The following is a 67785-nucleotide window of genomic DNA, read 5'->3' as shown; positions in this document are numbered from 1 at the left end:
TTCAATTTTTTGGAATTTTAAAGATCTTTTTAAGTTTTTAGAAAATTTTGGAAGAGTTTTTATTTTTTTAAAAGAAAAATAAAATTTTATTTTTAATTTTAATTTGTAAATTAATTTTATAAAAATCTTTTTTATTTTTAAAATTTTTTTTGGAATTTTAAAGATTTTATTAAGTTTTTAGAGAATTTTTTATATTTAATATGTACCAAATAAAAGTAAACATGTTAGTAAATACATTGAAAGTGTCAGTAGCCCAGTTGTAAAATACCTTGCCATTTGACCAACCAACCTGGGTTCGAATCCATGGGTCTACATATTTTTAATTTCAAATCATGTAAAACGAAAACGACGTCGTTTCACCTATCGCCAACAATAAACGACGTCAAATATTTCTGTTAAATTTGTTGACGGCGTGCTAAATTGGCAAGTCAGCGAAAATATTGTTAATTAATTTTAAAGTCAATGAAAGTTTGGTGTTTTTTTGGTCAGCCCAAAAGTTTATGTTTTTTTTGGCAATTCGTGCAAAGTTGAGGAGTTTTTTGGCCGAATTCTCATAATATAAACTATATTTCTTGTGTAAACTATAGTGAAATGTAACTTATTTATAAATAGTTTTGAAAATGACAGTATTTTCTTATAAAGAGTGACATATGGCAAGACAGGATCACACATAACATCAAAGACGTTTCTAGCATAGAAAAATGAAATATTGGCTTATGTCTTCTAAAATTTAAGAAATAATTCACATTGATATAAGTCTATTGGTAAAAAAATTATAAAATTTCTTATTAAATTACCTATAACTCCCAAAATTACCTATAACATTACATCATAAATAATAAAACTTATAATAAGCTCTTTTTCCACAGAGAGTGGAATAAGATTGATTTGTTTTGTAGTTCCGTGTGATGTGAAGAACACGACATGACAGCCTTTCTAATATATTTTAATTATTTTGTATTCATACCAAAGCTAGACAGTTTACTTGCTGACCAAGGCATTCACTGCTTAATAAAAGCCAACATTAATCGAAACATTTACCTTCCAAGACACATTATGAGTTATCAATTACACATAAAGACACATTGGGTCAAGAGAGCACTTTCTTATGCTCATTTGTCTGAATTGCCCTTCAACTAGAGAGAAGGTGTCGGTAACATTTGTCAAAATTCTTTTCAATATTCTCTATAATTAATTCCATTCAACTTTCACCTTTTGGTTTCATATTTCTTAATTCCCTAAACTCAATCTTGCCTCAATCTATCGTCATCTTCATCTCTCATCTTTCGTATCCTTCTAAAGCTTCTTCTTCTTCACAAAATTTGTAGATTTTTTTATAATTCTAAATCACTAATTTCTGTTTGTCGCTTTATCTTTCACTACTTACTGTTTTAAATCTGGAAATCATGGAAACCTCAGATTGAGGCTAAGGAAAATCTATTATGAAATCTCAGATTGGGAAATTCCAGATCTTTACCGAATATATCCAAGGTTTGCTTTTAACTGAACTATGAGAATTTCATATACATATTTTTTTCCCTCTTTCATACTTGTTTCTAATTGATATACAAGAAGATAAGAAATAGATAAAAATTTGATTTTCTTCTTAAGCATACATAGAAGCCTATGTCTCTCCTGCAACATTTGATTCACATGTCGCCCATGCTTTTCATGTCCAACAATTTCCTTGTCCACAAATGGGCTATCCATAAAGCTGTCGTCCATGAATTTCATGTCCACCAAGCTCGTATCCATCCATATCCTCCCCATCGTTCTCTTACCCACCAATCTCATATCTGCATCTCTCTTGTATATCAATTTTTGGATATGACTTAACTATGTGTGTGAGGTAACTATTATCTAAACGGTGGTATATTTTGAGTTAAGTGTGACTTCTCCCTGTTTGTAAGCAAATAAGGGTTTGGAAGATAGTCTCTTGTTGTTGCATCTGTTGCTAATGTTGTTCAGACATGAACTATGGAGTTCACTTCCAAGGTATTACTTTTATTACTCTGTTCTTTCATGTGCTTGATTGGCCTATGTTGTATCCATTAACTATTGAAACCAATGTTACATTTGAAGTTAAGTTGGTAGCTTCCATGTTTGGTATCTAATTGGCACTATACAAAAGTCTGGGACAGTTCACAATATTCAATATGCTGCTCAACTCCACAGATCTGTCTCCCACAATCTTCCTGTCCACGCCTTTGTCGAAGGCATCCACGTACACACATCCCCTGTCCACAACTCGTCTATCTCCAACTTCGCAGTCCACACCTCTCTTATCCACACACACACCTAGACTAGGAAAAACTTCATCAATATATGTTTTGTTGTATCAAGAACTACTTCATCAGTGTTAAATTGTTTTGAGCATGTTGTCCTAAATGATTATTTGTTGTTTTTCTCTTTTAAAGGAACTAATCAGTGTGTCTTTCTTTTCAATGTTATTGTTTTAAATGGTTAGTTGTTTTAGTAGATCATGGTCATTATCTATATGAACCAACATACACTTCCACATACACACCATCCATAACTAGCACCATCCATAACTCATTCTTTCAAATTGCACATACACTTCCACATACGCACCATCCATAACTAACACCGTCCATCACTCATTCTTTCGAATTGCACCGTCACAATACATTCTTTCAAATTGCAGTGTCCACAATATATTGTCCACGATAGTGTGTCCACTTAAATTTATTATATATGAAAGAAAAGTTTGATCATCTTTTTATGAAAATGATGAACTTATAATCCACTAAAACCATCCACAAGACTTCGTCCATGAAATCTAGTCTACGAAACTCTTGTAAGATTAAAAACCTCGTCCACGAAAATTTGTCCATGAAGCCTCGTCCACACGTTCACATATCTTCCATCCACGACTGCACCATCCAACATAAAACCCATTAGCTGTATCCAATATACCTTTACATTTATTACAACTGAACTGTAATATAGTTACAAAGAAAGAAACAAGACTTCTAAAAAGCTAACACTATCTTTACAATAACCAAGGGTAGTTCTGGACAATAAAGGACAGCTGGCGGGATAAAGTGGAAGGAATGTGTGCCAAATTCACATTGTGTCTTCCACCGAGAAACAAACACACAATGTGTCTTCTTGTGTAACTGTCTCTTATTTTATTGGAACATCAAACAAAGAACTATTCACACAGGTTTCTACTTACAACCTCATCATATACGAAACCCATATAATATTATTCAGATCCTAAAGATATGAAATAATTTACAAAAATTATGAAAGCCAAATAAAAAAACAAAAGAGCATATATAGATTTAGATAATTTACATTGCTGATTTTAGGGCATTATCTCAGGCTGTGTGAGTAAGATTCATAGCTTTCCTCAGCCTATCCAAGATCCCATTTGCTTTCCTCTGTGCCCTAGACGTTCCTTCACGCGCAAGCCTTGTTATCGTTCCATGACTACTCTCCTCTTCTCTGATCTCCTTCCACATTGTCCTGTCACTGAAACATATAGTATGCAGTATCACAATCGCGTTCTCTTTGTTTCTCTTGCACTCACTCTCTCTGGTTATCTCCAGCAACCAAGACACCCCACCGAGCTCGCCAAGCTCCTCCACAGCCTTCCAGTGAGTAACAAGCATTGCTAATAAAGCTAAAAGCTCATCCACATACAACCCTTCAGAGATTTTCTTACCTAAAACCCTAACAGCTCCGTCCTTCACAGCTCTGCTCCTGTTCTCGTGTGCAATACAGAGAGTGAAGATCGCTGCGGCTGCGTCTTTGATAGCTAATGGATTCCCTTCTTCTAAAAGATCGATAAGCGGTTTCAAGATTCCAGATTTCCCTATGAGCGCTTTGTTCGAATCGAGAGCAGAGAGAGTGAAGATCGCTGCAGCTGCATTGCTTCTCGTGGCTACGGTTCCACGCGTTAACGCATCGATCAGGAGAGGAATCACGTTAGGGTTTTCGCAGACGAGCTTCTTGTTGCTGTCATCGTGTATGGATATGTTCAGCAACGTTGTGATCACATCTTCTTCAAGATCCTCATCTCGGTTCAACAGCAACGGACTCACTAAACGGGTGATTCCTTCAGAAGATTCACCGAACAGAGCTCGAAACTCGGTTCCTTTCTTGGTCAAAAGTCTTAACTCCTTTGCAGCTGATCTTTGATCTTGAATATTTGAAGAAGAGACTTTACAGAGTAGAGAATTGAAAACCTCACGATCTGATCTAGTGACAGCTTTCTTGGACTCGTATAGATTCGTAGTCTCTAACCCAACCGTCTTACACCATTTAGAGATCATATCGCGGATTAAGACATTGGGAGTTAAAGCAGTGTGAGGCAGAACTTGTTCTGTCTTGGGACATGTTCTGTTGCCTGAACTCAACCATCTCTGGATGAATAACTTGTCGTATGTCTACAAAAAAATGTAAACTTTCAATTCATATAATCATTTATATTCAATTTCTATACATATTATAAATACTCTAAAAATCGGTCTAATCGGCGCCTAGGTAAATCGGACCAAAATGAATAATGAAACGATTTATTTTATTTTGTTGCTAAATAATGAAACGATTTTTCTCTAGAGATTTTTTTTAATAGATATAAAACAACTATATAAAGGTAAATCGAACCTAAATGAATAATGTAACGATTTTTCTGTAGAATTTTTTTAAAAAAAAGAATCGATATAAAACAACTATATAAAGCAACTAACTAGTTCCTAGCGATTTTTAAACATATTGTCAAACAAATTAGTGACTTTGAGATTCTTTTTTTTTTAAAGAATGACTTTGAGATTCATGAGACCTTAAACGACGTCGGATCAGATAAACAGTTTTCAAGCCAATCAAAATCCAGAATGTGACGTCACTGACCTGACCAGAAGCCAAGACGACAGGATCACGCATGAGCTCGTTGGAGAGAGGACAACGAAACTCGTCAGGAAAAGACACCGCCGTCTCGAGCATCTCTAAAGAAGAAGATTTCTCCATCTTCCTCATCGCCGTCGCTTGTCTAAACGCAGACAGAGTCTCCTGTAACTGATCGATTCTCTGAACGCTCAAACCATCCTCTTCCTCGATGTTACTCAGAAGTTTCTTCATCTCGAGCTTCAGTTCTTTAGCTTTAGCAATCGCCGTCGGATCCGAATCGAAAAATCCGGTCTTTGCCATCTCCGTCGGATCCACCGCCGGTTCTCACCAAACCCTTCTCGAGGATTATGTTGCCGAATCTTTTGAATTAATATCTCTCATTAAATCTTTTTTTTATTGGTCTCTTCTCTTCTCTTCTCTGTGACAAGAGAGAGTAATAATAATAAATATGAGGAGAGAGGGGGAAGAAGCAAGTGTAGCGCCGCTATGGCCACCGAAATAGCCACGTCATTATTCAGTTGTAATTATTAATAATTATTCTATCCAGTTTAAAACTAAATAGTAGGTGTATTTATAAATTAAGTGTTGTTTTATGATTTTAAATGCAGTTTTTTCTATTCATTTATATCTTTTAATTCTAACCGAATTAATAAATACAAAAATAGTTTTAAATTCTAATAATTAAATAAATCTATACTATTAAAAAGGAAATAATTTTAAAAAAATCTAATTAAACAAGATTGTTGGACCAATTAATTATTTTGTGGTTTTACCTTATATTACTCTAACTATATAAATACTTTACATAATTTTCTCTAATTTAAATGAACTCATTTATTATTCTTCCATAATCTATTATATAATTACTCTAATAATAAATCTCCATGAAAATATGACAGATTATTCAAACATGTTTACCCATGACGTGATCATTACCACGTATAGTTTCATTAAGAGTATAAAATTTTCAATGGTTTGGTTATTTTTAATATAGGTTGTAATGGAGAATCTTATGGTGTATAACAAATTTTTTTTTTCATTTTTACGTGAATTGAGATGGAGAATCCTCTGGTTTAGTTATGTTTAATATAAGTTGCAATGGAGAATCTTCTAGAATATAAAATTTTCAATAGTTTAGTTATGTTTAATTAATTACATGCAATCAATTATTAAGATTTGATTTTACATTCTTTTTTGTCATCTATCTTACATTCTTACATATGAACTAAATTATTAATCTTATCATAAAAAAATATCAAATGGGTCTAAACGGATTGGAGATTTAAATGGAATTAGTAAAAAAAACTGGTTTAAATAAAACATGTTTATTTACTTTACAAATTCTAACAATGCATATGATACGTTTTATTGAATTTTCACAAATGTAAAATATATTGCTCTTTAAATCGAATAGTTTAGGTTGTTTGGAAAAAAATATAGGATAAATAATTAACTATTAATTATTTGAATAAAAATATTCGAGTCATTAATTTTTTTTTTGCATACTTTTTGGTTTATAAATAGTATTTTTAAGATATTTTGATTATTTAGAAATTAAATATAATTAATATTTGTAGGTATATAATTTGTATTTTAAAAATTGAAGTACTCATTTGGTTCTCAGTTTGGTTTTTATTCTTCGGTTCCAAAAATGTAAGATATGCTCAGTTATTTATTAAATTCAGCTTAATTTTGTTTGTTTTTTCAGTTTGATACGGTTTATGGCACCCGAGTAAATTTATCCAAACCTATACATTATCTTATATAGAAATTATATAAAAAATATTTAATTTCAAAAATAAATCCGCATTTTCTAAGCGCGGGTCAAAATCTAGTTAATTTATTAATTTGGATGAAAAATGTTGAACAATTTTAAATTTGAAACTGGAAGGATATAAATGTAGATGAGTTTAAAATTTGTAATAATAATGAAGCACGTATGACCTACTTCGCGAAGGTGTCAAACTGCAGCCGACACGAATAGTCTCTCGTGAACTCATAGAATTATTACACACGTTATTTGTATTTCTAAACTTCTAATCAAACAGCTGTTTTGATTATTTATTCGACAGAACAGAAGTATCAAGCCATGTCGTTAAGAAGACCTAACGTGGAGATCATGAATCAAAATTATGATTATTTACATGATTAATTATGTGAGGATTCGGATGTTTATTCTCATTCATTCAAAATTTTAGAGAGCTATTAAAGGTGTGGAGGTTTAATGGTATATAAAGAGTAAAAGAGATCGATTCTTAATTTTGTACATTGGAATCGGATTTCTTTTGACACTAAAGATTATTCTTTAAATTCTAATATCTAAAACTAACTTTGTAGAGGTTCAAACTTTAATCACTACGATCAGTCAAAAAAAAAAACTTTAATCACTACGTTCTATATATTTGTAATCACGAGAAGTGATTGAAAGTAGGTTAAATATTTCTTAGTCAGAAGTGGATCAAGGAAATAGTAGTCAACAAAGATAATAAGCAATTGAAAAGATTTCCATATCGTCTCTTTTATGGAGAAGCTTAATCTTGTAAGAATGTTCAAGTTAACTTTAGTCTCTCATTATATAGTAATCATCGTGAATTGGTTTTAACCCGCAATATTTTAGAACATACAAAGATGGGAGTGTAAACTGTGTCATCAACGTAGAATTAATGTACTGAGAAATAGAGTGGACAGACCGTAAAGGCGGCTAAGACGTTTTGGAGGATGTCGATGAGACGAAGAGTTTAGCATTTGGGAGTACGCAGAGTCAAGTAGTGAGACCCATCCAACATGGCAACAAGGGAACAGCTGTGTTTCCGCGTGGATTCTATATTGTACTCTTTCATATCTCTTCACTCTATTACTTATTTGACATTCGTACCCCTGCGGTCTTTCAACACTTTTTTTTTCTATTAATATTGTACAAAAAAAATGTTGAGATGGGTCTCACTATTTTTTTTTCTATTATCAAACTTTTTTTTTGTCTGAATATTATTATCTCAACATTTTTTTTGTACAATATGAAAATTGAAAATAAATAAGTTTGATTGTAGTTGTAGCTTTATCACGTGATTATATGAATTTAGAATATTGACTAAGAAAGGTTAGGCCTTGAAATTAACTTCTTTCTCAAGATTCATTTTTCACCTTCTATAACATTCTTTTACGTAACAAGGTGACACCAATGTCAAGATCTATATGTTAGTATGTTTGTCTACAATTATTATTTGTAAAATCTTTACAGTCGAATTAGGAAACATTATTATATTCACTTAACAATCGGTTTAGCTAACCTATTGATAACCACTGGAAAGGAAGGTCAAGGAAGGTCGTGATTGACTTCCATGCAAAGAATCCGGGTTAGAATCGTAGTATTAAAGCATGATCATTGGAGAATTTTTAAGGGGAAGTTTTTAGCGGAATATAAGAACCCGATTCTTAATTTTTAACTAAAAAACTAAGAACCGGCTCTTAAATAAGAGTTTTAAGAGACGTTTCTTAATTTTTTTAGTTAAAAATTAAGAGACGGGTTCTTATATTCCGCTAAGAACCCCACCTTAAGAACCTCTCAATAATCATGCTCTTAGAGCATGTTTATTCGGGGTCTTTAGTGAGGTTCTTAGTGCGTGAGCCTCCATAAAACCTTAAAAGATCGGTTACAAAAACTAATAATTAAAAACCGATTTTAGTGAGTTTCTTACACTGTTCGTGGATCCCACTGATTCGGAACGGTCCGCGATTGGTTTGCATTTTAACCTTTTTTTTTTTTTTAACAAAAGAAAACTTAAGAAAGGTTCAAAACTGAAGTTGTTCTGCGTAGTTCAGACAAGTAGGGACCACTCATCTGCAAACACAGAGAATCTTACAAGTGCCTAGTTGGACTGCTTTGGTCTTAAATCAGCAGTTAGCCCACGTGTCCATATCCAATCCTCCCCACTGATCATCTTCGTACTATTATTTTTTCATGCTTGGTAGACGAGACACCTTTGCTTTCTGACATTATTATCTTTGTTTTTATTTGTTAACAACGTTCTTAAGTCTTATCTAGAATAATTTCCAAATGTTTGATAACAAAGCAATGGAATCTTTTTGTAAACCAATCAAAAAAGAAGTTTATGAATCTTTGTGTGCTTTGATTCAGAATTACAAAAAAAAAAAAGTTCATAATGATCGAAGGATTTATTGGAAAAGTCCGTGTCGAAGTTGTGTACTTAAAAGCGAGATTTAAAGTTTGATTAGATGTTAAATATGGAACGATACTTAGGTTCATCCCAACGGTAAATAGTTAAATTCACCGCACTCTTCATAACCAACCAAAATACCATGTATAAATAGTTAAAAAAAGCAATAAAAATAAAAAATTAAATAGCTGATTAAAAAACAACACCGACGTTAATTAATGCCGTCTGCAAAATTCTAAATTCTAAAAACCTAAACTCTAAAACCATAAACCTTAAATCCTAAACATTAAACCATAAACCCCAATCCTAAAATCTTAAACCCTAAACCCAAACTCTACACAATAAACCCTAAACCCAAAACTCTAAACACAAAACTCTAAACCATAAACCCTAAATCCTAAAATCTAAATTCTAAATCTTAAATCCTAAACCCTAAACCCAAAACTTTAAATCTCAAACCCAAACCCTAAATTATAAACCCCAAATCCTAAACCCTAAACCCAAAACTTTAAATCTTAAACCCAAACCCTAAATCATAAACCATAAACCCAAACCTCTAAACCGTAAACCTTAATCTTATTAACTAGCAGATGGGTTTACGGCTTAGAGGTTTGGGTTTAGGGTTTAGGATTTAGAGTTTAGGGTTTAGAATTTGAAGTTTTGGGTTTAGAGTTTAGGATTTGAATTGAGGGTTTAGGATTTAAGGTTTATATTTTAGGGTTTATGGTTTAGAGTTTTGGGTTTAGGGTTTAGATTTAAGGATTTAAGGTTTATTGTTTAGAGTTTAGGTTTAAGATTTAGAATTTAGATTTTAGGATTGAGATTTATTGTTTAGTGTTTCGGATTTAGGATTTATGGTTTTAGAATTTAGGTTTTTAGACGGCGTTAATTAATGTCGGTGTTGTTTTTTATTTCAATTATTTATTTTTTTATTTATATTGTCTTTTTTAATAAATCCTACGTGACACTTTAATTGGTTACGAAGATTGGGGAGGGCATGAACCTAACTATTGTTCTTAAATATGGAATCCGACGTCGAAAAATTGATGGGTTATCTAATATTCGCATGTTCATTAAAAGGTAAGGTTTTAACATTAAGCATTCACAATTAAAATACTGTAACAATGTTTATTTTTAATGGTATACTTCAAAAGCTGAAGATCTTTTAGACTATTTTTTCTGAGTGTCAGATTCGCATTTGTCTATTTTATTTCTTACATCAGAAAAAGAAGAAGAAAGCATACATCAAGATAGAAGATCATTAATGGGAATTGGACGTACATGAAAACCAATTAAAGTGTTGTGAGATAAAAGACAAGACCAATAATTGACAGGAAAAGAAATACTATAGTCGAATTATTATGTTATGTGGAACATACATAAAGGAGGCCCATTTGACACATGTTTCTTTTGTAGGTGTTGTACCCACTGTGTTTTCTTTGTTTCTTATTCTTTCTACAAACAACCTATATAACCTTTACGTTATCGCTTCATTCGTTACAATATTTTCAAATGAAAATCTAAGTTTCTTATGAATGACCTAAATAACTTTAACTTGGTTCATAGGTTTGGATAGACATACATTCGTTAGCAAATGATATTATTTATTCTATATACAATTGAATGTCTACGATCCAAAATCTGACCCTCAACGACAAAGTATTCAAGAGAAAAAATGTCTAATCAACAACCTGAGTCTCCGAAATCTGGTGACTACACGCAAACCGAATGTTCGGCTCATTCCAGGGACGATAGTAATATTCAACAAAATGGGTCACAATTAATCATGAGAAGGCCAATCTTTGAAACCTGGGCTAGTATTAAAACTTATTAGGAAGTGGATTTAAATGGGTTATTTTAGAGGTGCTACATCTTTCAGCCCAATTAAACGCATCCAGGCCACACGACATTTTTAAATATTTTTTTAGATATCATCTACCTAATTTTTGTATCATACAATTAAATAATTAAAACCAATCATTCTTACCAAATTTGTTTAAATAATTAATAGCCGACAAAAATAATTAATTAAATAGTAGCGATAGATCTCATCGTGGGTTAGTGGTCGTATACTCGTATTTTGTGGCATGAGTCGCATGACATGTATGTGAAAACAAAAGAAATTTTAGGTACCAGAAACATTTTAAATTAGTATATTTATAGATATGTTTTTGTCAAATAGTAGTTATTAATTATTAGATATATTTTTTTCACTCAACAAGATTATACTAAATTTAGTAAATTTTCTCTCGCACTAGGCTTTAGCCAAATCCTTTACTTCCCTAGTTCATTTTTCTTTTTTGCTGTTAGCAGTGTTTTTTTGGGTTTACAATAACTATAAAATAAATCTCTGAACGTTCAAGAAAATTTTGGGATTCTGAGAATAATGAGTAGGATTCCAAACCATTATTCTAACCAGAAACTCATAGATTTGACTTACAGCAATTCTAAATTTAAGAACTCAAAAAAGAACTAATAAAAGTGTACATTTTGGAGATGCAAAGAAAGTTCCAAGAAAAAACAAGTTTAACTTGCTTTCATATAGAAAAAAAAATACATCTAGACATACTTCTCACTTATCTATTTACAGCTAAACATACTTTCAGCATCTAAAGTATTTTCTCCTTGTGAATTCTCTAAAAAACTCTTCTAATTTAAATAAGTTAAAAATGTGTAGTTTGGTTACATTCACTCCTCCTATCTTAATCTCTCGTTCCACTGTCACAGTCATCTTTTACATTATTAGTCTATTTTCTCTCTCTCTCTCTATTTTTCTGCATCTTGAAATTAATTTTCTCCATAGTTGAAGCTTACAAGATTCACCATTCTTATATTTCTTCACTTTATGGTCCACTGTATATCTTCTTGTAAGCTTCAATCATCTAGCCGGTGAATTTTAATTTTATACCAGAAACCACATATCCAATTCTAACTGTTGGGAATGTCCTAAAATCATTTGTACTTATTCTTGGTAAAGTCGTAACGTCGAGATGCGGCCGTCATATAATATTAGGTGATTATAATGTTTTGTTAGAAACCGCTTATAATCTATGAATTGAGAATTCATTACTAATATTATATGATCCTATAGGGTCACACACCTAAGCGAATTGGATTATAAATATTTTAGGGTTTATATTTATGTTATATATATGATATATAATTTACATATAATAAATACATATGCGATATGTAAGGTAACTTATATATGCATGTATGCAATAGTGATTTCACGTGGGCTAACTAATACAAATGGGCTTAGTCATAATTCAAATGTGATTAGAATTAGGTTTCATGCACGTTATATAAGGTCATACCGTTGACGTTTTGTGCGATGTACAAAAACACACAAAAATAAACGTGACGGCTAAAACCCTAAAGAGACAAAAAGATTTTGTCAAGGCTTTGAGATTTGATCTCAACGGTACTAGCATCCCGTATCGATCCAGTTCGTATGCGTGTGGATACCGATAGAGGCACAACGTTTGGAGTGCTCTAAATCTCGACTTGGTTTGTTTGTCTTTCCGCTGCAAAACTTCCAGGTATATTTGAGACCCTAAGATCTAAGTTTATTTTAGTATTGACATGAGATTCTAGGCAAATTGAATTCATAGGTTGATTTATAAATTGTTATAAACCGGTATGAATTCCAACGGTGGTATCAGAGCCTACTTGCATAATACTGAAAATAAATTGAGATAGCTTCAATGTGTTTATAGAGATATACACGTTCGTTGTTAGTTTGTTTATGAACAAAAAAATTATGTTTGATCTGATATATCCAGCTAATTCAATTAATCAGTTGCAAGTGATTTAAGAATATCTAGATATACGCGTAGTCATGTGATGATTATGTATGTTGTTTACACATGGTTTATGCATACATATATAATTTAAAGAAAACACTCGTGTTATTGTAATACTTGTTAACTTTATTTTAGATAAAGTAATATGTATCATGGAATCATGTGATTGTCTATGCTTTCTTTTTCCAAGAAAGGACAATTTTGTCAAGAAAAAAACAAAAGCTAGTCCAAAGTACACTACCAGCATAAAGTATGTTAAAGTGTAAGGACTCATGACCAAAGTATGTCTATATCTAGGAAAAAATTACATCTAGACATACTTCTCACTTATCTATTTACAGGTAAACATACTTTCAGCATGTAGAGTACTTTCTCCTTGTGAATTCTCTAAAAAACCCTTCTAATTTAAATAAGTTAAAAATGTGTAGTTTGGTTACATTAACTCCTCCTCTCTGAATCTCTCGTTCCACTGTCACAGTCATCTTTTACATTATTAGTCTCTTCTCTCTCTCTATCTCTCTCTCTCTCTCTCTCTCTCTCTCTCTCTCTCTCTCTCTCTCTCTCTCTCTCTCTCTCTCTCTTTTTCTGCATCTTGAAATTAATTTTCCATAGTTGAGACTTACAAGATTCACCATTCTTATCTTTCTTCACTTTATGGTCCACTGTATATCTTCTTGTAAGCTTCAATCATTTTATACAAGAAACCACATATCCAATTCTAACTGTTGGAAATGTCCTAAAATCATTTGTACTTACTCTTGGTAAAGTCGTAACGTCGAGATGCGGCCGTCATATAATATTAGGTGGTTATAATGTTTTGCTAGAAACCGTTTATAATCTATGAATTGAGAATTCATTACTAATATTATATGATCCTATAGGGTCACACCTAAGCGAATTGGATTATAAATATTTTAGGGTTTATATTTGTGTTATATATATGATATATAATTTACATATAATAAATACATATGCGATATGTAAGGTAACTTTTGTATGCATGCACTACAAGAAAAATGAGTTTTATTAGCGGACGAAAAACGCTATATAACGATAGTATAGCGGTTTTTGAAGCGATGTATCATCGTCCGTCATAATAGGTAAAAGACTTTACATAGCGGAATTTAGCGGTGCTATCTTTTCGTCCATTAAGATAGCGCTTTTTATTCTGCAATTAAATATGTTTTAATAGCGAGTCATTAATGCTATTACTTCTTTTATTAACAGTGTTTTCCTATTGTTATGGTTAAAACTATTATAGCAGTTAGATAGGTGCTATATATTTTATATATCTGTTTATATTAATAGCATTTTCCGCTTATTATGGTTAAAACTACTATAGCAGTTACGAATTTGCTATATATATTATTTATATTTTTATATATTATTATTTTACATTTTCATATATATATATATATATATATATATATTTATTTACTTATTTTTATATGCTCGAATTACTGAATTTTAAAACAGAAAATAAATTCCATTTAACCTTCAAAGATTCCACAAACATCCAAACTCTACATAAGTTTCATACTACATACTTCACACAAAAGCTAAAGAAGGGTCTTAGATATAAACTATCTTATCATTTGGCCAAGCCACAGTGCTTCCTACTGCATCCCCTATATATTCGATTTCAGAGTTTGGCCTCCACATTCGTGCCGCATCGAACTCAGAAACCTCTACCCAGACCTTCGTAGCATTGGGACCTAAAGGGACGAAATGCATCTTCTCTGCTGGATCAGTTGAGAACACCCGACCTAAAGCAATCCTTTGTCCTAAGCCAGGATAGTCCAAGAGAGCGCAATTATGTTTACCACCTTTGTTGCTGCTACCAATGCTTTGACTACCACTCTAAAACCAAAATGACAAACAATTTAATCACATTATCATCACCGACAACCTACCAATTTGACGACATTACAATATCTAAATTCTCAGATTTCACAAACAAACCTGATTGGATTTCCTGTTTGATCCAGCAGGTGATCGTGGTTGAGGAAGTTTTAGCTTATCTAGAGGCCAAGCAATTGTCTCATGTACTGCATCACCCATCTTTATCATTTCAGGCGTTGGTCTCCATAAAAATGCATCAGGCTTAAAAACCATTTCCACTCTAAGAACTCCAGCATTCGGGCCCATGGGAATTTTGTTGACCAGTTCACTAGGTTCAGTAGTCAACAATACACCCTCAGCAATCAACTCTTCTTCAATTTTCCAGTAATCAAATATTTGAACTTTCTCTAAAGATGCAGCTATAGCCTGAATCATGCATAGTATATATACGAATTTCATCAGTATATAAAGTTATTATCAAAGAACGGAAAATGGATAATGTTTACCTCTGATCCGTCGGTGTTACTCTTTTTTGATAAGCCAATAGAATCGTCCAAGATGAGCTTCTCAGATGGCCATGCAATTTTGACTCCAAAAGCCTGACTAAGCGATACACAAGTTGTAGTTGGTCTCCATATAGGTGCTGTTACGACTGAAACAGACTTCACTACAACAACAGCCGCATTAGGACCCAGTGGAATTCGACCAATCTTATATGTGGGTTCATCAGAGTAAAATTCTCCTTCAGCAACAACCAAATCATCATTCGAGATCCAATCCAGTATCTGGCACCTTATTCCTCCCTTGCTCACATCGCTTAACTCAGAAGTAGAATCATATCCGCTTTTTTCTAACCCAATAAGGAAACAAAACTTTTAAAATCTTAAAGACGACAAAATCTATTATAATTATCAACAGCAATAAGGAGTTACCTTTTTACCAGCTAAGTCCTTAACCACATTTTGCAAATCTTCAACCTTGTTGATTAGATCTGCTTGAGTAGCTTCAAGCTTCTGGACATGTAAATCTCTAGCATGTAAGAATGCCAACTTGGTGGCAGTAACTCCTCGTCTCATCCCCCTAACTCTTCCTGGTTTATATTTTCCTAGAACCTGGGAGATAGCATCTTCACCAATATTATCTGCTGAATTTGAGTCCATTTCACTGTCAATTCTCTTTATCTTCTCCTACAATCATAAATTCAACAATATATGTAAAATTAACTTTAGAAGGCATCATAATATGACTGTTGACATTTAATCTTACTATGGTATCTGCGAATTCTTCATGCACTGGTCTTCCATCAGAATGCGTATGACCAGCAACCCAAACCTTAGTTCTAGTTACTTACTTAGGATCTGAAGTGTTTTTTTTCTACAAGTTAAATTAAAATCTTGTCAAGAGATTTGTTTCTAATTAACACATATCTTGCGTTTGAATACGAAAAACATACCATCTCATCTGCAAGCCGAATCATGCCTTTACGGCTAGTGGTATGAGGAATTTGACCCTTCCTGAGTTCCATGTACTTATCACTTTGTTCCTACCGATAACCAAGAACAATTACAAATTAATCCTACTTACATACCCAAATTTATTCTACGTAAGACACATATGATATTACCTGAAAAGCTGAAGTACATCTTCCTTTCACCCAATTGTTCCAAGATGTAGCAGATTGTATGTTTCTGGGTTTCATCTTCTGTAGTTGAGCCTTGTTTTTTGTAGCTCTAACCATGGAAGAAAGTCTAGATTTAGATCCACAAACAACCCATCTGCTTGAACACTACATCATTTTGCCATTCTTCTGTCAAGTTGAATCTTCCCTGCAACACATATCAAAATTCAATGCGTATTCATTTATCTCACTGTAAGATAGAGTTGACAAAATCACTTGTATTTCCTCCCACAAAGCATCTTTTGTTTTCTCTTCTAGATGTCTCCAGTCATCTAACAGTACAGACACATGCTCTCTGACAAGAGGACCAAGGAAGGAGGACAATGTCATTGATCCATGACCAACATGCTCTCCTAGAGCATTAAACTCGACCTCTACCTTGTCCTCTATATGTTTTGCGACTTTTCGCATTTTTGTTGGACCTCTTGTCTTCTTCACTTGGTTATTTGACTGTTGAGTCTGTGTCTCAGATGGAGTGATGACTCCGTTTATTGAAGGAGGTTGAGTTTCATCATCTTTACCTTCTTCTTCTACTGGTGGTTCAGTGTCATCTTCTTTATCTTCTTCTTCTTCTAGTGGTTCAGTCTCATCGTCTTTATCTTCTTCTTCTCCGGTGGTTCAATCTCATCGTCTTTATCTTCTTCTTCTTCTGGTTCTGCATCTTGTTCGACTTCTTCAGAACCGGTAAGCTCGACATCTTCCATTTCTTCAGCTGGTGACTGTAATTCTGCATTAACCTTTGGACCATTCTTCTTAGGTTTCTTCGCAGTTAAAGACACTTGTGGACTAACATCAAGGCCAGCTTGGCGCTTACTGCAACGCACCTTCTCAGTAACAGCTTTGGAAGTCATTGTACCAGCTTACCTGAAACAACAACAAACTATCATTACTCATATATAAAAACACCCTCACAATCATTCCTAACACAAAAACTCTCATCATCAGATGCTTGATCTCCAGTATCTTCTTCATGCTCAACTGTTACGGGTGCAGAACTAACTTCCTCTCCAGTCTCTAACTCATGGTATCCTCTAGGTGGTTCTCTCATAACAACATACCAAGGTGAGCTGTCATCTTCTCTAGAGTAGAAGACTTGTTTAGCTTGAGAAGGCAGAATGTAAGGATCATTAACAAATGATGACTGGTTCATATGGAGATTGACCAGTGTGAAACCGTCTTCCTCTTTCACTCATCTCCCTTTATGAGCCCAACTACACTTAAACAGAGGCACCTCAAACTTGTGGTAGTCAAGCAATATGATCTCCTGAATGACTCCAAAGTATGCTACCATGTCTGCCTGTTGGTTCGCATCTTTGGCACTAGCTCTGCACATGGAGAATGCTTCATTTGTAACCCCACTGTTCTGAGTCTTCCGCTTAACATCTTCCGTCTGGTAACGATGTCCATTAATTATAAATCCCTTGTACGTGTGTGCAACATTTCTAGGTCCAAAAGCAAGCCATCTGTGCCTTTGTGAATGCTTCTTTGGGTTATTAGGGATCTAACAGTAAATAATCACATATCAATATTGTTGATTATGTAAACGTAAGTTATGAGACTTAAATAAGTAAATCATACCTTCTCTTTTATCCAGTTTGATAACCTATCTGTATGGCATTTCCATAAGACAGTTCCATTTCTTGCGCATTTTGCATTAGTAGCTTGTAGTTCTTCTAAGTGCATCCTGTAAACATCCATTACTTTAGTAAATTATTGAACAATCAATCTTACAAAATTAAAGTGAATCGTAACTTACTGAACATAAGGATCCAAGACTGCAATATTCATGAGGATGTACCGATGAGCTATATCTCTCCTTATCAGTAAGTATGACTTCTGTAGCTTTTTATAGTGGACGGCCTTCTAGTCATCATTTCTTGTAATTGCTTCTTCTACTGGAACTGATTTTTGCAAGAACTCCATACAAAATGTGAGGCATTCACCAGCAAGATATCCCTCGGCCATACAAGCTTCAGGTCTTGCAAAATTCTTCACATATGCCTTAAGTGTCTTCATATACCTACAAAATAATATAAAAAAATTATTGACATAAATACTATTTTTTACTTGGAAGCCGTAAGTGAAAACAACAAGAATATTACCTCTCGAATGGGTACATCCACCTGAAGTGAACAGGGCCACCCAAGCGTGCTTCTCTTGCCAGATGCAGTGGAAGGTGAAACATGATATCAAATAATGCAGGTGGGAAGAATCTCTCTAGCTGGCACATTGTCTCCACAATCTCTGTTTCTAGTGCAAGTAGCATCTCTGGATCAAGAATGTGTTGGCAGAGTCTGTTGAAGAAATTGCATATGCGAGTCACTGCTATCCGAGGTCCTTTTGGAAGTAAACCTCTCAACGCTACTGGTAAGAGATTCTGCATAAGAACATGATGATCATGTGACTTCATGCCGCCAATAGAAGGAGGATCCAGTGAGACACATTTAGCTATATTGGCACAATATCCATCAGGGCCTCTGAACCTTGATAACCTTCGGCATAACTTTCTTTTCTCTTCCTTTCAAAGCCAATACGCAGCTGGAGGCAAGTAAGTTTTCTTCCCCTAGCTTGTGTATGTAAGTTGCTTCTAATACCCATCTCTTCTAAATCCTTTCTTGCTTTCAGTCCATCCTTAGATTTCGCACTATGCATCAGTATAGACAACAGCGCATCAGACACGTTCTTCTTGACGTGCATGACGTCGATGTTATGCCTCACAAGCATATCCTGCAATTTTTCAGAATATAACATTAGCATCTGCAGAAATCTAATACAATATTTGTAACTTGTAAAATAAAACATACCTTCCAATAAGGTAAGTCAAAGAAAATAGATTTTTTCTTCCACCGCCACAGATCATCATCTTCCTCACAGTCGTCAGCTGAAAGAACATCATCTTCACCTCCTTCTATCCTTTTCCGCTTACTCTTCTTAGGTAAAGGTTTCCCAAAATCGTTTTTAAAGTCCTTAAGACTGTCAAATATATCGCAGCCACTCTGAATCCTCTTTGCAGTACCAACCTCCACTGTATTGTCAAACCATCCTTTTCTTCTTCTATAAGGATGACTAGGCCTGAGCCGCTTCCTGTTCTCCATGTAAACATGTTTGCGACTAAACTTTAGCCACCTATGAGGTGTACCATTCCCGCAAACATTACACGGTTGCTTCCCTTTCAATTTACACCCAGCTAATGTGCCTAAACCAGGATAATCGGTGATACTCCACATCATCATAGCTCTAAGTGCAAAACTCTCCTTCTTAAACAAATCATAAACTTCCATACCTTCTGTCCACAAATCATGCAAGTCCTCTATCAATGGCTGTAGATATACATCAATGTTGTTGCTAGGTGCGGTTGGACCAGGTATCAACATTGTCAACATGATGTTCTCGGACCTCATACACTTTGTCAGAGCCATATTGTAGTTGACTAATAGAACATGCCATGTGCTATGCTTCGTGTTCTAGATAGAGAACGGATTCATGCCATCTGTTGAAATACCTAGTCTTAGGTTTCTTGCTTCAACAGCGAACTCTGGCCATTTGTTGTTTATCTGAGCCCAATTCAATGAATCTACTGGATGACGCATAGTTCCATCTTCAGAAGCATTAGTGGAGTGCCAACACAAGTCCTTTGCCAACCGCTTTGATCTAAACATTCTCCTGAACCTGTCTTTAATCAGAAAATACCTAAGCACCTTAACAAGAATCCTTTTCTTCTCCTCACCAGTCTGCTTATCCTTCTCCCATCTTGATTCACTACATCTTGGACAGCTGACTGCATCCTCAAACTCTTTTCTATACAAAATGCAGTTATTCTTGCAGACGTGGATGACATCATACCCAAAACCAAATTGTTTCAGAAACTTCTTCATCTCATCTGTAGACTTAGGTAGAACGTTTTCACCGGGAAGCAGATCATGAACTAGGGACAGAAGCTGATCGAAATAGTTCTCAGACATCCCACTCTTCACATTTATCCTGTAAGGTCCCATGATTGCAGCAACCTTCGTAAATTTCAGACAGTTTGGGTACAACGGAGTTTCTGCATCCTTTAACTTCTTTCTAGACTCAACTTCTTCTGGCGTATCAGTGCCCTCAAACACTCCAGCAATCTCCTCTGCGTATCCTTCGCTGCCTTGACTTCGCATGAAGGTTGTTCTGAACAAGTCGTAAGCCTCATTTTCAGGCCAGATCACATTAGCTGACTTATCAGGTCTTGTCTCCCCGTGTTTAGACCAAAACTTACAGCTCTTGTACTTCTCATCCATTCCTCTAATCACCAGGTGCTCGAAAACTTTCTCACTACATTGATGGCAGACATTGCGACAATCAACACAATGGCAGAACATTTCATCTGGATCACCAAAACGTTTTGATGAAGAAGACACGAACTCACTAGCTCCTTTCTCATACTCAAGGCTATTCCTGTATGGTTAAAACAAGTGAGAACTAAACACTGAGACTTAAAAATTTTAAAAGAACAAGTGAAGTTAATACCTTGGTAACCAGAACCAAGATTTATCCATGATACAGCTCCGACGAAATGAACATACAAGAGTCTCACTTTATCAAGCCAGAACAACAAAACAATAAGGGATTTAACAGCAAAACAAAACGGGATTTCTCACCTTAAAAAAATCTCTTCGGATTTAAATTAGAGTCTCCTACAAAAGAAGACAATGTTGTTAAGTAAGATACAAGATTTTACAGAAATGAACAAGTAAAAGAGAAACCCAGAAATTGAAAAGAACAAATACCTTACGCCAAAGCTGTCAGAAAATAAAGGTTCCTGCAAACGAGTATGCAAAACCGATTCAATTAAACATGCAATAACCCTAAATCAGTTATGGAGAAGAGATAAATCGATTTTCAATCGATTAGGATAGAAAAGAGATGAAACCCGAGTTCACCTTCGATGGAATCGGAAAGGATTTCAATCAAAGGGGATTTCAATAAGAGTTAATCCACGTTGAGTAATCGTTGGAGCGGAGGAATTGAGAATGAAAATTCGAGTGAAAGAGATTGAGGTCGAGTCTATCGAGCAAATGGAGGCAAAGTGTTAGATGGAGAGTGAAGAACAAAGAGAGAGAGGGAAGAACGAAACCCTACTAATTTGGGATTAATTTTGGATTCTAATTGGGTTTTAGGAGCCAAATTATTTCTAAGTGTCGCGGTCATTACCGCGTAATCAAGCATAACACTTTTATTTTTAATCTGCTATATTAATTAAGCGTCTTCTTTCAAACCATACGCTTAATTATGATTTTTCAACTCGAAACTGTAACATAACGTTTGGAAATATACAACCGCTATCTTTAAAACACGAGTATAACTACCATAGCGCAATCGAAAAAAACGCTATTCCGGTCTGCTATTAAAACACATTTTTCTTGTAGTGATGTATGCAATAGTGATTGCACGTGGGCTAACTAATACAAATGGCCTTAGTCCATAATTCTAATGTGATTAGAATTAGGTTTCATGCACGTTATATAAGGTCATACCATTGACGTTTTGTGCGATATACAAAAACTCACAAAAATAAACGTGACGGCTAAAACCCTAAAGAGACAAAAAGAGTTTGTCAAGGCTTTGAGATTTGATCTCAACGGTACTAGCATCCCATATCGATCCAGTTCATATGCGTGTGGATACCGGTAGAGACACAAAATTTGGAGTGCTCTAAATCTCGACTTGGTTTGTTTGTCTTTCCGCTGCAAAACTTCCAGGTATATTTGAGACCCTAAGATCTAAGTTTATTTCAGTATTGACATGAGATTATAGGCAAATTGAATTCATATGTTGATTTATAAATTGTTATAAACCGGTATGAATTCCAACAGTGGTATCAGAGCCTACTTGCATAATACTGAAAATAAATTGAGATAGCTTCAATTTGTTTATAGAGATATACACGTTCGTTGTTAGTTTGTTTATGAACAAAAGAAATTATGTTTGATCTGATATATCCAGCTAATTCAATTAATCAGTTGCAAGTGATTTAAGAATATCTAGATATACGCGTTGTCATGTGATGATTATGTATGTTGTTTACACATGGTTTATGCATACATATATAATTTAAAGAAAGCACTCGTGTTATTGTAATACTTGTTAACTTTATTTTAGATAAAGTAATATGTATCATGGAATCATGTGATTGTGTGATCGTCACCGAGAATTGGTTTCTGAAACCGATTATTCAAACAACATGCGCACGTCAAAGAAATTGTTTCTGTATAATTGATTTCAGAAGTCAATGTGTGTTATTGTAACCTAGCTGGTCAGATTCTGTGTAACCTTTTAAACCTGTTAAACCAGTTCTCTGGTTTATTTGGTTAGCTTGACCGATTCGATTCGATCGTTTCTGTCTCTATGATTTAGAATTCTAATTTGATTAGATTTTAAAATTAATATAATTATTCATAATCCAATTAAAGTACATATAAGATATGTATTAGTTATATTTATCTTTTATATTTGATATAAAATTTTAAATATAAAGTTAAATTGGATAAAATTAATTCCTCAATTAGTTTCAAGTATTTTTGATGTCTACCCAATTTTATCAACCATCAAGGCTTGTTTCGTTGTAAGATGTGCTTGGCAAAGCAAGGTATCTGCAATTACATGAGTGAGGTGGATGATAACGGTTACCATATGAAACAAGATTGGTTTACTTGACTAGGCTATCAAAACGGTTTTGGGCTTAGAGACATAGGTTGGATAAGACATAAGATGATGTCTGACAACCAATAATTATATTAGATTTAATTAGCAAAGTGTTGCTTACCTAAATAGCTTTATATTCGGACGATGAGCCAAAGCTCACTCGGATTTTAGTAAAATATGGATTTTGGATTATTATATTCATTTGAGGAAAATGTTTTGAATATAATATGAGTTTTCTTAATTGTTGAGGTTTCTCTAATTCCTGAACTTCATATTAATATTCGCTATTATTCTATTCCAGCAATGTTAACTTTTCACAAACCATTTCATTCCAATATGCCCTTGAGAAGGACAAATTGAATGAATCAAATTTCCTCCATTAGTGTCGAAACCCGAGAATTGTTCTCAAGCAAAAGTTCAAACCCTACTTGGAAGATCTGAAAAAAAAAAGACTTTTGAAACATCGTCTAGGGGTACTAATGTTATAGAAATAAATGTTACTACTTCTGGCTCTACTTCTTGGGTATTGGATACCGGCTGTGGTGCTCATATTTGTACGAATATGAATGGCCTAAGCAACAGTAGAATTTTGGAGAAAGTACAAGTGGACCTACGCTTGGGAAATGGAGCAAGGGTTGTTGCATTAGCTGTGGGAACATTTCACTTGTCTTTACCTTCAGGCTTGGTTTTAGAACTTAAGAATTGCTACTATGTACCTGCTTTAAGTAGGAATATTATTTTCATTCCTTGTTTGGATTTGGAAGAATTTCAGTTTTCGATCAAAAACAAGTGTTGTTCTTTTGATCGTAATGATATCTTTTATGGTAGCTGTCCATTAGAGAATGAACTTTATATTCTAGACCAAAGCATGCCTGTCTATAATATCAGTACCAAAAGATTCAAGTCTAACGACTCGAATCAGACTTTTCTTTGGCATTTCTTTGGCATTGTCGTTTGGGCCACATAAATAAGAAACACATTCAAAAGCTTCATAGTGATGGACTTTTGAGCTCATTTGATTATGAATCATATGAAAAATGTGAATCTTATTTATTGGGTAAAATGGCTAAGGCTCCTTTTACTGGACACGGTGAAAGAAAGAGCCAAAGACTTATTGGAACTTATACATACTGATGTATGTGGACTAATGAGTATAAATGCTAGAGGAAACTATCAGTACTTCATTACATTTACTGACGAATTCAGTAGATATGGTTATGTTCATCTAATGAAATATAAGTCTGAATCTTTTGAAAAGTTCAAAGAATTTCCGAATGAAGTACAAAATCAGCTTGACAAGAAAATAAAATCTCTTCGATCTGATCGAGGTGCAAAACATTTGAGTCAAGCGTTTAATGATCATCTGAGAGAATGTGGAATTATTTCACAACTCACTCCTCTAGGAACACCACAATGGAATGGTGTGTCCGAAAGGAGAAATCGAACTTTATTAGATATAGTTCGGTCTATGATGAGTCATACAGATCTTCCACCATCTTTTTGGAGATACGTTCTAGAAACGTCTGCGTTTACGCTAAATAGATGTCCATCAAAATCAGTTGGGAAGACACCATATGAGATGTGGACTGGAAATGTTCCAAATCTGTCTTTTATGAAAATTTGAGGTTCTAATGCTTATGTCAAACGTATGTTTACAGATAAGCTTGGACCTAAATCTGATGAATGCTACTTCATTGGTTGTCCTAAAGAAATCAAAAGTTATTACTTTTACTGCCCCACCGAGAACAAAGTGTTTGTTACTCATAGTGGTGTTTTTCTTGAGAGAGAATTTCTTTCTAAGAAGAACAGTGGGAGTAAAGCACAACTCGAAGAAGTTCGAGAAACACATAAGATGGTTTCATCATCTTAGGAAGATGATCAATTAGATTTACGAAGAGTCATAGAATCTACACATGTGGAACCTGGAGTGTGTAGGTCCGAAAGGACTCGTCACGAACCTGATAGATATGAGGTTTGGGTGGCGAATCATCATGATCTATTGATAATAGAAAGTGATGAACCTACGTCCTTTGAGGAAGCTATGATGGGCCCTGACTCCAATATATTGCTTGAAGCAAGCATCTCGGAGTTGGAATCTTCGTTTTAATGAGGCAATCAAAGAGTTTGATTTCACTAGAAATAAAGAAGAACCTTGCGTTTACAAGAAGACTAGTGGGAGCACAGTTTTCCTTGGTGTTGTATGTAGATGACATACTTTGAGGTTGTTTCTTAATGAAAGACATGGAAAAAGCTACATATATCCTTGGAATAAGAATCTATAAAGATAGATTAAATAAGACTATTAGATTATTTCAAGATACTTATATCGATAAGGTCTTACATAGATTCGAGATGTATGATTCCAAGAAACGCTTTTTGCCAATGTCTCACGGCATAACTCTTACCAAGACTCAGTGTCCTTCAACACAGGATGAGCGAGAGAGCATGAGTAAAATCCCATATGCTTCTACTAAAGGATCTATCATGTATGCCAATTTTTTTTTAAATGACAAAGGTGATTTTCGATGACGAGTTGGTTTCATCTTTTGCCTTAATGGAGAGTGGTGGGTTGTAAGAGTTCTAAGCAAAGCACCATAGTATAGTCTCAATGGATGCAAATGTTGTTGATCCATTGACCAAGCCTCTTCCATGGCCTAAGTATGAGAGTCATACTGCAGCCATGGGTACTAAGTATCTTAAGATATGATCTTGGTTTTAGTGGGAGGCTTTATGTTTATGATATGATGTTCATATTGACATACATTTGATTATGTAGTCAAAATAATGAAATTGTTTCATATTTATTTGATTATTGGATAATTAAATAAAAGTCCCAAAATAATTTATATCATTCTTATAGGTCATCAGGTACGTGACTTGATCATGGAACCCTATTAGTGAAAATGGCATAAATTATTGAGGTCTCAAGTCAAGGTTGTTAACATGAGACATTAATAACTAAGAATGACTAGTATGTGAGGTGATTGATGACTAAGTTTCATAGAGTCATTCAATATGTGGTATTGAAGTCAATCACATGGATATGTGTTAGAGAACACATGATCAGACTGAACCGCTAATGAGAACTCTACAAGATTGTTATATGAGTGTCATAAGAGTTTCTCATTACGACTATAGAGTATAGTCCTTAGACCTGTGTTCGTCATGATTCTCTACTTGTGCATTAGTTCACTTTAACCTTGTCAAACGTCAGCCGTAACTGGTGATTATAAAGGCATTGATTAGGTGTTCTATGAAGTTTGTAAGGAACATGGATGGAACAAGATGGGATTTGTCCCTCCCATATAACGGGAGACAAATATCTCTAGGCCTATCGAAGATTTGATACTAAAAAATGCATGGACGTGCTCAAACGAGGTGAATGTCAGTCGTTTGTTTGATCAGTATAAATCAGAGTTCGATAAACATGATCTAGCTTGATAAGGATGACACTAGTTCTTGTCTTATGCTGAGATCAAGATGTAGAGACAAAGGGATTATGAGAATAGATGATTCTAGTACAAGTGGGAGATTGTTGGGAATGTCCTAAAATCATTTGTACTTACTCTTGGTAAAGTCGTAACGTCGAGAAGCGGCCGTCATATAATATTAGGTGGTTATAATGTTTTGCTAGGAACCGCTTATAATCTATGAATTGAGAATTCATTACTAATATTATATGATCCTATAGGGTCACACACCTAAGCGAATTGGATTAATTTACATATATGATATATAATTTACATATATAATTTACATATAATAAATACATATGCGATATGTAAGGTAACTTATATATGCATGTATGCAATAGTGATTGCACGTGGGCTAACTAATACAAATGGGCTTAGTCCATAATTCTAATGTGATTAGAATTAGGTTTCATGCACGTTATATAAGGTCATACCGTTGATGTTTTGTGCGATATACAAAAACACACAGAAATAAACGTGACGGCTAAAACCCTAAAGAAACAAAAAGAGTTTGTCAAGGCTTTGAGATTTGATCTCAACGGTACTAGCATCCCGTATCGATCCAGTTAGTATGTGTGTGGATACCGGTAGAGGCACAATGTTTGGAGTGCTCTAAATCTCGACTTGGTTTGTTTGTCTTTCCGCTGTAAAACTTCCGGTATATTTGAGACCCTAAGATCTAAGTTTATTTCAGTATTGACATGAGATTCTAGGCAAATTGAATTCATAGGTTGATTTATAAATTGTTATAAACCGGTATGAATTCCAACATATATAATTTTATGAGATTTTTTGGTGGTTCATCTTCACGTTCATTAACCGCTGTCGCCGTCATCGAAAATCTCCACTCCTCTCGAACTGTTCACCGGCTACACATCACTTCTTTAAGGATCGAGGTTCTTCAAACCGACACATATACTTCTTGATGGCTGGAGAATTTCATTGAAAACTATGAAAAGCATTGTGATGGGAAATTGGGAATGGGTAATGATATGTCGTATATCCTCTTCTTGACCATACACTACTCCTCCTAACCACATAACTTTTAACCTTTACCACTTAACTTCAGCCGTTCCCCACAAATCCTCTAACCTTGTCACAATTCCTCAGCCTCTAACTACAACAACCTTGACCACAATAACCACCAACACTCTGTGTCGCCTTACCACATCACCCCATAACCCCGTCCACATCAATATTTCTCCAGACCACATAACTTCAACTTTTACAAACACCAGCCATCAAAGTAATCTAAAAATAAAACAATCTAACGGTCCTGCTAGAAACCCATAACTCCATAAATCTGTCACATATTAATTGACTAAACAAAGAACGTAACTAGTGTTGATAATCTAACGAGAATAATGTTTTTTAGTCTATGCTTTTTATTTCCAAGAAAAGATAATTTTGTCAAGAAAAAAACAAAAGCTAGTCCAAAGTACACTACCGGCATAAAGTATGTTAAATTGTAAGGATCCGTGACCAAAGTATGTCTATATGTTAATCTCTCTTCATCTAGCTATCTTTCTTTTTCTATTAACGTGGAATATTTTTATGAGTTTTAGTTTGATATTTATCTGTTTTACTTGGTAACTTTACCGTTTCAAATTAGTAAGATTGTGAATTTCATGATTATGGTATTGTAGATTACTGAAGGCTACAATATTGATCTAGGTAAAGAAAGTTACAAGCCCATTAAAAAGCCTAACCACTAAAAAAGGGGCCGTAAACTCTTTTTCCTCTTTGCTTTTTAACCAACCTTACCAAACCGCTGTTTAACTACAATCCGACATGAGTGTAGTTTATGTCTAAACGCGAGGGTAAACCAGTCTTCTCAATTACAAACATCAATCTCTCCACTCTTTTTTTTTTTTTAGCCTCCCTCCTCCTCCCCCTCCACCTTCATCTTCTTCTTCTTCCTTTCGTTAAAAAGCCATTGTAGATCGATCCACAAACCTCAGTGTCTCCGTCGACTACGGAGACTCGTCGACTTCTACCGGTAATCTCTATTTCTCTCTCTACAGATCTGTAAAATGCTTTAACCCTCTCTCTCTCTCTCTCGATCTCTACCCTCCCTCCTTAGATGCAAATGATTGTTCATTTAATGAATGAGATCTCATAACATTTAGTTACCATATTGTATAATAAAAGATGTTACTAAGTTTGTTCTTAATTGATCTCTCAGGCCCCAAAGATTGGATCCATCCATTGCGTTGTTGTTCGATGTCTCGCTCCCAGAACGAGGAGTTTCAGCAATGGTGGAATAAGCAGCGGAACAGAGACCACGACGGCGGCGACGACGAAGCATTCCTCACCGTCGAAATCCGAACTCCGGCCGTTGACCCGACGGACAAAGATCGGATCCGGACACGGACCCTCCGCCAGCTCTCCCGCCTCTACCTCCTCAGGCTCAAGCAGCTCGCCTCCTCCTCCGTCTGGATCGCCTCCTCCTTCCTCCACCTCCTCCGCACCGCCAACCGCCGCATCGCCAACGACAATCCCCCCTCTTCGACCTCCTCCGCGAGGCTGTACCGTCTGATCAAGGCCTTCTTGGTCCTCGTCGTCCTCCTCCTCTGCTTCGAGCTCGCCGCCTACTTCAAAGGGTGGCACTTCACGCCTCCCTCGGTTGCCTCCGCCGAGGCCGCCGTGGAGGTGGCTTACGCTTGGTGGCTCGAGATCAGGGCGTCTTACTTGGCGCCGCCGCTTCAGAGCTTGACTAATGTCTGCATTGTCCTCTTCTTGATTCAATCTGTGGACCGTCTGGTGCTTGTGCTTGGATGCTTCTGGATCAAGCTCCGTAGGATTAAGCCTGTTGCGGCTATGGAGTACCCGGCTAAACCGGTTGGAGAAGGGATTAGATTGGAGGATTATCCTATGGTGCTTGTGCAGATCCCTATGTGCAATGAGAAAGAGGTGAGCATTTGAATCTTGACTTATTGAATCAAGGAATCAAGCATTTGTAGTTAGGATTATGAAGCATTCGCCTATAGCCCCGAAATTTAATGAAAAATTTACATATATATATATATATAGGCCCTTAAATATTTTTGTAAAAGTTTTATATAAACTTTCACTAAATCGTCTATATTCTCCAAAATCTCAGGACCGGCTCACAAGATTTCTGTTTTTTTTTTTAGTTATTGCAGTTCTTGTTTTGTTACCTAATCTAGTTGGTGTGACTTTTGCAGGTTTACCAACAGTCCATTGGAGCGGTGTGTATGCTTGACTGGCCGAAAGAGAGAATGCTAATCCAGATTCTTGATGACTCAAGTGAGTTAGACGTTCAGGTGCTTATAAAGGCTGAAGTACAGAAATGGCAGCAAAGGGGTGTTCGGATAGTGTACAGACACCGTCTCATTCGCACTGGTTACAAGGCTGGAAACCTCAAAGCTGCAATGAACTGTGAATACGTCAAAGATTACGAGTTTGTCGCCATATTTGATGCAGATTTCCAGCCGCCTGCAGAGTTTTTGAAGAAAACTGTGCCTCATTTCAAGGTTAATCATTCACTTTTTAAAATATTTGGCTCATAATAAGTTTTGCTTCACATCATCAGTTCGTTACATAGTGTCAAGCAAAGAAATCTCTAGATAGTGATTATGCGCTTCAGGCGGGGTGCCTAGACCGATTTTTTTTTTTTTGAACATCTAGACCGTTTTTAAATTAAAAAAAAAATCATTCTAGAAAAATAGCTTCGTTTATCTTTGAGATTACAGATTTTTCTTACATTTTAGTTGAAGGTTTACACTTGGAACAATGATACCACTAGCCTTTCTGACATGATATATGTTTATTCCAGGGGAGAGAAGACTTAGCCTTGGTCCAAACACGGTGGGCCTTTGTGAACAAAGACGAAAACTTGCTAACAAGGCTACAGAACATAAACTTGTCTTTCCACTTCGAAGTCGAACAACAAGTTAACGGTGTCTTTATCAACTTCTTTGGCTTCAATGGAACTGCTGGTGTTTGGAGAATCAAAGCCCTGGAGGATTGTGGTGGTTGGTTGGAGCGAACAACTGTTGAAGACATGGATATAGCTGTCCGTGCTCATCTTTGTGGATGGAAGTTCATCTATCTCAATGACGTCAAGGTACTTTGTGTTTTTGCTTAGAAGTTTACCTTTTCATTCTCCAGCTCTTTAATCTCATACCATTTACACACAGTGTCTCTGTGAGCTTCCGGAGTCTTATGAGGCGTACAAGAAGCAGCAGTACCGTTGGCATTCAGGTCCAATGCAACTGTTCCGTTTGTGTTTCATGGACATTCTTCGCTCAAAGGTGAGGTTGATGATTGATTATATTTTGAGATTGTTGTAGAGTTTGGTCTGATCTTTTTCTACTTGCAGGTGAGTGTAGGCAAGAAAGCTAATATGATATTTCTCTTCTTCTTGCTAAGGAAGCTTATCTTACCATTCTACTCATTCACTCTCTTCTGCGTCATTCTCCCATTGACAATGTTCTTCCCAGAAGCTAACTTACCGTCGTGGGTCGTTTGCTACATCCCCGGGATCATGTCCATCTTAAACATCATCCCAGCCCCAAGATCTTTCCCTTTCATCGTCCCTTACCTCTTGTTTGAAAACACAATGTCTGTCACCAAGTTTGGAGCCATGATCTCGGGTTTGTTCAAGTTTGGAAGCTCTTACGAGTGGGTGGTCACCAAGAAGCTAGGGAGATCCTCTGAGGCTGATCTGATTGCCTACGCGGAGTCAGGCTCTTTGGTTGAGTCCACGAATATTCAAAGATCGTCATCTGATTCGGGTTTAACCGAGCTAAGCAAGCTAGGAGCGGCTAAGAAAGCTGGGAAGACTAAAAGAAACCGTCTGTACAGAACAGAGATTGCTTTGGCTTTCATCCTCTTGGCTGCCTCGGTGAGAAGCTTGTTGTCTGCGCAAGGGATACACTTCTACTTCCTCTTGTTCCAAGGACTCACTTTTGTGATTGTTGGTCTGGATTTGATCGGAGAACAGGTCAGTTAGTTTTATATAAAAACACCCCTTTCCTCGTTTTGAAACTACATTTGCACCCATACAAGTTGAAGAACAGAAAAGAAGAGAGAGAAGCTCAAGAGCAAAGTCAGGAGGATGAAACCAACTCAGATATGGATTCTTGCTGGTCCTTTCTACATAAAAAAAAAAGAAAAACAATTCATTTTTTAAAAGTTTTTTTTTTGTCTTATGATACTCTTTACCTGTGATGGTTTAGATTTCTTTCGTTTTGTTTTACGGATAGTATTAGGGGGAAGTGGCAGAAAGAAAGGCTTTGATGATGATGACCTCTCTTTGTTGTGGTCTTAAGCCGAAAAGACTTGACTACCGATTTAGATATTTGTTGTAATGCCACACTCAATTCTTTTGAGTAATTTGTTGTTGTTTCTTTCTCCAGGATTCATCTATACTTTTTGAACTCAATTGTTTTTCTTGTTTTTTTTTTCCAATTTGGGGAATTTTCCATGTTCTTTTAAAATCAATTTTGTGATAATTTCTTAAGTATGAATGCCAAATCAATATTTTTTTAATGTTATTAGTTCCTATAAATTAATTTATTATAAGAGCATCTCCAAGAGACAATATCCAAGAGACACTTTGTTTTTGGCTCTCCAAAAAGAAACTTCGAAACTTCAGATTCGAAGTTTTGAATAGTGAAACTTTATATTAAACTTCAAAATCAGTTTTACTTCTCAAACTTCAAATCTAAAGTTTCATATTTTAAATTGCATTTTGGTCTTTATAATTACACGTCACATTTATAATCTTTAAATATTTTCTCATTTATTGTATTAATCCATAAAAAAATCATATCTCATAAAAATTTCAATTTTTATTATAAATTTAAGTTTTACACAAAAAATTAAACACAACTTTAAAATAAAATTTAAAATATTTTAAACTACATTTAGACAACAACAATACAAAAAAACTTAACCACAATTTTTTTCAAAAATTACATTTCAAAAATTACATGAAGACATAACTATTACCCAAATTTAAATATTACAACACTAGTAGTCATGTAAATTTGATCCAGAACCTCCAAAATCTCTAAAATATTGGCCAAATAAATTTTGTGTAACCGAAGATAGTTTTTGTTATGATGTTTATTTCGTACGCTTCTTTTTTATCATATCAAATGTATTCACTGAGTTTTAATATCATTGATAGAAGTTAAGTCTTTTAGTAATATTTATTTTCCTCTTTTACTTTCTTATTCAGATCTAATGTATTTACAAAAGTTTAAAATCTTCAATAATTTTTAGTTTGTGATCTACAAATTAAAAATAAAGAGAGTCATTTTTCTCCCAGATATACTAGTTGATCATATATGTATTACAAAAATAGTTTTATGGAATAATATGGTATTTTTTGGAAGTTTAATATTAATTATGTTATTTCTATTTGAAATTGTATTTTAATATAACATTTTATTAGTTAATATTTTTGTAATATTTTTATATATGTGTTTAGTTATTTACATAATTTTTATGAATTTAAATTAATTATGACAAATATAAGGACCATAAGATAAAATATAAATAGTTTTAAAGTTAAATTTAAAGTTTTGCTTTTAGAGAAAAACATTTTTAAATTTTAAATATAGAGTTTGGAAACTTCAAAATATTCTAATTGCATACATTATGATAAAACCATTTCTATAGTTTTTTTTTTGTTTCGAAGTAAAATATAAAAATGGCTTTTGTACTGGGGGCCTACTAGCTATATTTACGACTTTATTGATTTATAGGTATAATTGTAATGTTTGTCCAAAAAAGAAAAAAAAGGGTATTATTGTAATGAAACATGAGATCTAAAGAGCATAATGTCACGTCACATCGCTAAAGCATCATCAGAACGTTACTCTCTTTTTCTTCCTCAACTCTCATTGAACATTTACTTCTTTATTACAAGACGACCGTTGAGATTTGTCTAGAATTAATACACAAATCAACACTGTCTTGTATGAGTATTTATATACATAACCTTTTCATCACATCAATCTCATTATCTGAATCAACATCAATACATTTTTTTCAACGAACTTAAGTGATAATTTGTAGTATACGATTGTTTCCTCATTCGGTGACACCTGAGAGCTAAATTAAAATCATCTGATAACAGTTCATCATTTACTCATCTAGCTAATTTACCTAAGTAGCATTAGGTGCCCATACGATTACTATATCAGCTAGACTGAAAATAGGAATTAAAACATGATTGATTCTAACAGAGTAACAGTCTTTTTAATCAACGTTAAAACCCCTCGGTTACACTTAATATCAACCGTTAAGACTAATCTGTGCTCATGCATCATGTAACATCCTGACAAAACAAATTTATTATAAAAAGTAAGTATTCATAGGGCACTGTTGAATAAATCTACTCATGCATCATGTAAATACAGTAGAGATACGGTACATTGTATAAATACATCTGTATACAAACTTAACTAATACAGTACGTTGTATTATCATTTAAATTTAATCCTCAAATTAGATTATTTTTCTTTGGTGTGGGGAACATGTATGTTAAATATCTCCACTCTTCTCTCGTACGTCTTACATCTACTTGCTCTCTTCAGACAACAAGAAGAAGAGTTCTCAGTTAACATCATGAGTGTTCTACATCTCCTCGCTCTGTCTCTGCTCGTATCTGTTTCAGGTAAAACCTCTCTAGAACCACCTCCATTAATGTCGGTTTTAACATCTTCTTTATCTCTGTCTTGTCCACAGGAGCAAAGTTCTCAGGCCGACCAGGAGTCAACTACGGCCAGCTAGGAGACAACCTCCCGTCTCCGTCAGACTCAGTCAAGCTCATCCAATCCCTAAACGCAAAACGTGTTAAGCTCTACGACGCCAACCCAGCCATCCTCGCCGCCTTAAACGCCACCGACATCACCGTCTCCGTCATGGTCCCTAACGAGCTCATCGTCAACATCTCAAAATCGTCATCCCTCTCCGACGAGTGGATCCGATCCAACATCCTCCCGTTTCACCCCTCCACCAAGATCCGTTACCTCCTCGTCGGCAACGAGATCCTCACCTCCGCGGACTCCGAGCTCAAATCAGCTCTCGTTCCGGCGATGCGCAAGATCCAACGGTCGTTGAAGAAACTAGGCGTGAAGAAAGTCAAAGTGGGGACCACGCTCGCCGTCGACGTTCTCAAGACCTCGTTTCCTCCTTCGAGCGGCGAGTTCCGTTCGGATATTTCCGGTTCGGTTATGAAACCGATGCTACAGTTCCTAAACCGGACCAAATCTTTCCTCTTCGTTGACGTCTACCCGTACTTCCCATGGGCCCAAGATCCGGCCCATGTAGATCTCGGTTACGCGCTTTTCGAATCCACCAACGTCACCGTAACGGATCCCGCCACGAATCTCACCTACCACAACCTCTTCGACCAAATGATCGACGCTTTCGTCTTCGCCACGTCACGCCTCGGGTACCCGGATCTTCGAATCTGGGTCGCGGAAACGGGCTGGCCCAACAACGGCGACTACGACCAGATCGGAGCCAACGTCTACAACGCCGCGACTTACAACCGCAACGTCGTCAAAAAACTCTCCGCCGAGCCTCCGGTTGGAACTCCGGCGCGGCCCGGGAAGGTCCTCCCGTCGTTCATCTTCGCCTTGTTCAACGAGAATCAGAAAACGGGTCCGGGCACGGAGCGGCATTTCGGACTCTTGCATCCGAACGGGTCTCGGGTCTACGAGATTGAGTTGTCGGGGGAGACGACGGAGTACAAGGAGACGTTGCCGGCGCCGGAGAACAATGAGGTGTACAAAGGGAAGATATGGTGCGTGGTGGCTAAAGGAGCGAATTGGACTCAGCTTGGTGAAGCTCTATCGTACGCTTGCTCACAGGGGAATAATACTTGCGACCCGATTAAACCCGGAGGACCTTGTCATAAACCGGATTTAACCGTGTTGCATGCTAGCTACGCGTTTAGCTCTTATTGGGCTAGCTTTCGTAAGACCGGTGGGACTTGCTCGTTTAATGGCCTTGCCACTCAAACCATCAAAGATCCGAGTAAGTCATGTTCTCCGGTTTAGTAATTTTTGGATGTTTAAAGCGGATGTAGTTTGCTGAAATTATCTACGCTATTGTTGTTTGATCAGGCTTTGGACGTTGCGAGTTTCCGAGCGTGACACTGTGACGACTAACGAGTTACGACAGTGTCGAGAAGACAGGACTAGGAGGAAAGACCGCGCACGATGTTACTGCTTGATTAGTAGATTCGTCACGTGAAACCGTACGATGTTCCGGCTTGATTACTAGAAACGGCACGTGATTACGGTTGGATGTTTTTAATGTGTTGTTTATTTAATTTGTTCCCCGGCGAATAATAAAAACTCATGAGTTGTAATAAATTCGTTTCTTCTGGTAACGTGACCGATTCCTTACGTCTAATTAATACCAGTATTTGTGTTAATAAGATTAGAAGTTAATATTAGTAATTAGTACGAAGAAGTAGTGTTGATGACAATACACCTTTTCTAAAATGTAATCACAGAGAATCGGATACCATTATGATTCTATAGGGAATATGATACCATAACTCTTTATCACTTTGCAAAAAAAGGTCAACCCGTGAACTTTGTGTCTTTGCTTGCACTTTTGCAAAAAGATGAAAATATTATTGTATTTGTAAAGTAGCTTATAAATTCACAACTTCACAACTTCATATACAAAACGAGACAAAGAAAAACAAACCCAGACTAAAATGTAAACTTGAAGGTATAATACAACCTCTGCAGTTTTTGCTATGATATCTCTAGTGAATACGGTTACTTGTTCAGTTTTACCGAAACCTATATTTTCCTGTCCCTGGCTTCTAAAAATAGAGCTCAAATGATGTGACAATGCATAGGTTATAATTGGAGCTCATGCAGTGATGGCTAATGGTGGGGTTATAGGGCCTGTCGGAGTCAACATAGCTGCCCTGGAAGCAAAAAAGCACGCAGTCCCATTTGTGGTTCTAGCTGGCAGTCATAAGATTTGGTTCCAAGTTGTTTATATTGTTAAAAGCAGTGATTGCTCTCATGTACTAGTATTAGTACTTAGTAGTAATTAGTTTGTTTCTTCTGGTAACGTGACCGATTCCTTACGTCTACTTAATACTAGTATTTGTCTTAATAAGATTAGAAGTTAATAGTACAAAGTAGTGTTGAATGTTGATGAGAATATACCTTTTCTAAAATGTAAATTGTAATCACAGAGAATCGGATGCCATTATGATTCTCTGGGGAATATGATTCCATAACACCTTTCACTTTGCAACGAAAAGTCAGCCCGTGAACTTTGTGTCTTTGCTTTATCTTTTGCAAAAAGATGGAAGTATTGTATTTGTAAGTAGCTTATAAATTCACAACCTATTTTTTACTACATATAAATTCACAACTTCATATACAAAACGAGACAAAAAAACCCAGACTAAATGTAAACTTGAAGGTAAAATACAGCCTCTGCAGTGTTTGCTATGATATCTCGAGTGAATATGGTACATGTTTAAACCTCTTCAAATCTGTTTTTTCTTTCTCGTCTCTGGCTTATAAAATAGATCTCAGATGATGTGATAATTCACAGGTTATAATTGGAGCTCACGCAGTGATGGCTAATGGTGGGGTTATAGGACCTGTTGGAGTCAACATGGCTGCCCTGACAGCAAAAAAAAAGCATGCAGTCCCATTTGTGGTTCTAGCTGGTAGTCATAAGGTTTGGTTCCAAGTTGTTTATTTTGTTCAAAGCAGTGATTGCTCCCGTGAACCTGAAAACTTGACTTATTGCTTTTATATATGTCAAACAGCTATGTCCACTCTATCCTCACAATCCGGAGGTATTACTAAACGAGCTGAGATCTCCATCTGAACTTTTAGATTTTGGTGAATTCTCTGATTGCCTTGATTTTGGATTGGGTTCCGGGTCTCCTCTTCTTCAAGTTGTCAACCCAACATTCGACTCCAGTCGGTCCCACCAAACCTTGTTAGCTTTTTTGTAACATCCCGAGTTGTGATATATGAAAAGGCTTAACATATTTGATTTGACTACCTATGTCACCAAAGTTGACTTACCTTTTCCGTCGCACATCCATTTAGAACTCCAGAGTTAATTGTGCTTGGGCTGGAGTAGTGAAAGAATGGGTGATCTATTAGAAAGTGATTCGCGATACCGTGCGAGTGATGCCAAAACACGGGGGAAAGTCGGGTGGTGATTGCAGGATCAGTAAACAAGACTTTGGGCATTGGAAAATTAACGGACCGGCCGTTGGAACGGGATGGGACCCACGGACCGAGAGAGCGGGCGTGGGTGACCTATTAGCCGTGGACGGTCGGAGCGTTACATTCTCCTCCTTTATTTTTTGTGTGCACCAATACCTTGTTATAGTTTTTTTATAAATATTTTTTTTTGAAAGAATGTTAAATTAATGCAAATAAAAAAAACCTTGTTAGCCTCTTTATAACGGATATATAAGTCTCAATTTTTATATCCTTTCTTTCTTGTAGTTAGTATATTCTTTATGGCGTTATTTTGTTTTGGTTAAGAAGCTGATGATAGTAGTTTCTGTTTTGGATACAGGGGAGGACACAACACACAGTATATGTACCGTCTTATCGCCCACTAATAATAGTCTGCTGATGGTTTACTGGTGTGCAATAAAGGACTAGTTTTTGGGTCTCTTGGCCACACAACACTCACTTGGTCGGCCATTCATAGTTGGAGGATATATGTACATTGAACAAAACAGTTGCTCAAGGGTTGCGAATGTCACGAGAAACATTTTTGTGTTTGCGAAAATCGGTCAGGGCCAAGTTTGTTTTTTCGCCGTGTTTAGGGAGTTGATTGTTAATGAACTTTCCTTATCAATTACAAGAGTTACTACCGAAGGTCGAAATCTTATTATTTAAAGTTTTGGGTGTTATTAAAGTTTGTAAAGTACTCTTTTAAGTCAAGTCGGGAAAACCGTACAAATCTTGGTGATTTAAGTTTAAGATTCCAAAAAGGAAGGAGAAAAAGAGAATGTTAGCTGAGCTCAAATGGAGTTGTACAGAAACTTACGTTGACTTGTCGTCCCATGGATTGAGATAAAAGGTGAAAAAACAGTTGAAGACTTGTTCAAGTCAAAGTTGCGCTAATAGATAATGGGCTTGGCCCAAATATTACTTCAAAACCCGAAAAGCCCTTTCTTGTTTTATTTCTCGTTATAAATACCATTTGTCGATGTTCAGACCAAAGTTTCTTTCTTGGTCGGGGTTTTTAGAGAGAGAAAGAGAGAGGAGTCTTCTCTGTCTTCAAGAACAAACCCATATACAAAATAATAACACGTAATTCAAAAGAAAAAAGAGAGAGAGAGCATTACAGATATATACAGAAAGAAAAGGTATATAAATATGCCACCACATGGAGATTTAGAGAGAGAGAGAGATATTTCTCACTTTCATCATTGTTCATCTTCTCTCTCTCTCCTCTCTATCTTGTATATGATTTTCAAATAAAACCAAAAAAAAAATGTTTTCAAAGAACCACCCTTTGATTTTCCAATTTCTCTATTGAGCTGAAAAACCTTTTTAATTTTAAAGTGAAAGTTTTCGTGTTTTTTTTTTTTGAAATTCTGATCCGCCGAATAATCTGAGCTAATTGACGTTGTGTTGCTAATCTGGGTTTTCTCAAAATCTCGTCTTTCTTACTTGAACCTAAACCCAATTGCAATTAGCAATCGTCGTTGGCTGCTGAATTTTTTTTTGGTCCGATTGGTTTTTGATTTTTGTTTAGGGTTTGATTGGATCGCAGCCTAATTTGCGGTTTTTGATACTGTTAGGGATTGTCCCTCGGAGATTAAACACTTGTGGCAAAGAGTCTTTGTGATCGAGAATAAGTGTGTGTATCAATCGGAAAGAGAAAGAGGAAGCTACCTTTTAAGGTGCTTTTGAGCTGTTCATAACTCGTAAACTAAACTAATTTGAGCTTTATCTTGGATATGATATCCATTTCTGCTGCTGGCTTTTGGCAGGTTAGCTACAAATCTCGCCGAGTTAGTTGCTAATTTTATAGTGCCTTTAAGGATCTGTCAAAAGATAAAGGAGGATTTGAAGTGTCCTTTTGGTTTGCTGGTGAACCAAGTTTTGGAGCTTCTTAAAGTGATTTTTTTTTTATTGGATATGATGAGCTAAAAGGGGGAAGTCGAGAGAGTATATACCACTTTTACGGGGGCTTGAGGGAGGGAGGGAGGGGGGTAAAAGTGCCATGTCTCGTTGCTTCCCGTTTCCACCTCCAGGATATGAGAAGAAGATTAGCACCGATGAAGCAAACCCTTTGATAAAGGTTAACTCATAGAACTTCTTACTCTCCTTTGAAATCATCAATCAATCATATGGGTGATTATGTTGGAGCGTGGCTAGAGTATTGTATTTACGCAACACATCCTTTGCCTCTAGGCTCTTAGAACCAATATAGAATACTGTTGGCTAATGGAGGAGAATGGTGGTGATCCTTTGTGATGTTTTTTTTTTTACAACGTATGGATCATGTTAATTGTTGGAGTAAGGGACATATAGACTGGTTCAGAATTTCTAGTAGATTGCAGGCGTTGTAGAATCTTTGACTAGTTAACAAATTGAAGTGAATACTCTTTTTGCTGACCAGTTTTGATAGAGAATATGAGAATACGTGCCTAGTAATTGGTGGCTGGTGTAGCATTAGTGTAAGGCTAACAATGAATCAGACTAGGTACGTAACTGGAACTAACTAATACTCTGCATGCCTATCTCTTAATCATCTTGTTGTCTTTTTCCTCCTGGGATTGGAACTGCAGGAAAAACAAAAGAAGGAAAAGAAGCACAAAAAGGATAAGGAAAAGAAAAAAGATAGAGAAACAAGCAAAGACAAACACAAGGAACGGAAGGAGAGAAAGGAGAAACATAAAGACAAGAAAGACAAAGACCGTGATAAAGAAAAGAGCTCAACTTCAGAGGACAAAAAAGCTTCTTCTGTTCTGCCCAACACAAAGGACAGTGAACAGCTTGTAACAGATAATGGTAATGGAGAGTCTAAGTTTATTCAGGATCTGGCAAGAAGGATCAGAGATGAAGAAGCTACAGACAGCCAAAGTGTGGGAAAGATTAGTTTTCCCAATGGAGTCACAGAGAACAAGCCAATGTCACAAAACAACCATAGGAAAGTTGATGAAAAGCGAAGCTACACCATGGCAAAAAGGTCTGAAAATGCGGTTCTTCGAGTACCATCCAGCACTGATCAGAATGGATCTGATGTTATGGTTAAACCATCGGAGAAAAAGGATCATGAGAAGAATCACCGCAGGGAAAGTGTTACCAAGAGTGATTTGCCATCGGACAGCGAAAGGATAAAGAAAAACGAACCAAAGTACACAACACATAGAAGTAGTCAAGAGGAGAAAGAGCAAATTGGTCATGACAAACCAAAGTATGTAGAGGGAGGGCCGAGGCTAAAAGAGAGAGACTTAGACTTTAGAGTGCATGACCTTTCAAAGGCAAGCGTTAAAAATCTCACCGCAGGTGGAGTACTTGGCAAACGGAAAGATCATGAGACAAATGGTTTCTTGTATGGTGAGTCCTTCCTTGATCCAACTTCTATTTTTATTCAGTCATGATATGTTTTTTTGGTCTTCGTAACTTGTTTGATATCTATATATGTATAGTTATTTCACACTTTGTATAGTTATTATTGGAAGACTGATGTTTTTTTCTTCTGGTTTTTGTTTTCCTATTAATGTGATTGACCCAACTCTTTTATTTATTTGAGTGGATAATATATTTATTTTGGTGTGTATTAAGTATTAACCTTCTATTTTTGTTCACTCATGGTATATTGGAAGACTGATTTTTCTGGTTTTTGTTTTCCTGTAATGTGATTGAAATATGTTTATTTGTTATGCTACTATTGTGTTGTCTCTTAGCATGAGTTGTTTTTTTTTTAATTGTTATGCAGAGAATGGATCTAGGCAAAACAAGATACAGAGGCCAGCTGCTTCTCCAATAACATCCGTGGAAAACGGGAGGATGTTGGGAGGATGCCAAACTCTTCCTAAACCTGTTACTGAGTTGCAAGGAACAGTGTGTAGTAATCCACTGGTCAAGGAGGAGCATAGAGTTAACGGTTTCATTGATTCTCAAGAACCCAAAGATCGTCCAAAGAAAGTGAAAGAAAACGGCGGAGCGTCAGCGAAGAAGCGGTCTCATCCGGACTTGAAGTATTTGGATCAGATACTGAATGTACCGCAGAGGGAGGAGTTGTGTGAGGTTGGTGAGAATGAGGAACAAGAGTGGTTGTTTGGTCAGTCTGGAGTGAAATTACTAAAGAAGCCAAGGATAGATTCTTCTACCACTTCATTGGATGAGTCTCTGCAAGTCTGGAACCAGGCTCTTAGATTAGAATCTGCTGATACGGTTGCTCTTCCATATGTGGTTCCCTTCTAGTTTGATGACACTCTAACGTTCATTATTCACTTCAGCCGAGGAGAAAGATCCTCCCTCACATTCTATTACTCGGTTTAGCAAATCATAATGAGTTGATGGAATGAGAGATTTTGAGGGATGACTGGTTTGGCTTCATGAGAAGGAGAAACTTCCTTGCAAGAACACGTCAAGTCTATGTAGGTTTTAGAGTACGGTCTTTTTTTCGAGTGTGATTGTTGGAAACGAGATTTCAGACTTTTGCTTCAGTTTTGATTCTACTGTGTCATCATCATATGTTGATGAGATTAGCATTAAGCTGTATATTAGAGAGGATATAGAAAATGGGGGGGGGGGGGGGGAGATGTTATAATTTTACCCACTAATACATTACATTTTTACATTTTGTCTCCTCTCTTCTGGGAGAATCAAAGCCATTCTTGGAATGCAAACAACATTTCATCTTCATTGTTTACTGATTGGTTCCTTTTTTTCTTTTTTAGTAAGACACTTGAGCATAGGCATGTGCTTCCCACACCCATACTTCCCAGATGTAATAAAGCAGATCATCAAACGGCACTAGATCTTGTCTCCATTGCTACTATAAGAAAGGGTTTTTTTTGGGCCTGAGCATAAAATATCTGCCATTAAATTGAGCCGGCTCAGTACACCTTATCTTCATAACCCAACACTTCAAAATCCAGTGTAGTTTGGATAAATTAATCAAATTTTCTGGTTCGATCTTTTAGTAAATTATTAAAAATTATAATTTTTAATAAATCTATAAACTAACCAATGTTTTTTCCTTAATTTTTCTATTTATATTAGCTGGAGAAGAAATAAGCATGAGCTTCTTAGCTACTTTCTTAATCTGTGTAAAAAGTCTCAAAAACACTTATTCAGGAAAAACGGAGGGAGTAACATTTTTTTTTGACAAACCATAGTATAGTGTTACCAAAAAAAAAAATAAGACAAACCATAATATATATTTTTGCACAAGTTGTTACTACTTACTTTTCATTGATCAATCAAAGAATCTTCCTTTTGCACTGCACTTTCCAGGTGCAACTCATGCAGGAGAAAGGCGTGTACTTTCTTCCATATAAAGAAACTTCTTTAAAACTGTACCACGACTTGAAGAAAGACATGTGTCACATAGGTATGTAAAGAGAACATGCCTTCAATGAGAATGGCCCCAAAGCAACGGCGCCTCCGCTGAGCTGGACGGTCTAACCTATTACACTGTCCTTATCTTTCAGTTCAAGATTGTGGGACCGTCTTCAACAGATGCTCTACACGTGTCAGCCTCGGAGTCGAGTTAGTGTTCGAGATTCGCGGAGACGCAAGAAACTGAAAAACGAACGTGTCCTCGTCAACGCCAGCAGATATCTAGTAAACACGTGTCTGATGCATGTTTCACGTGTTACACGTGTCGGACTCGGTGCTTCCCGCTGGTTTTTAACCAATAGATAAATAGAAACAAAATGAAGTGTTTATCGATAATCCGAGATTATAGCGGTAATAACGTTTACAGGCTACCTTAATTAGTCATACGTGTAATTGAAAACCGCCCATGTCCACTATCCTCGTTAAACACGTGTCAAGCTATGCGTTACATGGTTTCTTAAATCTTAAAAACAAATATCCCAGGGCATAAATATCGATAAAGAAACCATATATTTTCTTTCTTTTGACGTAACATGGTTGTTGAATCTACATCAATGGCAACAAAGATTGGTAAAGACGAGGATGTTGAAGTCGAGCTTGAGCTATGTCTTTCTCTGGGAGGTCCTTTCAAGAAATCAGACAAAGCCATCATCATGAGATGCGCCAAAGATATTGGCGTTGATCTTAATGACGGGACCACAACGTATGAGGTCAAAGAGACAGGGAAGAAGCGAGAAGCGAAGCAGCAACAGAGAAGCAGAGGAGAAGGAGGAGAGTGCAAGAGGATCAGAACAGAATGTAAAGAAGCTACTAACGGCGTGGATTTGGGTTTGAGCTTCGGTGATATGGGTAACGGGTACGGGTCGGGTCGATATAAGGAGAATAGCAAAGACGTTACAATTGGGTCACCCATTAGCAGCACGTCCGACGTTTCCGATCCCAGCAGCTCTCCATGCCAAGAAGGTATGTAACGATCATCATATATATATATATTTTTTTATCTTTGATCGATACGGAGCATTATTATAATTTTTGTTTTGTCAAATTCTTGGTGTAAAGATACAAACGTCTTCTGGTAACAGATAATAAGATAAATACTCGACCAATTGGCAATTACATAAGAAAAGTTCTAGAGGAATATTTTCTTAATTTCGTTTTGTTTTTGCAATTTAAGTTTTTTTTTTTAATTTCCAAAAATTGCAATAGAAACTAGAAAGATTATGAAAACTAATATACTCGACTCTTTGTAAAAATAATATAACTGATGAAGTTGAATTTGATCAACTGATATTTAAAAACTTTTTTCCTTTTTCTTCACAAAATCTCTTTTTTACAGTATAGGTTAGATATATTGAACAATCACGAAATTCATGGTACTTGCATGAATATAATTCGTAGTTACGTATACGTTGTGTCCTTCATGTTCAGGTGGAACTAGCGTACTTGGGGAAAATCCAGATCAAACAAAACCGGTTAGATCTCCGGTTAACAACACTCTAACCGGTACAGAGGAAACGCGGATCACGGACGGTCCAAACGATGCGGTGGTAAAGGAGTCGCAAGAATGTTCCAATTCTATAGCCAAAGAAGCTGGAAAGCCTCCGAAACCACGCCCAAATAGCAACGGAATTAACGGCGGTTTGCTTCCGTTTGCTAAGATGCCGTTCGTGACTAGCACCGGTAACGGACCCGATGGCAAAACTGTAAATGGGTTTCTGTATCGGTACTCAAAATCAGACATCAGTATAATCTGCGTCTGTCACGGAACGTCATTCTCTCCGGCTGAGTTCATCATCCACGCCGGTGGGACCCATGTCTCGCATCCGTTAAGACATATAACTGTTGTTCCGTCAACGTTTTAAAACTTTTATTTTTCTTTGTTGTTAATTTTACGGTTTGTGTATATATTTAGCTGATGGCCCTTTTGAGTTCAAAGGGATTCTTTATTGGTGATCTAGTTTCTGGCAACCATTTTTCAACACAAAACTATAATTTCTGTGAAAGTACAATAACCTGAAGTCCCGGAACTTGTCTACGTAATATATCAATTTTTTTTTCTTCACGTAATATATCAATTTATATCATCGTATCATGTTAAGATAATTGAATTGGCTCTTGTACACCAACCAATAGAACCTCATCACCATATTAAATCGTATGGTTGTTTATACAATTTTTCTACGTAAACACTAGACCAATAGCAAAAGCCGGTTAAGCATAACCAACTTTCTGACCAACTATGTACAATCTAATAAACAATCGATGAATTGGGGTACATTTGTAAAGTGTTATTGTGTTTGGTGTATTGGATTTCTACAATTTGACATTTAGAAAACAGGATATGATCAATATATAATAATGAGCAACTGCAAAGGAAAGAAAACTAAAATTGAACCATTTAAAATTAGAAACCTCCTTAGAACTGAAATTTACATGAACAAGAGGATAACAAAGGATATAGATCTATTCATTCATGACGGGTTTGTTGTCGCTGGCCTTAGTTCTCTCGGCCTATCTTCGCCTCTCCTAATTATCATAACACAGACGATTAGTGAAACAAAAAAATAAAATGACCCACATTATAATATTGAAATCCAAAAACAATATTCATCTCGTTCTGGATCAGACAAAAGAAAGGGGTAAAAAGGTGTTTGTACCTTTTGTCGGAAGTTCCCTTCGAGCTCAGGAAGGATTTGAAGAGAAACGAATTAACATCGTAAATCATCTTCCATCAATTCTTTAGTAACTTCAAACTCAGATGGCTGCAAATGAAATAACGATAACCCTAGAGGCTAGAGGGCTACCAAGTTCATCACATTTATATTGTCTTGACTGACACCTACTTTGAAACAGTTCTGATGATTTTATTTTGGGCTTTATCTCTTTGAATGGGCCCAACGCAGCCCATATAGAGCCGAAGACCTTCATAGAAAGAGAGAGATTCTTGTACAACTAATGTTGAAGAGAACGCAACAAATAGAAAACATACAGTCTGCACATTTACTTTCATACGCAAGTTTTTTCTTGAGAAATGGATAAACAAAGATAAACTACACAACCAAAACACACTACTATAGTATTTAGTAGTGATTCCTCCAACGTTGTTCACAACAAAAACCACTCCTGTTGTTACAAAAAAAGAAAGAAAAAATAACACACAAAATCTTAGCAAAAAAAAAAAAAAAACACACAAAAGACAGAAAGAGATATGTCAAAGAATATGTACATTGTCTTCAGTATTTACTTCCCTTTCGGCCCCATGGGAAACAACAGACCTACGCACATCCTTTCACGTTAATACACATAAAATATGCAATGATATGGATAGCAAAGCAATTGTGTGTTTGAAGTATTACACAAAATATATTATTTAAGATGGTTATGTGTAGTACCTTGGAGGAGTTTGGGGAGGGAGATTCATGTTGACTGTTGATGGGGCGAGATGGAGTGTTTCCGGCTGTTCCACCGTAGGGTCTGGCACCTTCACGCCTCTCTTCTTTCACTTGGTCGAAAATGTGTGTGTAACTCATATTCTCCCCTGAACCTACTGACCCTGGAAATGGTGGAATCGTCGTCCCTCCCTAACATACAATTGTAATAAGCCAACTACTTCATAATATCCCTTAATTAAACTAATACAATATGACTCTTCAAACGCCAATGACTAAATAAATAAATAAAAACATGTAAATGTATGTCATACCCTTCCGTTGCTGCCGCCTCTAAGATTGGGTCTAGGCTGTGTCTGTGCGGGACGAGGAGGAGCTTGCGGATGCCGGTTTCCTGATCCACCTCCACCTACATAACCTCCGTATAATCCGCCTCCATCTCTGCCTCCGCCGTAGAGCTGGTCAGCAGGAGGAGCTCTGACTTTATTTCTCTCGGTTGGTGGAGGTGCTCTTGGCGTGCCCTCTCTAGCTGGTTTTGGTGGTTCAGGTCGTGGAATTCTAGGAGCAGGTTGAGGAGGAGTTTTGATATCTGAGTTCTCTAGAGATTCGTACAAGTCTGCTCGTTTGTTCGTCCTCGCGTTATCGAAGACGACCGTGAATGGCTGGTCTTGGTTGCTCCAGTCCCCAAACTTTGGAACATGCGGACGGTTCTGTAATCAAGCATTCAAGGATGAAGTTATTATGAGAATTTGGTCGAAAGGGTTTCGAGTTTTAGCCTGACTTAAAAAGATATAACTTGATGTGCATGAAACCAATTTGCTTCGTTAGCCCTAATCAGAACTACGAGAGCTAGCTTCCCGTTACACACTAGAGAACAGATATAATTTTCAGAATACGAAAGTCAACTGATTGAAACAAACTAAGATCTATGTTTTAACGTTCAGACAGTGAATTTAAAGATTCATTGGAAAACAACAGTTTACTAGTTGAAGATTCCGACAAACTTTAAGGTTTTGTTAAACATGGTTTGATATGCAGATCTGAGATGGGAATACAGGAAAGAATAAAGGGATATATAAAACATATAAAAAGTGTTGATACAAAAGATTATTTCAAACTTACTGTCATGTTTCTTGATCTACACCGCTATAAATGAAGAAAGGCTTCAACAATGGCTATGTCTGAAACCGAGAAAGAAACAAAGAAACGTGTTGAGAGAGAGAATAGAGATACGCAAATATGTTTATATATATATGATGACGTTCACTTTTTTTTTTGAACAACCGATGACGTTGACTTACGTATAAATAATGTCTTTTTACTCTGTAAAGTTTGAATGTCTCCGTTGCGTCTGTCACGGTCAACAGCGACTTGTTCAAAACTTTACGACACGACTTGGCATTAACCGCGTCTTCTCTAAACGCTACACACGCTTTTCACAGTTTTTTTTGCCAGAGTGTCATCCACATTTGGTCTTTTCTCCCTCAGGTTTTTCTTGTCTTGTAATATATCAAACTCTTCTTGTATTTTAAGAAAATGTTTCATGGCCAGTCTACGATATACGTACTTCATAACAGTTGTTAATATCGAAATGTATCTTATCCGTTGAAGTACTTAATTTTTGGAAACATTTAATCGTGTTTCAAACATTCGATTAATTAACTCGGATAAAGAAAATTATATGATGGATGAGCAAAAAATGTCAGATTATGTGAAGGAGGGTCGTGCAAGTGCAACTCACCATTATGTTGTTTGTAAGTGGCATCTTAGTTAATCAATTTTGTTGCTAAATATTTGTTGTTAATTAAACTATCGCCGGCGTCATCAAGTGTAAAATAAAATATTGTGCTAGCATGTAGAAGAATAATAACAATTTGTATCTTATTAGTTAGCCTTGGCGTCTCTTGGTTAATTAGCTGTTGAACGTACCTAGTTGAACGGGCAACATGGTTACAGCTGCATTATTTGGTTATACTAATTACCACAAGACATATTATATACCCAATCGCTGGTGTATAATAAGAGAAGTTGTCTCTCTAGGAGACGAAGACTTCAAACGACTGTCTTAGTCCAACTTGTATATAGCACCAAATTAAATATTTTTGACTTTATCAATCGGTCCATCACATTCAGTTCACTTGTGTTTTTGTATATTGAAACAGTGGAGAGGTACTATAGTAGCAGAGACTTGTTTAACATTCCAAACATTTTTTAAGATTTGATTAATTATACTATTACAAAGTATAAAAATATTAGCCGATTCTTATCCAAGACTGGCTTACATGTATTATGGACCTAGTGCTGAGTAGTTTTCTTGGCTAAACTTTACTTGTCTTTTTGAAAATTAGGACTCTAATTAATATATGGACCTGAGTCCTGCTCTTATATTGGTTCTTTACCCACTGATGGTGTCTCTAAAATGGCAAAATTATGAAAGGATACAGTTTTTAGCATCGGCAAAAAGTCATCTGAACAATGTACTTTCTAAAAAAAATTGTAATTTGAGCATTAGTAGGAAAAAGGGTTAAGTAACGCCGTCTGTGGAGAACGAACCCACGGCCACGGGATTAAAAGTCACGCGCTCTACCACTGAGCTAAGACGGCTATTGAACATTCGTACGATGAGGATTACTTCAAAGATACTTATAAGAGGTGATAGTTCTGTAGTTTCTCTCTCTGTCACCGTTCAAAACGTAGATGAGAACTGCTCTGAGAAGACCCTTCCTTCAACGTGCTCCTATCGCTGTGGACTGATCAAAAGAGATGTTTTTGGTTCTGGGTTTGATGATACAGCGGCTGAGTCACTGGATGATGTGTTTCAGTGGCGGTCGTGGGCATAGCGGGAAAAAAGTAACGTTGTTGTCGTGAACGAAGAGAGTGGTGATGAGGTGAAAACCGGTAGTGTTTGTCTCACTATATTTTAAAATTACATAAGTCTACCGCCAAAAATTCTAAGCTTCTGAAACGGGAAGATACATTAAAAAAAATACGAGAAAAAGAAAGCCAAATCATAGTATAGCCATGTAAACGACTTCCGGAGACCGTTCAGCTGATGAGCTTGAAGCCATTATACAAAAGACACTAAACTATTAGCGTTTTGATCCCAATGCAAGAAGTATCTTCTTCCTTGGGCCCTGAAACAAAAAACACAGATAAGATCATAAAGATGTTGAACAAAGTGTTATTAGCGTAGTCTTATAAGTAGCTTACCATTGGTATAAGCATAGCCTTGAGGTCATCATCTGTCATATGCATGAGAGCATCCATATCAACCTGAGAAAGACCAAAAAAGAATGAGAACACGAGCTTATGACAAGATGACAAAAAGCATATGTATATATCAAATATTACATACTTCTTCCACTTGAAAAGCTGTTGAATATTTCTCGAGACCCAATGATTCCAGAAAGCTATCAACCGACGCACCAGCCTGAAAACCAAAAAATGTAAAGCTAAGAAACAGGTAGTGTACAGTATCCATAAGCTCCCAACGGTCAGAAGAATGGTTTTATAGTTGGAGAAAAGTGAAATAATATTTTGCCTGCTGTGACTTCTTCCTGGTAGCTTGACTTGAAGTTCTTCTAGTAGTCTCTGTTGCAGTTCCAGTCACTACACTCTTCAAGCTCGGTCTAGCAGTCTCCACTTTAGATTTTGGTTGCACATTCATTGTCCCAGAGAGCTTTTCCCGTAAATCCCTCACGCCTGAACCACTTTGAGTCCCATGATGCCTCTTCTGAAGCTTCATGCGGAGATCTCCAGAATCAACTCTGCGATCTAAGCAAGTCATCAAACAGAGAATCAAAAACCAAACATAAACACCTTAGTTTCTGGTAAAGAGAATTAGCCAGAGGGAAAAAAAGACATACTTGAGAGTTGAGGCTTGTCACTACTGAAAAGATCATGCTCCCATTTGTCATCCTGCCTTTGCCTGGAAGCATGAGAAGGAAGGTGGAATATGAGTATAAACCCAATCTCCAACACATAAACAAACACAGATTCAGTTAAAGGCAAAATCTCTATACAAAAGAGCCAAACATCAAGTCTCTCCATATCTAAAAAGTCCTCCTAAGCTAATTACCCTAAGAAAGAGACATCTTGTGCTGCAAGGAAGATCATAATGTAGCTATCATCAATCTATAGTCTATACACAAGAGGTAACATCCTACACCAAGCACCAGCTAACAACAAATGTAGAATCCTAAATCAAGATTGAATTCAAAACAAATTAGAACCTTTTCCCAGTCACTCGTCGCGAGGGAGTAGAGTTGTCGCTAGAACCGCCATTGATTCGATCCTTTACGAGTTTCCTGCTTCCAGACTCGGACTCCAATCTATCAGCATACATCTTTTATTCGACGAAAGATTCAGACTTTTCTATCCTAAGCCCTAAATCAAGGAAACCCAGAAGGCGAAAACGTTCCAGATAGAAACCCTAGAATCTATCGAAAAATTCACAGGGGAAGAAGGAAAGAGAGCTTCATGAACGAGGATCTGTGTTAAGAGGAGAGAGATCCAATCAAGTACCGCGTCAGCTTCGCTTAATCGGTTCGGGTTCGGTCTAGTGTGGTTAAGAATTACGATTATACCGTACCGGACAAAAATAAAGAAACGGTTACGCCGGTTTGACTGAGAGAAAATGATCGAAACCGGTTTAATCCGAGGAGGTAATTCGACAACATTTCATCCAATCGGGTCGGGTATAGTGGGGTTAAGAGTCGGGATTAGACCCTCCCGGTAAACAAATAAATGTTTAAACCGGTTTGAATGATCGAAAATCGTCAAAACCGGTTTAATCCGATGAGAGAATTCGATTTTTTTCATCCAATCAAGCACCGGGTCAGCTTGGCTCCATCAGGTCGGGTCTAGTGGGGTTAAGAATCACGATTAAACCGGTTTGACTGATAGAAAATTAAAGCAAAAATTGGCTAATTGGGCTATACTGGAAATGAATCGTCTCATTATAGGTTTGAGTACATCGTTTTTGTCCCATTATATCTTTGCATTTATAAATACAAAATTAAGCCTATAATTAAGAAATAACATAATTTTATTAACCTTAATTATTAATAATATTTGTGTTTTTAATTTTTCATTAGGAACCTCAATATCTAAGAATCTTCGTCCCTCGTTTACTCGATTCCAAAGTGAATAATTTGCCTGGTACATAGACATAGACAAATGGTCTAAATTGTGACATAGAAAACTAAGGAGAATAATCAGTTTTTATTCATTCTTTGAAAAATACACCATTTGTTAAGAATATTCGATGCGTATGGTTCCGTGTCATTCTTTAAATTTAAAGGAGTTATAGAACAAAAACATTCCCTATCAAAATTGATATGAAATAAAGTAATAAATATTTTTTTTTCGTTCCTTTTATTTTACTTTTATTCATTATTTTTCTACTTATTCATATTTCTATTTTAACGGTCACCAGTTAGAGCCAAAAAGTTAAAATATAAATTCTACCATGTTTAGAACGTAACATACAAATAAAAACTCAATGTTTTATCTACGATATATATAATAATCTTTAACGTTTTCTAAAATTTTCTACAATAAAGTAAAAAGCCTACGATATATTATATTTTATAAATAACAAATATCTTTGGTTAAACCCGAATACACATATTCTATATTTGGATAGATCATAGATAAGACCTTACAATATAAATTACAAATTTTATAAAATAAGTCAGAACGTCAATTTTATCCTTGTTAAAAGTTATAATATACATTCGAAGAAATTTAGATCAACATATCCAAATTGTTTTGGAATTCGATTTTTGTACATCAAAAAAAATGTAAAATATTATCATGATGATATTACTTTTTCACAAAATTTTATTAATATAAAAAAATTAATAATTATTTTCGTTATTATGATGGCATTTATATCCAAAACTAACCGGTTAATGTAAGAGTATAAAGAAACAAATACATTTCTCCTCTAATTTGCCAATTTCCCCAAAATTAAATAATTCTGTCTGTGCTTTATCCGGTTTAGTCCAAGATTCGCTTTTTCACTTGCCAATTCGGTACGATTGCTGTCCTTTTTTACATTTTGTTTCTTTTTTCTGTCAAATTCCTTTCTAAAAAAACATCGATTCCTTATAGTTGTGATGGTTTTGTGTTAAAGTTTTAAAATACAAAAACTTTTGAAACTCAGAGCATAGCTTAGCTTAGCTTCCTAGCTTCTTCTGCTGATTCTTACATGAGTGATCCAGTTGTGCTTAATCTCCATATCTAGGGTCTCTTACGTTTCTCATACGGTAACTCCCTCGTCTGATATTTTTTTTGAGTTGTTTTGGTACATTTTTTTTGTTTTACTTGTTTTGATCCTCGACGAAGCTCAGATTCATGATATATTTACTATCTCCTTTCGCTGATTACAACTAGTCCCAGGACAAGAACGTGGTCTCTTTTAATCGGTAAATTTACATTTTCCGTTACGACTAGGTCACTTGTCCTAATATGTTTGCGTGCTTGCTGTTTTGTCTTTTCATGGTTTTAAGCTGTTGAGTTTTTTTTTATAGGTAGAGAATGTCTCTAGCGGAGTCGTCATGGAAGCGGCTAGTAAACGCTGCGTTACAAAGGGATAGAGCAGGAGGAGGAGCTGGTGGTGGTACTGGTCAGGGCAGCCTTATGGATTATGTTCCTTCATCTCTACCGAACAACAGGGACATAGATGCTATTTTGAGAGCTGCTGATGAACTCCAAAATGAAGACCCCAGCATTGCTAGGATCTGTAAGCTGTTTCTTGTTTTTTTATGGGCAGTTTTAGCTTTTATTTCCCCACTGTTTGTGAATTTTATTGAACATTTTTGTTGCAGTATGTGAGCATGCTTACTCGCTAGCACAAAATCTTGACCCTAAGAGTGAAGGCAGAGGTGTTTTACAATTTAAAACCGGATTGATGTCTGTTGTTAAGGTACGTTTCTCTCATGTGATGCCATTATTTGTTAAGATTGTAGTAGATGATGATGATCCATGTGTGACACATAATTTGGAAACTAGAGAGTCTGCGTTTAGTTTTTCATTTGAATTTTTTTTCCCATGGTTTTGCATATTAATACATTATTATGTCTTGGTTCACTTCAGCAAAAGTTAGCAAAAAGAGAGGTTGGGACCATAGACAGAACTCAAGATAGTAAACGACTGCAAGATTTCTACAGGCTGTACAGAGAAAAGAACAACGTTGACACTTTAAAGGAGGAGGAGATGCAGCTCCGTGAGTCAGGGGTTCTCACTGGCGAGTACGTATATCAACTACAGAACACATAATCTGTAAATTTAATGTAATTTTTGAAGCCAAAACGCTTTGATATTGGCTTCCAGGCTGGAGCGGAAAACAGTAAAAAGGAAAAGATTGTTTGCCACCCTTAAAATTCTTGGAAATGTGTTGGAGAAGGTTGCAAAAGAGATCCCTGATGAGGTTGTGTACATTTCCTCTATGCAATCAAGCTTCTATTACTCAAAATCCGTTTTTTTTTGTCAAAGTAGGCCTTTAGAATGCAGCTAATAATCAACTATTTTGTACTTCAACAGCTGAAGCATGTTATTGATTCTGATGCTGCAATTAGCGAGGACACAATTGCTTACAACATTATTCCTCTTGAGGCTCATGTCACCACAAATGCCATTACGGGTTTCCCTGAGGTCAGATATTTTCCACACATGCGTCTATGCTATGTGGCTCGTCTTGATTTATGACAATAAAATGTGAGCAGGTGAAAGCGGCAGTTGCAGCGTTGAAGTATTTTCGAGGCCTGCCAAAATTGCCGGATAATTTTCCCATTCCTGCGACAAGGAATGCTGATATGCTTGATTTTCTCCAATATATATTTGGGTTTCAGGTTAGTCTATCCGAGAAGCTTCTTTTGTATTACTAAATGAACTTTCATGTATCGTATATGATTTCTAATTTTTTTTTTTAACTCCATGTTGAAAGAGTATGGATCGTATGTGAAGTCTTAAACAATTTGAAAATTTATAATGTTGAAAAATTTAATGAGTCTATGATCTTTTTTTGGCTAAAGACACTATTGGTTTCCAAGCAAAGCTTTTGCATGATGTTTTAGGATCTCTTTTATTAGCTTCCCTTCCATATTTTACTTCTGATATATCCTTTTCATGTTCATATATTATTTTTCCTGTGGATTGCTACTGTTAATATCCAGATTCACATTGGACAGCCAAGCTTTGTTTTTGTTGTTTTTCTAATATATCAATTCTTATGGCCGCAGAAAGACAGTGTTTCCAATCAGCGTGAACATATAGTTCTTCTTCTTGCTAATGAGCAATCCCGCCTTAATATTCCTGAAGAAATGGAACCTGTAAGTGCCAAAGCTTATTTGAATCTCATATGATGAATTTCGCAGAATTTTCTTGATTAGAAGTAGATTATTCATGATTTTGGCTTTGTTCATCTTATTATAGTGGTTATTCTTTGTTTGGACTTCTAGTTGACAAAGCTTAAAAGTGATGTATTTTTATGTTAATATCTCATGAATAACCTTTTATTTTATGCTCTATCAGAAACTGGATGACGGTGCAGTGCATAAGGTGTTTCTGAAGTCCCTAGACAACTACATTAAGTGGTGTGATTACCTATGCATTAAACCTGCATGGAGCAAGTAAAATTATCCCCTCTTCCTTGTCTTTTCCAGCTACCACTCTTGCATGCTCATTTTGGTTTTGTAAGTTGCAGCTTAGAGAGAATCAGTGGAGAAAAGAAACTACTAGTCCTCTCTTTGTATTTCCTGATTTGGGGTGAAGCTGCTAACATACGGTTTCTTCCAGAATGTTTGTGCTACATATTCCACCACGTAAGTTTTATCCTGAAGGCTTATTTTTACCAGGATTCTAGTGTCTCATGCTGAATATTTTATTATAATATTTTGGTCCTTTGATTTTATTTGCTAATGCTGAATATTTTCCTGTAGATGGTAGTAGAAATGAATGAGATCTTACGCCAGCAAGTTTCTCGCCCTGCTGTGAGTTGTATGCCAGTCGATAGTCATGGCGGTTCTGACGTTGGTGTATCATTTCTTGATCATGTCATTGCTCCACTGTATGAAATTGTATCAGCGGTATGCTATCTAAAGTGTTCTTTCACCCCTGGACTTGGTAGTCATGCTAAGAATTGTTGCTCTGTGCAGGAAGCTTTTCACAATGAGAATGGCCGAGCACCTCATTCAGAGTGGAGAAACTATGACGACTTTAATGAGTATTTTTGGTAAATTTTTAAATCTTTGTCTGTTGGGTTAATTTCCTTCTCTCTGTTGCCTGACTTTTTTTTTTAATTTTCGAGGTCGCTTCGCTCATTCGAACTTGGTTGGCCGTGGAGAACGAGTTCATCTTTTTTTCAGAAACCTATACGGAGACGAAAGGTTTGCATGCCCCCCCCCCCCCCCCTTCATAATTTATATTAATAGAATTTTGTATTCACACTGGTTTGTTACTTCTTTTGTATTCATACTGGTATGTTATTTCTTTTGTGAGATGGAATTTTATATCAAATGTTTAAAAAAAATATTATATACTATTGGTAAGAGGCGATTTGTTCTCTTGATGGAAATTTGCAAACGTCTATATTTCAGCTCCTAGACCATCTAGGCGTACTTGAAGTTAATATACTGGTCTTATTCTTGCAGTACGAGTTTGAAGCCGGTAGGGAAAAACATCGAGGAGGAAAGACTTCCTTCGTTGAGCATCGAACATTTTTGCGTCTTTACCACAGCTTCCATCGGCTATGGATATTCCTCGCTATAATGTTTCAGGTTTGACGTTTAGTAAATTTGGTTGTGACTTGTTTTCACTATCATCGTTGGTGTGAATTTTTTAGTGTCGATAAATGGTTCTCCTGCTACCACACTCTTAACAGACTTCTTTACAGGCACTAGCCATAATTGCGTTCAATAAAAATAGCATTATCTCCACGAAGACTTTGCGTCAAATTCTCAGCCTGGGTCCGACTTACGTTTTGATGAAATTTTCTGAGAGTCAGTCTTAAACCTCATTTATCTCTTTACTTTATTATTTTACCAATATTATGACTTGCTGAAGAAAAAGCACATGCTTAATGTTAAAGGTCTTCTGGATGTCATCATGATGTATGGTGCTTATTCTACTACAAGACGGCTAGCTGTTTCTCGCATTTTCCTCCGTTTCATTTGGTTTAGCCTTGCTTCCGTCTTCATATGCTTCCTCTATGTGTATGTGAAACTTTTTTTATCATTGTAAAGCTCTTTTTCATATTGCTTTTGCAAATTTTCCCTGGTTGATAGTTTTTGTGTGTACAGGAATTTGCTTCAAGAAGATACCAAACCAATTTATAATTCAGTCATGTTCAAGGTTTATGGGCTTGTCATAGCCATCTATGGCGGTATTCAGTTATTTTTTAGCATCCTGATGCATATCCCAAGTTGTCGCAACATTGCTAGTAAATGTGATCGGTGGGCTGTGATTCGATTCGTTGAGGGGATGCGACAGGTTCTGATCCTCAGTTTTTCTCTTTCATTCTTTATGCTTTAATATTTGGATCATTAATAATAATAATCCCTGATGCTTACTTTGATTGTATTTTTCAGGAGAGACACTATGTTGGCCGTGACATGTATGAAAGGATGTCTGATTTTATAAAGTAGGTGCCTTCACCTTATTTTTGTTAAATTTGTAGCTACTTATTTTAGTTATCTTCTATTCTTGGGACTTCAAAGTTGTTCTAGGTATATGCTTTACTGAAAATACATGGGCTGCTTACTTCAAAGAAATTGTAATGATTTAAAATGTGTCTCTGACTAGCTTGGGAGAAGCAGGAGATATACTTGTTTGATCAATGCCAACGAACTTCAGCTTGTATGGTCCTTTGTCTTTTTAATTGGTAAAGGTTGTACTAACCTATTCCTGTATGACGCAGGTATTTTCTGTTTTGGCTTGTCGTTCTGTCTGCAAAGTTCTCCTTTGCGTATTTTCTTCAGGTTGGTTTTTTTGGCAGGAAGCATAATTTTTTTTTTATGTGTTGATAGTTGTATACTTGTACTGAAGATTGTGGTTACACGTGAAATATATATGTTACATTCATAAAATGCAGAATGTTTTTGTTTATTGCGATCTCTTGTAGTCAGATGCTGAAGTAATCATTTGACAGTTAAAGAGTGACTCCAACTTATATCTCTCTTGCTGATGAATTTGTAGATTGCGCCACTCGTTGGTCCAACAAGGATGATAATGAAACAGGATAATATCCAATACTCCTGGCATGAGTTTGTGTCAATAAGTAAGTATGGGTTTTGTAGATTTTGTTTAGGGAGTTGAGTGGACCATAGACATGGCTTTTATGCTTAATTTTGTAACCTTAGTTGCTTGAATGATTGTAATGTATTATGTTAGTTGTCTCTGGAATCATGCACCTGTGCTTCTTTGCAGTATATGATATCAAAGTTGAACTCTAAATGTTGGCTCCTCTAGGGATGTTTACTAGCTCTACTATTTGGTTTTCATGCTGATAATTAAATCATTATTCTGTAAGATTCTCATACTCTAATATTTCTTATCTGGATGCAGAAAACTATAATGCTCTGACTGTTGCCAGTTTATGGACTCCTGTGGTCGCTGTAAGTTCAATGATTTTTACACGAGGGTAGGCACTTTTGTTGTTCTAGGTTTTATTGGGACCAAACAAATCACTGGTGAAATTCGTTCTGATTAGGATGAATGTTTCCACTGGGGGGTTTACAGTAGAGTTTCATTCATTGTATTATATATTTCTCTTTGATAATAATGCAGATTTACCTGTTAGACATCCATATATTCTACACCATTGCCTCTGCTTTTTTCGGTTTCTTGCTCGGTGCGAGAGATCGTTTGGGAGAGGTAAGTGTGGTTACACTTCTCTGTCTTACAGATGTCAAAATTAAGATTTACAAATATGTTACTTTCCTTGCATTTTTCATAGATAAGATCTTTGGAAGCAATTCACAAACAATTTGAGGAGTTTCCAGGGGCTTTTATAAAGGCTCTTCATGTTCCTGTTACCAACCGGTTAGGTTCCTGTCCATCTGTCATCTCACTTTCTCTTTGTTAAATATTAACAGTTTTCTCTTCTTCATTGCCTTTTTCCTATGATTCAAAATCATGTGCAGGACGTTTGATGCTTCTCATCAGGTACCTCTTGGCCTGTTTTACATTTATGAATCACTAATGAACGTATGGTATGTCATGTTAGTTTTCTTCTCACGTTTGTTGCTCATATCTGCATGTGATTATCAATTAGAAGGCTGTGGATAAGAATATAGTAGATGCAGCACACTTTGCTCCATTTTGGAACCAAATAATAAAATTTCTACGAGAGGAAGACTACATCACTGATCTGTAAGTGCTCTATCCTTTTCCGATAACTTAGAGCATGATTATCGGGGTTTCTTAGCGTGGGTTCTTAGAGGAATATAAGAAACCGTCTCTTAACTTTTAACTAAAAAAAGCTAAGAACCGGCTCTTAAGAAATATATTTAAGAGTCGGTTATTAGCTTTTTTAGTTAAAAGTTAAGAGACGGTTTCTTATATTCCGCTAAGAACCTCACACTAAGAAACTCCAAATAATCATGTTCTTATGTGCCTAGTGTTATTAAACCATCTGCATTGGTGAGTCTCTCAAAAATCTCTCACTAATTATATTAATATTTAATTGGAGAGTTTTTCGAAAAAGCTGAGAGATTCATATGAATGTCTGGCATGAGTATTTCAGCTCTTCAATTAAATATTAATTTAATTGGTGAGAGATTTTGGTGAGATTCATCAATGTGGATGCCCTTAGTTTTAAATTTTTGTGGTTTTGTTTTTACTCATTTTTTTCATATGGAACAATTTTCTAGTGAGATGGAAATGCTCCTGATGCCCAAGAATTCTGGTAGGCTCCAACTGGTTCAATGGCCACTTTTTCTTCTTTCCAGCAAGGTGAGTCTGTTACTTTACCTGCTTGTGTGTTAAGATTCAACGCTAGCCTCATTGATTTCCGTAAAAATCTAATATGAGATTATTTCTTAGTGAAAATTATTTTCCTATAATTTAATGCAGATATTGTTGGCCAAAGAGATTGCCGCTGAGAGTAATTCACAAGAGGAGATTGTGGAGAGGATTGGAAAGATTGAATATATGAAGTATGCTGTTGAGGAAGTCTATCACACTCTTAAACTTGTCCTAACAGAAACTCTGGAAGCTGAGGGGAGGATGTGGTAATTGGGTTTTTAAGTTCTAAAATGACACTCTTAAACTTGCAGAGTTTTTGCTGGATAAAAGAATGATATTTCTCGTGAATTTTGTAGGTTGGAAAGAATCTACGAAGACATCGATACCAGCATAAAGAATAGAAAGATACATAATGATTTTCAGCTGAACAAACTCTCCCTTGTTATTACGAGAGTGACTGCACTCTTGGGAATCCTGGTATTCACATTGCTAGTGCTGACTATTGAACCGGTTCTTAGTTTTATTCTAGTAGTAACTAGTAATCTTCAGTGTGCTGAAAGTTATGTTAGATGGAGTTTTATTTTATTTTATTTTTCTTGAACAGAAAGAAAATGAAACACCTGAGCATGCAAAAGGAGCTATCAAAGCACTTCAGGATCTATACGATGTTATACGGCTTGACGTATTAAATTTTAATATGAGGTACATTACAAGCTGCGTTTTGTGCAAAAAACTCATGAATGTGACTTTCTTTAATAATTTTCCAAAAATATGTTGCTGTGTAGGGGTCAGTATGAAATGTGGAACAACTTAACTCAAGCCTGGAACGAAGGTCGGCTTTTTACAGAGTTGAAATGGCCTAAAGATCCAGAGCTGGTATTATGAATGATATTTGTTGTCAAGGTTATAATTACACTCGTTTATATTCTGTTAGGCTGATAATTATCTTTGGTTTGCAGAAAGCTCTCGTCAGAAGATTGTACTCTCTGTTTACTATCAAAGATTCTGCGGCGCATGTTCCTAGAAACCTTGAGGCCAGACGTAGACTGCAATTCTTCACCAATTCCCTTTTCATGGATGTGCCACCACCAAAGTCTGTTGACAAGATGTTATCCTTCAGGCATTTTTTTCTCTTTACTTTCAACTTTTTATCGTTAATTACAAGCTCTTCACAAGCTTACTATCTTCCTTTGAACTTTTGTTTTCAGTGTCTTCACTCCATATTATTCTGAGGTTGTGCTATACAGCATGGCTGAACTCACTAAGAGAAATGAGGACGGGATATCAATATTGTTTTACCTTCAGAAAATATATCCAGGTGTGACATTTGCCTAGCTTTTTTTTTAAGATGTTTCTTACTAATAAGTTACTTCTGTAATGAATAGGTGAATAATATTTTCTTATTGATATTTTGATATGTTGCAGATGAGTGGAAAAATTTTCTTGCACGAATAGGACAAGATGAAAATGCGTTAGAAGACGATCTACATAATGAGAGAGACATACTTGAACTTCGATTTTGGGCTTCTTACCGTGGACAAACGTTAGCTAGAACAGGTATGTAAAAAATCATTACACATTTTTCCCATGTATATTTTCAGTGTTTTTTTTTTTGTTTACATGTTATCTATCATTATATCTGCAGTTCGGGGGATGATGTATTATAGGAAAGCTCTCATGCTTCAGTCTTATTTGGAAAGAAAAGCTGGCAGAGGTAAGAGGCTATAAGATATTTCTTTAGATATATCAGTTTTGGTGAAGCTTTTTCTTATGGCTATCTCACTTATTACAGACGGTGGGGAGTCCACTCTTTTTGGTAATAACATGACGGATGCTGAAGGATTTGAGTTATCTCCTGAAGCAAGGGCCCAAGCAGATCTTAAGTTTACATATGTTGTCACATGCCAAATATATGGAAGACAGAAGGAAGATAAAAAACCTGAAGCTGTTGACATTGCATTGCTAATGCAAAGGTAAGAAGACAGTTTCTATGGATTTCTCTATCTCAGGTCTAGAGCTTCTGCTAATCTCTTTCATTCTATTGTCAGAAATGAAGCCCTTCGAATCGCTTATATCGATGTTGTTGATATCCCCAAAGAGGGTATATCTCATACAGAGTATTATTCAAAGCTTGTGAAGGCCGACATCAATGGAAAGGATAAGGTAAACTGTGACCATCTGTGAAACAAGTCACGGGTGTAGTATTCTCGTTTCCTTAATGCTTAAAACATGATTTAGAACATTTTTTACTTTTTGGAATTGTCACTTGATTTTTTTTCTGGTTATGCAGGAAATTTATTCCATAAGGTTGCCTGGGGACCCGAAACTTGGAGAAGGCAAACCTGAGAATCAAAACCATGCCATTGTGTTTACTCGTGGAAATGCACTTCAAACCATTGATATGAATCAGGTTAGTATGCATCTTATTATAAGGCCTTCTTTCGAGCTCTTCTGTGTATTTGTTATAGTTAAGGTTCACTTGAAGTTCACTTTAGTAAATTAGACATATAAGCTTTGTAAAGAGTAAATAACAGTTTGGAATTGGACATCTCATAATATGTCAGTGTACCTGAATTTTCTATCATGATTACATTCTTTACGTGAGAGCTCAATACAACTCCAACATGTGGCATCATGTTATATTTGTTAGGATAATTACTTTGAAGAAGCTTTGAAGATGAGAAATCTTTTGGAGGAATTTGATCCGAACAGGGACCATGGAATTCGACCACCCACCATTCTTGGAGTCAGAGAACATGTATTTACTGGAAGGTTTGATCCACTCATTCGTATATCTATTTTGTTAATTTCATATACTATTTCATCTTAAATAATTGGTTTGGACAATATGCAGTGTCTCCTCCTTGGCCTCTTTCATGTCCAATCAAGAAACTAGCTTTGTAACTCTTGGTCAAAGAGTATTGGCGAAACCCCTCAAGTAAAGCTACTACCAATAAGTTTATATATCTTCCTTGAACAACTTAAACTCATATGGAATCCTTATTCTAGGATCCGCATGCATTATGGTCATCCAGATGTCTTTGACAGAGTTTTCCATATTACTCGTGGTGGTATCAGCAAGGCCTCTCGGGTCATCAACATTAGTGAAGATATTTTTGCTGGTAAAGCCTATTTGTTAATTGAAAGTTACCTTTTTATTGAGCCAGTTAATCTAATTTTTTTTCCACACTTGATGCAATGATTTTCAGGTTTTAACTCAACTCTACGTCAAGGAAATATTACTCACCATGAGTATATTCAGGTCTGTATTTTTTTAACTATTTACTAATAAATAGATAAAGAATATATAATACATTAATTTTATTTACAGGTGGGCAAAGGGAGAGATGTGGGGCTCAATCAAATAGCTCTGTTTGAAGGGAAGGTTGCTAGTGGAAATGGTGAACAAGTTCTTAGTCGGGATGTATACAGACTTGGCCAGCTACTTGATTTCTTCAGAATGTTGTCATTCTACTTCACAACTGTTGGCTTCTATTTCTCTACAATGGTATAGTGATTTTGTTTGCCTTTTAGTAAGAGCAGTCTTAGCGTCATGGTATCTCATTTTTACCTCCATAACAAATTTAGCTGCCAACTCTATTAAAGAAGTCCTGCATCATTAAATTTCATTTTATTTTTGTAACTTGGGAGCTGTTACTAATTAGTTCCAAGTTTCTCCAAGTGTGGTTTCCATGAACTTTAATGCTGATGAATTGACATTTACATGGCCTCTTGCAGTTGACGGTTCTTACTTTGTATATATTCTTATATGGGAGGGCATACCTGGTAAGCATGGTTTCTTAATGTTGGTTATGGCTCATATGTGCTATCTTAATGGAGCGTATTACCCATGAATGCTGAGTGAAGGTCTCTAACACCTACTTGTGTATGAATTTTAATAGGCACTTTCTGGAGTTGGAGCTACTCTTCGCGAAAGAGCTATTAGTCTGGACGACACTGCACTTAGCGCCGCCCTCAATGCTCAGTTTCTGTTTCAGATTGGTGTCTTCACTGCTGTGCCAATGATTTTGGGCTTTATTTTGGAACAGGGTTTTCTCAAGGTACTGGTTTTCACCTTTTTTAAGTCATATCATTATTGTTATGACGTATTTATGATATTATTGATAGTGAAGCAAATGTGTAAAACTTCATTGTACTGACATGTGTTCTGAGTTAGCTCGTTCATTTACTTATCTACTGTATTTATATTGGATTATAAGTTACCTTATGATAACAGATTCACAATTTAACCATCTTTCACTGTATAGGCCATTGTCAGTTTCACAACGATGCAGTTTCAGCTATGTACTGTCTTCTTCACATTTTCACTTGGCACAAGAACCCATTATTTTGGACGGACAATTCTTCATGGTGGTGCTAGGGTATTATTCTTATCCTCTGTTCTTTATTCTCTCAATACTTTTTTCTGGAATGTGACAAGACAGTGTTTTTCAACAGTACCAAGCCACTGGAAGAGGGTTTGTCGTCAAGCATATCACATTTTCTGAGAACTACCGTCTTTACTCCAGAAGTCATTTTGTCAAAGGGTATCTGTATTATCCTTTGATTCTTATGTGCATACATTTCTTTATGTATACCTATTTAGCCATAGTAAAAGATGGTTTATTCATTTGGTATGCTTTTCTTTCCTCTACAGGCTGGAAGTTATTCTCTTACTGGTTGTCTACCTTGCGTATGGAAATGATAAGGCTGGTGCTGTTTCCTACATTCTTCTGACTGTTAGCAGCTGGTTTTTGGCTGGTTCTTGGCTTTTTGCTCCTTTCCTGTTCAACCCTGCTGGATTTGAGTGGCAAAAGTAAGTAGTGATGTCTTGTTTATGCCCCATTGCAAGGAGCAACGCGTTCTTTCACTGAGCAAGATGATTGTTTCTCCTTTCAGAGTCGTGGTGGACTTCACAGAATGGACAAATTGGCTCTTTTACAGAGGTGGAATCGGTGTGAAAGGATCTGAAAGCTGGGAAGCTTGGTGGGAAGAAGAACTGGTAAGAACTCTATTTCCCAGCAAACGCTGTTGTGTCCTTAGTTCTTGAAACAAAACTTGAAGGAAAAGAAAATCAAATATTCATCTGCTTATAGTTTTTTTCCATTTTTGTTGGATCCTTATTTTTTTTTTTTTTTTTTTTTTTTGTAACATTTGTTGGATCCTTATTAAATAGTGCTCTTCATGCTGTCACATTAACATTAATTTTTCTACTTTATTTTGCAAAATAACAATTATCTTTGTACATCAACAGTCTCACATTCGGACCTTGAGCGGGAGGATAATGGAGACTATATTAAGTCTACGCTTCTTTGTCTTTCAGTATGGTATTGTCTACAAACTGAAACTACAAGGGTCAGATACATCATTTTCGGTACAGCGTTTCTCTTTGTCTAAACTTCAACTTTACCACAGTTTCCTAGTTTTTGTTCGTATGATAATATAGTACCTATACATGTGCAGAACTATGGTTGGTCATGGGCTGCATTAGCAATCATTATTTTTCTTTTCAAGGTCGGTTTATTCCACGTCCATTTCATGCTGAAAATATTGCATCACATGACTCTGATGTATATCTCTCCATTGGAATAGGTCTTTACCTTCAGTCGTAAGATTTCTGTTAATTTCCAGCTTGTGCTGAGACTTGCACAAGGCATTGCCTTCTTGGTGGCTTTAGCTGTCGTAACCGTAGGGGTTGTACTCACAGACTTGTCAGTGACAGACATATTCGCTAGTGTATTAGCCCTTATACCAACTGGATGGGGAATCCTCTCTGTAAGTTTCACTACCTGCAGTATCTAATCACTTGCATGAGGTCTAAGTTTTTAACATATGTAATCCTCTCTTTGTTGTTAGATTGCGTGCGCTTGGAAGCCAATCATAAAGCGAATTGGGATGTGGAAGTCAATCCGTTCACTAGCAAGGCTCTATGATGCAGGAATGGGAATGCTCATATTCCTTCCCGTTGCGTTCTGCTCGTGGTTCCCATTTCTCTCGACCTTTCAAACACGTATGATGTTTAACCAAGCGTTTAGCCGTGGTCTAGAGATCTCTCTCATCCTCGCAGGAAACCATCCTAATTCAGACCTTTGAGTTTGAGATCGTTGATAGATTTGCCTTTTGTTAAGTGTTGGTCGCAGAACCATGCCCAAGTATGAAACAGAAGAAGGCGAACACTAGCTAGAGCTTGTAGTAGAGAAAACAAAACAGACCATATCACAACACCAATCGTGATTATTTCCATTTAAGAAGCTATATCTTCATTATGAAAATAACTTGTTAAAATTCAAATTTATAAAAAAAAGTGACGCTAGGAGCTTATAATAAATTTCCATATCTATTAGTTTCTCTCAGCAACACAAGAAAAAATATTAAGAACTTTATAAAAAGAATTCAAAGTGGCTCTTCCAAACTCTCCATCATATGGCCTATATTTGCCAGGTTACCTTGGTCATCCACAGCTCCCAGATGAAACAAATCGGTCAAGGCCCGAAGGAGCATTCGAGTGCAAGGAGGATTTATATATTCAAAAAATGTCAAGTCGTCCACACCCAGCCTTTTCAAAGTCAAAACTGTTTTAACAAGGTTTGATCTAAGTATCTCAGGAGTCTCCCCATCCATGAAGTCATTGAAAGTCTTCTCAGTGTAGAGCCTAAAACATTTCCTACCGGCACGTCCTGCTCTCTGGTAAGCACTTGCTTGTGATATTCGGGACACAAACCAGACTTCGTCAGTAGTGAGAAAACTATAGTTCTTTTGCTTGGAGAAACCAGGATCAACCACATAAACAATCCCGTCCATGCACAAAGAAGTCTCAGCAACGTTGGTGGAGACGATGATCTTTCTCACTGAAAGTGGTGGTGGTGTAGGATCGAAGATCTTGTGTTGCAAAGCTGGTGGAAGAGAGGAATACAAGGGCACAACGGTGACTTGATCTCCAAGACTACGGACAATTCTGCTGCAAGCATGTTCAATCTCTTCTTTCCCGGTCAAGAAAACAAGAACGTCACCTGTTGGTTCACACATGTGAATCTCGATAACTTTGCTTATGGCAGACTCGAGATAGTCCATCACAGGTTCTCGAGTGTACAAGATCTCCACTGGATGGAGGAGCCTACCAGAAGGGATTTTGATGAGAGGCGCACCTCTAAAATACCTTTTGTTAAAAACCTGTAGGGTTGCACTCATAACAACAAGCTTAAGATCAGGTCGGCTAATCAAGGTGCGGTTAAGAATACTACTAATAAGTAAATCTGTGGCTAAACTTCTATCATGAACTTCGTCAACGATAATCACTTTGTATCTCAAAAAGAGTGGATCCACCATAGCTTCCCTCAGAAGCATTACATCAGTCAGGTACTTGAGCACCGTTCGGGGGCTACTGCGATCCTCAAAACGGACTGTGTAACCGACTTCTTCCCCGATCTTTACATCCATCTCTTCAGCGACACGACGTGCCGCGGACATGGCTGCAACTCGATGAGGCTGCGTGCACCCAACCAACAACTGATCATCAGACCTAGGGATTTCATCCATCATTGCTTCTAAAACAAACTGTGGGATCTGCGTTGTTTTACCACTACCGGTCTCACCCGTCACCATCACCATCTGATTCTCCTTCAAAGTTCGGACAAACTCTTCTTTTTTGCACCCATACTTGTAGATTCCTACGTTCTTCTTCGCAATACCTAGCACCTGACTTCTTCTTCACCATCATATCGATGCACGACTCCATCTATTCAACAAACAAACAAACCAAACAAAAAAATCCTCACCAACTTGTTGCTGTATTCATAGTCACCAAACCCTATTTTGGTTTTTTTTTCAGTGTGTATTTTGGGAATTTTTTTTAGAAAATTTCCTTTCAACAAAACTATATTTTCCTTTTCTATATCGTGAACCTCAAGTTTATTTCGAATATCTAGTCATGAAACCCTATTTTCCTTTTCAGTGTGTATTTTGGAAAATTTCCTTTCAACAAAACGTTGTTTTTCTTTTCTCTTACTTTTTCTTGCTTGGACCCCAAGTTAATTCGAATATCTAATCTAGGCCTGGACATTTTAATCTGGACCCGAAAACCCGAACCGGAACCGACCCGAAATCACAGGTTCGGGTACAGGTACAAGTATGTATAGATTAACCTGTTGGATATTTTATTTATGGAGCCGTGGGTACATGTTCGGATCCGGGTAAGACCCGATACCCGAACGGGTATTAATGGAACCGAAAAAACAGAAATAAGCGTGCTTCAAGTTACAGCAAGTTACTTAATATTTTGTCTCAGACCTCGATATCTCCTCCGGTCGTTTCCAGTCCC

At 36.3% G+C, this 67785-nt stretch overlaps 10 protein-coding genes, 1 long non-coding RNA gene, 1 other non-coding gene and 2 pseudogenes across 19 annotated transcripts; 7 read left to right on the top strand and 7 right to left on the bottom strand.

Moving 5' to 3' along the window:
- The first annotated feature begins 1040 nt into the window (after positions 1-1040).
- On the top strand, positions 1041-2150 carry LOC125583359. The gene is made up of 2 exons (XR_007320389.1): positions 1041-1995; positions 2083-2150. It is a non-coding gene; the product is annotated as an uncharacterized LOC125583359 (long non-coding RNA).
- Positions 2151-2338: 188 nt separating this feature from the next.
- LOC106388905 (U-box domain-containing protein 9-like) lies at positions 2339-5330 on the bottom strand. Of its 2 annotated transcripts, XM_048750153.1 has the most exons (3): positions 4879-5314; positions 3322-4415; positions 2339-2894 (listed from the first exon to the last, which is right to left on the bottom strand). In XM_048750153.1, the coding sequence occupies exons 1-2, from the start codon at positions 5173-5175 to the stop codon at positions 3345-3347; spliced, it is 1368 nt and encodes a 455-aa protein (XP_048606110.1). In that variant the 5' UTR covers positions 5176-5314; the 3' UTR covers positions 2339-2894; positions 3322-3344. The 2 variants fall into 2 exon arrangements, with proteins under 2 accessions (XP_048606110.1, XP_048606109.1); XM_048750152.1 differs by lacking the exon at positions 2339-2894 and having other exon boundaries at positions 3212-4415; positions 4879-5330.
- Positions 5331-17262: 11932 nt separating this feature from the next.
- Positions 17263-19795, bottom strand: LOC106384195. The gene is made up of 8 exons (XM_013824197.1): positions 19181-19795; positions 18971-19103; positions 18479-18824; positions 18320-18396; positions 18133-18151; positions 17955-18060; positions 17608-17877; positions 17263-17517 (listed from the first exon to the last, which is right to left on the bottom strand). Exons 1-8 carry the CDS (start codon positions 19793-19795, stop codon positions 17263-17265), a joined length of 1821 nt encoding a protein of 606 aa, XP_013679651.1.
- Positions 19796-28301: 8506 nt separating this feature from the next.
- LOC106388906 (probable xyloglucan glycosyltransferase 6) lies at positions 28302-31934 on the top strand. The gene is made up of 6 exons (XM_048750151.1): positions 28302-28523; positions 28710-29437; positions 29713-30021; positions 30324-30614; positions 30688-30801; positions 30870-31934. The coding sequence occupies exons 2-6, from the start codon at positions 28748-28750 to the stop codon at positions 31500-31502; spliced, it is 2037 nt and encodes a 678-aa protein (XP_048606108.1). The 5' UTR covers positions 28302-28523; positions 28710-28747; the 3' UTR covers positions 31503-31934.
- Positions 31935-33976: 2042 nt separating this feature from the next.
- Positions 33977-35903, top strand: LOC106388907 (probable glucan endo-1,3-beta-glucosidase A6). Its single transcript, XM_013829083.3, has 3 exons — positions 33977-34178; positions 34250-35545; positions 35635-35903. The coding sequence occupies exons 1-3, from the start codon at positions 34043-34045 to the stop codon at positions 35670-35672; spliced, it is 1470 nt and encodes a 489-aa protein (XP_013684537.1). The 5' UTR covers positions 33977-34042; the 3' UTR covers positions 35673-35903.
- A 2840-nt stretch (positions 35904-38743) lies between these two features.
- Positions 38744-42411, top strand: LOC106388908 (myb-like protein X). Of its 4 annotated transcripts, none has more exons than XM_022699442.2 (5): positions 38744-38894; positions 39333-39434; positions 39688-39835; positions 40326-41097; positions 41480-42411. In XM_022699442.2, the coding sequence occupies exons 3-5, from the start codon at positions 39758-39760 to the stop codon at positions 41965-41967; spliced, it is 1338 nt and encodes a 445-aa protein (XP_022555163.1). In that variant the 5' UTR covers positions 38744-38894; positions 39333-39434; positions 39688-39757; the 3' UTR covers positions 41968-42411. The 4 variants fall into 4 exon arrangements, with proteins under 4 accessions (XP_022555163.1, XP_022555162.1, XP_048606107.1 ...); XM_022699441.2 differs by having other exon boundaries at positions 39525-39835; XM_048750150.1 differs by having other exon boundaries at positions 39287-39434; positions 39525-39835.
- Positions 42412-43100: 689 nt separating this feature from the next.
- Positions 43101-45152, top strand: LOC106386348 (ninja-family protein AFP3). The gene is made up of 2 exons (XM_013826201.3): positions 43101-44073; positions 44539-45152. The coding sequence occupies exons 1-2, from the start codon at positions 43644-43646 to the stop codon at positions 44970-44972; spliced, it is 864 nt and encodes a 287-aa protein (XP_013681655.1). The 5' UTR covers positions 43101-43643; the 3' UTR covers positions 44973-45152.
- Positions 45153-45182: 30 nt separating this feature from the next.
- Positions 45183-45884, bottom strand: LOC106385657 (annotated as a pseudogene).
- A 230-nt stretch (positions 45885-46114) lies between these two features.
- Positions 46115-47761, bottom strand: LOC106385656 (RPM1-interacting protein 4). 4 transcript variants are annotated; one of them, XM_013825564.3, is made up of 5 exons: positions 47622-47741; positions 46814-47209; positions 46503-46691; positions 46337-46385; positions 46115-46233 (listed from the first exon to the last, which is right to left on the bottom strand). In XM_013825564.3, the coding sequence occupies exons 1-4, from the start codon at positions 47625-47627 to the stop codon at positions 46344-46346; spliced, it is 633 nt and encodes a 210-aa protein (XP_013681018.1). In that variant the 5' UTR covers positions 47628-47741; the 3' UTR covers positions 46115-46233; positions 46337-46343. The 4 variants fall into 4 exon arrangements, with proteins under 4 accessions (XP_013681018.1, XP_048606106.1, XP_022555161.1 ...); XM_048750149.1 differs by having other exon boundaries at positions 46337-46691; positions 47622-47761; XM_022699440.2 differs by lacking the exon at positions 46115-46233 and having other exon boundaries at positions 46287-46385.
- Positions 47762-49031: 1270 nt separating this feature from the next.
- TRNAK-UUU lies at positions 49032-49103 on the bottom strand. Its single transcript has one exon. It is a non-coding gene; the product is annotated as a tRNA-Lys (tRNA).
- A 280-nt stretch (positions 49104-49383) lies between these two features.
- LOC106388909 (Usher syndrome type-1G protein) lies at positions 49384-51014 on the bottom strand. The gene is made up of 6 exons (XM_013829086.3): positions 50732-51014; positions 50366-50427; positions 50041-50273; positions 49855-49929; positions 49710-49772; positions 49384-49633 (listed from the first exon to the last, which is right to left on the bottom strand). Exons 1-6 carry the CDS (start codon positions 50842-50844, stop codon positions 49589-49591), a joined length of 591 nt encoding a protein of 196 aa, XP_013684540.1. The 5' UTR covers positions 50845-51014; the 3' UTR covers positions 49384-49588.
- Positions 51015-53042: 2028 nt separating this feature from the next.
- On the top strand, positions 53043-65280 carry LOC106388910 (callose synthase 9). The gene is made up of 44 exons (XM_048749484.1): positions 53043-53247; positions 53333-53430; positions 53601-53755; positions 53838-53934; positions 54048-54158; positions 54230-54355; positions 54746-54835; positions 55038-55135; positions 55210-55327; positions 55445-55591; positions 55661-55737; positions 56804-56993; positions 57092-57144; positions 57421-57481; positions 57699-57780; positions 58068-58117; positions 58290-58376; positions 58459-58544; positions 58646-58667; positions 58777-58874; positions 59375-59456; positions 59577-59734; positions 59825-59945; positions 60073-60170; positions 60254-60344; positions 60428-60561; positions 60668-60786; positions 60894-61025; positions 61114-61182; positions 61261-61441; positions 61517-61631; positions 61759-61878; positions 62119-62240; positions 62323-62406; positions 62478-62590; positions 62678-62730; positions 62800-62976; positions 63207-63254; positions 63371-63529; positions 63737-63850; positions 63927-64015; positions 64126-64284; positions 64368-64470; positions 64723-65280. The coding sequence occupies exons 1-44, from the start codon at positions 53043-53045 to the stop codon at positions 64912-64914; spliced, it is 4884 nt and encodes a 1627-aa protein (XP_048605441.1). The 3' UTR covers positions 64915-65280.
- Positions 64924-65561, top strand: LOC125582980 (callose synthase 9-like). The gene is made up of 3 exons (XM_048749483.1): positions 64924-64938; positions 65061-65243; positions 65325-65561. Exons 1-3 carry the CDS (start codon positions 64924-64926, stop codon positions 65559-65561), a joined length of 435 nt encoding a protein of 144 aa, XP_048605440.1.
- LOC106384197 lies at positions 65359-67450 on the bottom strand (annotated as a pseudogene).
- Positions 67451-67785: the final 335 nt, after the last annotated feature.

Source organism: Brassica napus, chromosome C3, assembly GCF_020379485.1.
Source record: "Brassica napus cultivar Da-Ae chromosome C3, Da-Ae, whole genome shotgun sequence".
Classification (NCBI taxonomy): domain Eukaryota; kingdom Viridiplantae; phylum Streptophyta; class Magnoliopsida; order Brassicales; family Brassicaceae; genus Brassica; species Brassica napus.
The sequence above is the reverse complement of the archived record's forward strand: the minus strand, read 5'-3'. Positions and strand labels throughout refer to the sequence as shown.

Coding starts and splice junctions, on each gene's coding strand:
- LOC106388905 (XM_048750152.1), bottom strand. CDS start 5,175: ATGGCAAAGACCGGATTTTTCGATTCGGATCCGACGGCGATTGCTAAA. Junction 4,416..4,878: donor TCGTCTTGGCTTCTGGTCAG/GTCAGTGACGTC, acceptor ATTTTTTTGTAG/ACATACGACAAGTTATTCAT.
- LOC106384195 (XM_013824197.1), bottom strand. CDS start 19,795: ATGGCTCTGACAAAGTGTATGAGGTCCGAGAACATCATGTTGACAATG. Junction 19,104..19,180: donor TTGACTTACCTTATTGGAAG/GTATGTTTTATT, acceptor GAAAAATTGCAG/GATATGCTTGTGAGGCATAA. Junction 17,518..17,607: donor TTGACTACCACAAGTTTGAG/GTGCCTCTGTTT, acceptor CATATGAACCAG/TCATCATTTGTTAATGATCC.
- LOC106388906 (XM_048750151.1), top strand. CDS start 28,748: ATGTCTCGCTCCCAGAACGAGGAGTTTCAGCAATGGTGGAATAAGCAG. Junction 29,438..29,712: donor CTATGTGCAATGAGAAAGAG/GTGAGCATTTGA, acceptor TGACTTTTGCAG/GTTTACCAACAGTCCATTGG. Junction 30,615..30,687: donor TCTATCTCAATGACGTCAAG/GTACTTTGTGTT, acceptor ATTTACACACAG/TGTCTCTGTGAGCTTCCGGA.
- LOC106388907 (XM_013829083.3), top strand. CDS start 34,043: ATGTTAAATATCTCCACTCTTCTCTCGTACGTCTTACATCTACTTGCT. Junction 34,179..34,249: donor TCTGCTCGTATCTGTTTCAG/GTAAAACCTCTC, acceptor TCTTGTCCACAG/GAGCAAAGTTCTCAGGCCGA. Junction 35,546..35,634: donor TCAAACCATCAAAGATCCGA/GTAAGTCATGTT, acceptor TTGTTTGATCAG/GCTTTGGACGTTGCGAGTTT.
- LOC106388908 (XM_022699442.2), top strand. CDS start 39,758: ATGTCTCGTTGCTTCCCGTTTCCACCTCCAGGATATGAGAAGAAGATT. Junction 39,836..40,325: donor AAGCAAACCCTTTGATAAAG/GTTAACTCATAG, acceptor TTGGAACTGCAG/GAAAAACAAAAGAAGGAAAA. Junction 41,098..41,479: donor GACAAATGGTTTCTTGTATG/GTGAGTCCTTCC, acceptor ATTGTTATGCAG/AGAATGGATCTAGGCAAAAC.
- LOC106386348 (XM_013826201.3), top strand. CDS start 43,644: ATGGTTGTTGAATCTACATCAATGGCAACAAAGATTGGTAAAGACGAG. Junction 44,074..44,538: donor CAGCTCTCCATGCCAAGAAG/GTATGTAACGAT, acceptor CTTCATGTTCAG/GTGGAACTAGCGTACTTGGG.
- LOC106385656 (XM_048750149.1), bottom strand. Junction 46,692..46,813: donor GAGGCGGCAGCAACGGAAGG/GTATGACATACA, acceptor ATTGTATGTTAG/GGAGGGACGACGATTCCACC.
- LOC106388909 (XM_013829086.3), bottom strand. CDS start 50,844: ATGTATGCTGATAGATTGGAGTCCGAGTCTGGAAGCAGGAAACTCGTA. Junction 49,930..50,040: donor CCAGGAAGAAGTCACAGCAG/GCAAAATATTAT, acceptor TTTGGTTTTCAG/GCTGGTGCGTCGGTTGATAG. Junction 49,773..49,854: donor CAGCTTTTCAAGTGGAAGAA/GTATGTAATATT, acceptor GGTCTTTCTCAG/GTTGATATGGATGCTCTCAT.
- LOC106388910 (XM_048749484.1), top strand. CDS start 53,043: ATGTCTCTAGCGGAGTCGTCATGGAAGCGGCTAGTAAACGCTGCGTTA. Junction 61,632..61,758: donor ACATCAATGGAAAGGATAAG/GTAAACTGTGAC, acceptor CTGGTTATGCAG/GAAATTTATTCCATAAGGTT. Junction 62,977..63,206: donor GCTTCTATTTCTCTACAATG/GTATAGTGATTT, acceptor GGCCTCTTGCAG/TTGACGGTTCTTACTTTGTA.
- LOC125582980 (XM_048749483.1), top strand. Junction 65,244..65,324: donor CTGGATGGGGAATCCTCTCT/GTAAGTTTCACT, acceptor CTTTGTTGTTAG/ATTGCGTGCGCTTGGAAGCC.